Raw genomic sequence first — 72089 nt, 5'->3', positions numbered from 1 at the left:
ATTGGTAAAGCACTTTGAAAACTTGAAAGTTTACAAGGTGTTTTTTTTTTTAAGAGATCAAGCTTCCACTAAAAGGTAGCCAGGTTTTAGTACCGACAACTGAAAAACTCTTCTTGCTGTTTGGATGGCATTAAAAACAAAGTATTTGCTTGTATATCACCATCTTCTTTTTCTTTCCCCCTTTTAGAAAAAGATTTTTAAAATCATTTTCAAATCATGGTTTATGAAAACCAAAGAGCAAAGCCCTTGTATAGAAATGTCAACTATTTATATCCCTAGAAAAACACAGATGTTTCCAGACATACTTCTTTCTTCCTTTCCTTTCTCTTTCCTTAGAAGTGATTTATAGTTCTTTGCTAAACATCAGATGCTGAGATCTGGATTTTCATATGTGCCTTTTGGACACAGAGACACCTCCATTCATTTTAGTAAACAGACATGATCTTTACAAGATCAAGATACAAATGGGGTCCCTCCACTGAAATGAACAGGGGGGCTATTACAGGCAGGAGTTGACAAGGAGGCCCCCTCCTGAAACCATGCCCTAGCCACCATGATCCTTCCTTCCACCACACACCCCTCACCACATGGAGGGCTCAAAGCCAGCTGGAGAGAAAGGAGTGCAGCTGTACTGCTTGCCAGCCACACTCTACCCAAAACAGTGGGCAAAAGTAGGCATTGCCATGCTTCTCCACTCTAGCCACAGTATGCCTCAGCTGGATCAGGGTGAAGCAAGGTGCTGCTGTGCCCGAACTCTTCCTTATCAATCTGGGCCTGATGGGGCCAGTGAAGAGGAGAATAGAGAATGTCATGCTCCTCCTCACTGCCACACTATATCTGTGTCTGTAGGACAAAGCAAGTGCTGCTGCTCCTCACTATTGCGCTGCACACAGGGCAAAGAGGAGCACCGCTGTGCCCGTGTTCCTTTTTGCTACCTGGGTGAGGAGCGGCATAGGTACAGTGGATTCCAGCTATGATCTATGCCAGCAGCACCTATACTCCTCCCTACCAGCCCCACTGTCAGTGTGGGCAGGCTTAGGGAAATAGCCCGCCAAGGTTATAATTAGCAAAGATGCTCAACGTAGATTCATGGGATTTTTATTCAATGACTTTGAAGGTGCAATAGCAAAGTGCTTTTCTCGCCTCCCCCTCAGGTTTCCTCTTCTAGTTGCAGTAGCTCTCTAGCTCATACAGAGAGCAGGTGTTTTCACAACATTGCTGTACAATTCCTCTCTTCTTCTGAAATTCCTGAGGTTGGAATGAGAGTGCTTCCACCCCATTTGCTGCCAGACAAAGAGAACACCCAGATTAATTCATCTTTATATAGGGTATATAAACTTGGAGTTCCGATCTTTCAGAAAGCAATATAAAGTGAGTTAAATGAACAAACAAACATTTAAATATGATGTTATCTATTTCAGGGCTGCTTTTAGGTTTCTGTGGGTCCTTCAATTCCCTGTCATGAACCCCCTTCCCCATCACAGCTCTTCCATCCGTCCATTATCATGGGCCCACCATGTCTCCTCCTGCTGCCACTCACTGTTTAACTCCTAATTTTGATCATGGTGGTGGCAACATTTTCTCCTTACTGCTGCCTTTCCTTCCAGTCTGGCCATGGGTGTGATGAGGAAGAGAAGCTGAAGACATACAGGAAGGAATAGCGCTGGTAGACCAGTCATTGCTACCATCAGAGCCATAGTAGGATGCAAGTGGCAAGCAGTGGCAAAGAATGGCTGTGATAAAGTGTGGGAAGGGGGTCCCTTGACTCTTTCATCTAAAGGAATCTTCCTCTTAAATTCTAGGCAGAGAAAAGGTGCACATTTTATAGGCAGTTAACATTTTACCTTGAACAGCATGGCCCATATTTTGGCTATTGACACAGAACATTAAAATGGCACCATCACCCAAATGTAAAAATATAATAATGAATAAAATATTTGCTAACATTCTGCCAGTTGACAGTCACCCAGATCTACTACCTAATGGTAGGGCCAGCTCTGGTCTTTGTAGCAACTAGCTGTATGTGCTTCTATATGATTTTCAAGGTGACTCAGTCTTGTAGATAAGGACAGCAAACTAGGCAAAAATGAAAAAGCTAATCTCACTAGTTAGCGGGTGACTAGTTTGCTTAATATCTTTTTAGCCCTTCTTTTTATTGAAATACGTAAGTAATGACAGCTGTCGGTAGTCGGTACCTGTTGGAACAGTTTCCCTAGTGTAGAGTTTTAGGAATGTAGGCTGTGGGGTGGAGCAAAGCAACCACTTAATTTGCATGCTGGGAGGAGTGTAAGTATATTAGGTTTGCCAGGTACCCCTCACGTTCTGTCAGGAGAGTGGAGTCCCTGGCACTTACCTTGTGTGCTGCATGAGGTCCTCTTTTGTGCATGTGCACGCCCCGGAGCTGATGTGTTGACTCACTTTCAGAAGTGATGTCGCGCATTCTTGAGGTGCCTGCCAATGGCAGGCAACCTCCAGGAGCTTGTCCCCTACTGCCAATTGCAGGGGGATTGGTGGGTGAGGGGGCAAATCCCAGGGAGTTTGCCTGCCACTGGCAGGAACCTGGGAACCCTAATGTATGTATATATGTAGCTACTTTGTTCACTGTCAACTTGGTGGGCTGTGGAGCATAAAGGCTGTTTATTTTGAAAAACGAAAGAGGGAGCAGGGTAAACCTTTTGAAAGCCATTATGTATGGTCCAAGCAACTGTGATATTGCTGGGAAGGACTCAGTTGAAGGCGCTGCAGGCAGGAGCTACAACAAAAGCAAGTTCTACTGTCCTCTCATTCAGAACTTTGCTGCTGAGCTCATTTCTTTCAGAGCAGGCCTTTTCTCCAGGCCTCTCTTTGCTGAACTCACTTCCTGTCCAGGAGGTTGGCCTCCAAACTATCTTTTTGGATTGGAGCTGACTACTTCTGGTGTGGGCCCTCCTACTCTGCTGACTGAATTCACTCCCTGGGAAGAAACTGGTCCTGAGATCTGCTGTTCACATTGATGGCCTGGAACTCAGGAACTGCAGTGCTACCATTCAATGCTGCCACGGCTGCTCTTGAAGCTTTCCGAAGTGACCCAAATTGCTTCGGAAATACCGAATCTTACCAAATAGGACTGGATTTGGGTATTTTACTCAAATTTGAAACCCAAAGCACACACCTCTAGTCGTGGCTCTCAGGGAAACCAGGAAGCCTGAGGCAGAACAAGGAGAAAGCACTGGAAAAGTGCTGCTATTGGTGGAAAGGATTCACAGGTCTAGTCAGTGGTAACTTTATTAAAAGGTTCATGAGTGCATTGGAACACCTATTCATAAGCTTGGTAGAACTATGTATGTCATGCCTTGAAATATTTTTTTCTGTGTACGTGATAAATAAAAGCTATGGTTAAACATGAAAAAAAAAGAACCGCAGTGCATTTCATATTCTGCAAGAAGTCAGCGATTCCAGGACAGTGGCTACAGGACAACTCCAGACGTTATATGAGACCTGTACTCTTAAGGAACTATGAATAAGGTCCTGGCTTGATAGGCCATCTTTCATCCTGAGACTCTGAGCCTTTGGGGGAGGGGTGCAGTTCTATATCCAGCATTACAAGTTCTATTTATCTGTTAAAATAAGTAGCTTTGCTTATACCAAGGTGTGTAAGTTGGAAGTGAGGTACCCTAGACCATAGGGTTGCCAGCTCCATGTTGGGAAATTCCTGGAAATTTTGGAGGTGGAGCTTGGAGTGGGTGAGGTTTGAGAGGGGAAGGACCTCAGCAGGGTATAATGCCATAGAGTCCACCCTCCAAAACAGCCTCTCTCTCCAGGGAAACTGAATTCTATCAGTTAGAGATCAGTTGTAATTCCGGGAGATCTCCAGCCACCAACTGGAGGCTGGCAAGTGGCAACCCTTCTAGATCGTAAACTTGCCCTTGATTCCAGTATCTGGGTTGCACTAGGAATGCCTCAATGATGGATCTAAATACTGAGATTTCCTTCTAAAACATGTTTCTCTACCTAAAGCGTTTGTAGCTCAATGTAGAAATCTCTTATTTATGCTGTTTAGGCAGTCAGAAAAGTTACCTAGAGGTTCTTCGATGCTCCGCCGTGCTTTGGGGGCATAGTAGAAGCCCCGTTCTCCACATACAAGGTAGAGTGCTTCCACTAGATGGGGGCCACACAGACGCTGACTGGGAAAAGCATGACTAGCTGGAGGAGCCAAAACAGCAAGCAGCACCAGGAGAGGCAAAGATCTGATCCAGAAAGCCATGGTGATGTAGGCGAGACCTTGGAAAGAGAAAGTGAGGTGAAGAAATGGGGTTAAGGTGGAGAGAAGAGGAAGCTGCTTGACTTCCATCACTCAGAATCGTAAGTACTTAAGGCTGATCTGTTCTTCCTCTATCATCCTCTCCCTTATAAAAAGTTTCAGTTTCAAAAGCAATATGCTAATAGCCAATGGTCTTGTTTTTGCTTGGGACTGCTTTACATGTTTCTTTAAAAAAAGAAGTACACTTAAAACATCTCACATGTACTCCTAAACACAGATCATGGCTATGTGACAGACCTGTTTCTTTAACTGTGTATATAGTATGGGTACACCCTAAGAAGCTGAGATTGGCTTGGACTAGCATTACACAGGATAAAAAATACACATTTGGCCTCACATAACATGTGAAGCAGATCTTGAATGTACCTGTAGTATATTAGTTGTATCCAAATGAATATGCATGAGAAACGTTTAATGGGGCTCACTTCCAAGTAATTTGCTTTGGGTTACAACCTAAAATGTTAGATGTACATCAGAATCACATGTAATGCAGTGTCAGACTAGAATCTGGGAGACCCATGTTCAAGTCCCCACTCTATCCTGAAACTCACTGGGTGACCTCAGGCTATCCAGTCTCTCTCAATCTACCCTATTTCAAAGAGTTGTTCGGAAGAGGGGAAAGTGGAGAAGAGTACACTGTCCTGAAGGACAATATAAAATAGACTAAAAAAAAAAGTATATAAAATATTTGTAAAAATAATTTAATGGGGAAGTAAGTAATTCTCTTAGTGAGGAGTGAGCCTTAACCTCAGTCCTGCCTGCCTACAGTAGGACCCTTCGGGCAAATTGTAAATAGGCAGCACCTATTTTTTCAGTCCTAAGCTGAGCCTTACAGCTATGGGAAGGCATGATAAATATGCACATGAAGTTCTTTCCATTCACATAGTTAAAAGCAGAAAAAGTCCCCTGTATGTGTGGCACTGCAAACTCTGCTCTCTCTGTGTGTTATGTGCCATCAAGTCATCTCTGACCTATGGCGACCTTATGAATGAAAGACCTCCAAAATGTTCTCTCTTTAACAGACTTACTCAGATCCTGCAAACTGGAGGATGTGGCTTTTGTTATAGAGTCAAGTCATCTCGTTTTAGGTCTTCCTCTTTTCCTGCTGCCTTCCACCTTTCCTAGCACTATTGACTTTTCCAGAGAATCTTGTCTTCTTATAATGTGACCACAGTATGATAGCTTTAGTCTTGTCATTTTAGCTTCTAAGGAGAACTCAGGCTTGATTTGATCTAGTACCCGCTTATGTATCACAGCTATATATATATATATGAGAAAATCTGTACTTTGCTTAGAAGCATTAATTATTTCTACAGTACATTTCAGCACGAAACTGCTTTGAAGTCTTTCATTTCTTACAAAGGAGCTTACAAAGGAAGCATGGCCAAGTGAATGTGCATTTATCCAGGGGTACTTGCTTCTTTGTGGTTTCCGAAGCTAACTCGGAAGACTTACCCAATGCCACCCAATGAGCATAAAACCAGGTCATAACGACAAGATTTTGACCTCCCATCTTTAAACCCCACATTCTATGCACTACACAACAATCCAAGAGACAATGGAGAAAACAGACTTACCTAATCAAAATTACAGTGAGAATCTTTGAAGGTAGTTCAGAAAAGAAAAAGAGTATGTTGAAGTGGAGCTTTGGCTTCCTCTCTCTTCCACATTTATAGCCTCTTTACTATTCCTAATGGCTCAAGGTTTGTCCTCACCAAATTTTTTGCTGCCTGGGCACATTAAATCTTCCATGCACATAGTCAACAGGTCTTAAAAATCAGACTGTAGAAGCAACAGTTTGCAGTTTCCATCCCATTACACTCATTGCTAGTGTTTGCTTCACAGGCCTTGAGTTGTTGTCACCCTTTTAGCAAGAGAGATAATGGGGCTGTTAAAGCTCTCCAATTACACTAATGCTGGGCAATTGGCAGTGTTGAGATTGGGGTGGCCACTAAGGTGTCAGTCCTAGCAGCTGTTTTTGAAGTGCAGAATTAAGAAAAAGCAAACATGTTAACATGTTAAATCAATTTTTTCCCTGCTGAGTAACCACTGATGGACCAAAGTTGTTGATGAGATACTGCTATAGCTGAGTGTTAAAGAGGAAAGAAAACAGTTCATTGCAGCAAACAATACCTACGGCTGCATTTCCTCTGTGTTCAGAACAAAAGATACAGACTTGGAGAGATGGCGATTTTATATTCAGAACAAAAGGATGCCACTGAGTTGCTTCTACTTGACATTACTGTTATAGCTTTATTTCATGTGGTCTAAAAGAACTCTTTTACTTATTTCCTGAGAACATAGCTTGCCTTTAACAACTAAAGTAGCAGAGAGATCTAAAACCCACAGCAGAGTACGTACAGCTGGTATAAAATAGCACACACATAATATCTTCCATTTTCTTGTATATTTCATTAAGAGTTAAACAGCATTGGTATTTTTCTGATTGAACCTGAAACCAGAAATCAAGTACATTCATTTGTCAAAATGCTGGAGGGAAATGCAAGCCCAAAATTATCACATCAGTGCCAACCATCAAAACCACAGCTCTTGAGAATTATAAACCAGAACCATATACTGAATGTGGGTCAACAATCTACGTATCAGCTTCTTCATCATCTACAAAAGAGATCCAGGAGTTCTGTCAAAACAGAAACATGCCGCTCTCTGTTCATCAATCTACCACCAACTACAAATGTGTTCAGAGGAAACAATACCCATTACAAGTCTAAGTTTCACACAGGAAATTTGGAACCAGAGAAGTGTTGTGTGGTTGGATAAGATGATTTGAGTCCACTGACCTGGCAGTAGTGCAGAAAGCCTAGGGATTGTCAGCTCAGTGGTGCCACCCTCTTTGTCAAATGTTTTGACCCATGTCAACCCAAGAAATTCCCTCAAATGTTGAAACGTCAAGTATATAAAAAAATCTCCATACACTATGGCAGGATGATATCCAATAATTCATAGCTGAAAAGTTTCTTTGCGTCATATTGTTTCTTGTGGGGCAAACTGATTGCGAAAAGTAGGCCTAATATTGATTACAAAAACGTTTATTGTATTATTTTTACTAACCACATTTAGCAGGTCACTGGAGAGGCAGCACATATTTTTTCTAAATGAATAAATAAATACAAAGATGTTCTGTGTACGCTTACCATGCTCTTGAGTGTTATCAGATTTTCTTGGCAAATAGGATCAAGGAGGGATTTTGTTTGTTATTTCAAGCAGTGCATCAACATTGACTTATACTTACTTTCATTAGTGGTGTTGGAAATCTGAATTAAATATGAATTAACTTGGGGGAATGTTAAGCGTGGACATTATATTGTTGTGATTCTTCCTTCCTCTGTGTGTATCAAATGGATCTTCATTGTATTCATTTAATGTAGTGATCTGCTAGGCATTCTGTTCATCTATGTACTTTGGACTAAGCTTTGCACTTGATGGATAAATTTGTTGTTGCATTCTTGATGGCATCACAAAACTGTACTAATTTAATTTCATGTGATGAGTTAATTGTCATCGGAGATCAGCTTCTGTCTTTTTGTTCTCATTCTAGTGATATCTCCACCAATTTTTGAGGAACAATTTGTTATCAGCTCAAGTATGTGATCTGCAGCCAACTGGTTGAAAGCTCCCTAAGACAAAAATTACTGGCATAGAATTTGGGGCTTACTGTTGATACGCTTTCAGAAAGCATATGCTTTCCCTACTTCCTACCTTACCACTAAGGTCATCTTCCAAGGCCCTGCTTCAGGTACCCTCGTCTTCTAAGATTAGGCAGGTGGCAACCTGAGAGAGGGCCTTCTTGCTCTTAGCATCCAAACTCTGGAACTAGAGATGGGCATGAACAGCAATACGAACAAAAAAAAGCCATGAACAGCCCTATCTGCTGTTTGCGAACAAGCTGTTCATGAGGCCCCATTCTAAATGAATAGGTGGAAGTTGCAAGCCTCATTAGTTGCTGTTTGTTGCTGTTCGTCAAGCCAGACAGTCTGGCACCTGCAATCAATTCCCTTGGCAATTTAGGCAGGGATTGTCTGAACTCCTGCTGTTGCCCTGGAAACCCCAATCTAAGCCCAAATTAGCTTGATAGGCAGGTCTTCCTTTCAAGTGTGGAGCTCCAAATTTGTTACAAGGGAGCAAAGACCAGGGGGGAGGGGGGCTTCCAGCTCTGACTTTGCAGACAGTGGAGAGGGAGAGAGACAGTCGCTGTTGGCACTTTGATTGAGAGAGTGCATTGGAACTTGAATTTTCTTTGTGTGTCCTGGGATAGGGATCTACCCCTTCAAGTTCTGGAGCTGTTGCCAGGCTCTGGGGCCAAGCTATTATTTATTATTGGTACCTTTCCTGGTGCCTGCTCAGGTCAGGTTTCTGGGAGTGGTGCAGTAGGGATCTTGACTTGGATGATGGCTGGAAAAGAGCATGCTGGCCCCCATGAATAGCCAACCATGAACATATTCGTGAACAGGGCCATGTTCATGGTTGTTCGTGAGTCCCTGTTTGTGGATGGCAATGAAAAACAAACATCATGTTAGTGGTTTTTTTTCCTGTTCGTGCCCATCTCTACCTGGAACTCCCTCCTGAGGGAAACTTGTCTGTCCCCTTCTGTTGCTGTCTTCCGCTAGTTAGTGAAGACTTTTAAAAATTCATCTGTCTTCCCTCAGTGATCCCTTCTTCCCGCTCTGTTTTAATTGTTGTTTTCATTTTTGCATGCATAGTTTAGCGTGGCTTTGTTTGACTGAAGTGTTTTTGTTTGGTTTTAATGGTTTTTAAGATGTGTTTTTCTTATGCATGTTTTTAATCTGTTAGCTGCCTCGAAGGCCCTGATGAGGGCAAAAAGGTGGGGCTATAATTTTTAAAAATAAATAAATATGTCTCTCTGCAAAGTAAATTGTTGTCCAACCATAGTTCTGGTGGTCAGATGAGAAGAAAAATGGAAATCTTTTGCAGTGATGACAGGTGTTTATCAAAGATTTTGTCATGCTGTACTCTGATGAAATTCAAATATTTCAACCTTGCCAAGATATGGATTCCAAAAATTAAATTTTTCATACTGCAGTGAACTGTGTGCAAGAATCTCATCCAGTCATCCTATTAAAAGGTTCTTTGTCTCCAACATAATACTCTTTAATATTTACCTAGTAAAATGCTTTTGGCCCATAGTATCCAAAAGGTGGCCTACAAAAATCTGAAAGTCACCATCCAGCCAATATTAAAACACAGTATACAATAAAACTACACCTAAAATCCACTAAACATTAAACTTTACAATTAAGAAAGCAGCAAGAATAGTTATAAAAAAGAAGAAACCCCAGCTTCCAGAAACAATTTAAAATCAAACTTCTAACACAGCCAGTCTAAGCTGGATGAAACACTTGGCAGGACACAAGATATTTTGTCCTTTTAAAAGCTGCACAATGTCGTGTCATTTGTGACATGCAATCTTTGTGCTGCTGTCAAAATGGCCTGCCACACATTGGCACACTTTAAACCTCTAATAGTGGTGGCATGCAGAGCCAGGGTCTCACCAGATGATTCAGTGTCCAAGTAGGTTTAAATTGGCCTTTCTGTTACCCATATTATTTAGGATTTTAAAAGTCAAACCCAGTACTTTGAATTGTACCTGGGAATGAATTATTAGCTAGTAGAATTGGATGACGATTGGTGCAGTATGGTTGAGGCCAGGCATATGGTTGAGGCTGAGCTATGGGTGAGCTTCCTGCTAGTCTTCTGATGGAGGGGGGGTAGTGAAACTCTCACCCCAGTTTTCCATCAGTGGGACCACTGCTGTTCTTCACCTCCCATCCCATGGAAATATTTTACTAGGGCTGAGGGGGCGGGATGGGCCGCCATCTAGAATCATTTTTATAACTGAACTGTTTATTTATTATGGTTTTAATGTAAAAAAATTAATGTAAATGTAACCTTGATGTCATCTTCTCTGAACACATCCATGGGGAGAATGGACTACAAATCTAATCAGTCAATCAATCAAAACTGGTGGTTAGACCTAAACAATCTCCCAGAAATTGTTTTGGACTAACTGAAGTTTTTAAAGACATTCTAAGGAAGTTGCAAAAGAATGTTTATCTGTAGCTAAATCAGAATTCTCCAGGAAGCATCAGAGCTGGCCACTGCCATCAGGTAGTGCTCTTTGGTCCTCCTCAACATGACAACAAGTACTTTCCCAAAGCCAAACCAATTAAAAAGTAGGATTTTCTAGTTATGTCACCTTCCCACAATTCCTCAGGGGCTCTAAGCTTGTAGCAACTGTACTCACCCAACATTCTATGGCATATTTATGTTATACATTTTAAAGTCAATTGAAACTAGCTTTGGTGACGTAGCTTCCCTTGAAAATCTCTGAGAACTTTTTTGTGTGTGTGCAGGTGCTATGAAATTTCGTTGCCCCTTCATAGACCCCGACAAAGCTCTGATAGCTAAAGAAATCTGAAACTGAATCAAATTGTTATGGTAAACATATTTTCAGACTTTTCGTGCCACTTTACATTTAGCTGAGCTGCACCTATGGTGATGCCCCCCTAAGTACTCTATTCATCTTTACCTTCTTCATTTATTTAGCTGGAAAGTTGCTGCAGCATCAACTCATGCTCCCTCCCCCACATAGAAGGCCTCTCCAGTGTGAAATGTGGTCTTGATTGGGGAGGGATTCATATGCACTTGACTTCCATATGACTGAGTCATCATCTTCATCAGGAGTCAGATGCTCCACCTATCTTCAGTTATTCGACATTGTATTCTCTGAATTGTCTAACACTAACACAACAATCCTAAGCAGAGTTACACCCTTCTAAGACCATTGAAGTCAATGAGCTTAGAACGTTGTCATTCTGCTTAGGATGGCAATTGGTTATGTCCCTATTAGAGATGGGCACAAGCCGAAATACAAACCAAAGTTCATGATGAACTTTAGGCTGGTTCATTTGGTTCGTTTTTTGGTTCGTCACTGCAGACAACCTTCTGTGACCTTCCGCTGACCCAGAAGTGACGATTTGCTGACCTAGGTGACCTGGATGTGACGTTTCATGACCCAAACTAACTGGTTTGCGAACCGGGGCAGGTTCGTGAAAGTTCATGGTTATTGAAATGCGACGAGCCATGAACCGCATGATTCGGTTTTTTTCCAGTTCGTGCCCATCTCTAGTCCCTATACAAACTCCCTCAGTCCAACTGAGTACAACTAAAGACATTTTAACACAGGTGGCTTAAAGAGAGTTTTGTTTCAGTAACATTGAAATGTGGATAAGGTTGTCAGCTTTTGAATTGCTACCTGATATTTCACCTGTAGCAATAGCTGGATCTGTGACAATTGCAGGGGATAGTACTAATTTCCATGCCATAAAAAGCTTCACCTGTTCATTTCTGCAGATTAAGCAGATATTGAATGCACAACAGCAGATTACCCCTTTTGAGACTTTCACCCTCAATGGAACTTGAAACTGCATCCCTACTTGAAGTCCTCCTGTCTAATGCATTGTGTTCAGAATCCACCTTGTAAAAAAGCTCATGGTATAATGAATTATTATAGAAGTTCTAAACAGTCGTCTCATTCTTTTCCTGTTTAGTTCAGCAAACACCTCTACATTTTAATTCCTTTATAGTAACCAGAGGACCTTTGATGGAATATTTTAGTATGTTTTGGCACAAGGAGAACTTTCCTAATGCTGCAAATTTGATGGGATCTAGAATTGCCAAGCACATAATGGCTGTTCTTTTTGCTCATCCTGTTGCTATACTACTTCCGATGGCACCTATATACATAAAAATGTTCTCAATAAAAGCAAACCCTACAATGTGCTCTGCAGTCAATGTTCTGAATGAAGGGAAGGAGTGAGAGGATTAATGGCAATTTAATGGGCTGGCACAGAGACATGGAAAACAAAAAATTACGAATAGCCCCACACTTCTGGTTCTCAACTGAAAGAGTGAAAGTGCTCCATACAGGACGGATGTATGATACAGACATGGGAGTCAGATGTTCTTCTCATCTGACTTTCTCTTATCTCTAAGGTATCTCTAGGCCATACCTGCCTAGATTTTGTTTCTTACTGCGCCAGTCATGGCTGCATTCCAGTTTCTCTGAAGACCCCTGATGCAGCATTCTTATGGAAAAGAAGTAGATTAGAGGCTGGTCATTGTCTGGTGGGAAGACTCGTAAGAACTGCAGGAAGCCCACTTGTATTTGAATACAATAAATAAATAAAAGTGGCTGGCAACAGAACTGGAGCCCCAGTGGAACAGAGTGGCTGATTGAACAGCTGGGAATTAAAAGTTAGGCTTTGAATTGAGAGATGTTTTACTAGAAAGGAATGATCAGACCATCACATAGTTAAAATTAATTTTGTAAAGAATGCAAATTTGATGCAGTCTTTGGGGATCCCAGACCCCCGGTGGGGGCGGAGGATCTCCCGCCCCTGCTCCCCACACCCCACCTCCACTTACCTGAGCAGCAGGGGGTACGCACCTTCCTTGCATGCTCCCCCGCCGCGCACTCTTGTGCGCCGCAGCCACCAGGATCGAGCCCATTTTGGCCCAGATTGGGGGCGCTGCAGAGCGCAGGAGACCCCTCTCCCCAAAGGTAAGTGCCAGGCCCCTGTCCCCCACCAGGAGATTGAGGGGGCCTGGCAACCCTAGCTGTCTTACTATTAGAAGTTTGTCCTACTTAACCAATACTTATCACCTGCATAGATATTAGCATTTATGTATATCATATTTGTTAAAAGTTTGTTTTATAATTATTGTTTTTTGATTGCTTAATTGATTTGTTTCAGTACTAATATAGTTGTTCCTTTTTAACATATCAACTATGCTTTTAAAAATAATTTCAATTTTTTCTATATAAGAGCTATCTTTGTGTTATTTTGAGGTCCTATTTGTTTAATTTGCCATGCAGACAGTTCTATTTTCTATCAGTATTTAATTGTTATAAATTCTTTTTTTTTAAGAATTACCAGCTGAGCTCTTGTGCCTTTATCTGCAGCCTAATCTGCTAGATACAGCAACTGAAGTTTTTAAAATGATGGATATAATAAGCATCACCATTCCTTAGTGTTTAGGAATCCAGCTTTTGTTGGAGATGGACAGCTGCCACTTCATATGTTGGGAATTCTAAAAACAAATGATGATTTCCATTTCAGTAATAACAAGATAGAAATTATTGTTCTTTCATAGTTTCTTATTTTAAAAAAATCAGGATGATTTTCCTATCAATATCAATGTATCCAAAAGGGAAAAAATCTGTTCTATGCTAACCTCTAGCTGCAGCTGGTGAGCTCTGATGTAATCTATCTGACAGTGGGCTTTGTTGATGGTTGCCACGCCCACAGCCTCCTCTTCTGTGTACTTTGCAGCTGTTCTCTTCTTAAGGATTGTTGTGATCAAAATATGCCATGTTCTGCGTTACCTGTTGATATTTTAAAGTACGTAAGTGCTGGTTTTAAAATTTGTGTGAGATAAACTAAAAGACAATTAATACTTGATATTTATTAAAATGGTTTAATGTAGTTTTTATTCAAACATGATTTAGAGAACCATCCCCCTTGTTGCTATAATGTTCCTCCAAACACTACATAGCGGCTCATAATATAAAATTATGTCAGGCCATATTTTTGCAGAAGTCTTCCCCAAGTAAAGTTGTTCTCAAATGATTTGTTGAAGTCAATTTGCTTTTGTGTTTTTTCCTGCATATCTTATCAGCTAGTATATTATACAGATGCACATCTATATGTGTATTTCCATATTCATTGACATGCTCAGGTGTATGGTTGCCAGATCCCCTGTTCTCCCAGTGGAAGGTGGGGGCCCTGGCTCCTACCTGCTTTGGTGCCCGTCACACATGTGCAAAGCGCAGGGCCAGATCAAGGGGGGGCAGGGGGGTAGTCTGTCCCTGGCACCGCCAGGGAGGGGGTACCGGGAGCAGCTTCCAGCTGCCGGGAGCAGCCCCCCGCACTGCCTTTCACCTGCCCCGCAGCAAGCCAGCCTGTCCTGTGGGGCAGGCGAAAGGCAGTGCAGGGGGCTGCGAGGCCGCTCGCACCATTCACCTGCCCCGCAGGACAGGGGAGAATGGCACAGGTGGCCATGTTGCCTTTTGCCTGCCCTGCAGGTCAGGGGGCAACCAGCTGCCCCCTGTCCTGCATGGAGGCGAATGGCGCAGGCAACTTCCCAGCCCCGCATGCTGCCTCCACCACTCCTCCCTGCATAATGACGTCACCAAAACGACATCATCATGCAGCGACAGGAGCACGCATGCTCTGCACGTGCAAGGGGTCAGGCTAGGGTTGCCCTGGGCGCTGGCAACCCTAGATCCGGCCCTGGCAAAGTGTGCATATGTGTACTCCTGGGCCCATGTGATGATGTTACTTCTGGGAAGTGATGTCATTGGGCAGGCTGCAACCACCCCGGGAGCACTCCCACACTCTGCTGGGGGAGAGTGAATCAGGCCCAAACCAACCCAGATTGGGCCCAGATCGGGCTACTGCGGCATGTGGGAGTGCTCCCGTGCTCTGCAGCAGCCTGATCCAGGCTAATTTGGACCTGAATTGGCCCATTTCAGGCCTAAATCTGCCCGGATCAGGCCCAAATCAGCCTAGAATGGGCCACTGTGGAGCGTGGGGTGCTCCTGCACTCCATAGTGGCCCGATCTGGCCCAAATTGGCCCATTTTGGGACAGAATCAGCCAGAAACAAGCCACTGCAGAGCATAGGACTGCTCTCACACTCTACAGCAGCCCAATCCAGGCTAATTTGTGCCTGAATCAGCCCATCCTGGGCCCAAATCAGTTTGGAACAGGCCCAAGTCAGCCTGTTTTGGGCCTGATTTGGGCATGTGGGAGAACATCACACACACCCCGGAAGTGTGCCCTGGGAGGCTGCTGCCTCCCCTGCTGGCTAGGTAAGTGGGGGTGGGGGATAGAGGGTGGGAGTGGGGGATCCCCTGCCCCCGGCGGAGTAATGGAAACTCTACTCGGGTGCAAGGAGGACACTCTATAGGGATGGGATAAAATTCTGCTGCAGCTGGAATCTACAATCTAACAAATTCTTGGCAACCCCTGGTACACCCATGTTAAGTGCTTTAGTAGCCTGGTCTGTGTACTCTGTAGGCCAGGCCTAGCACCCTTTGACACAGTAGCCCTTTAAAAACTAAAGGACTGATACACGCCAGGGCATGACTCCTCTCTTTTCCTCCCTCCCTCCCTGCTTCTGCTGCCTTCAGAAAGCATTGTTTTTATTTCCTTTGTGAACTGAGAATTGGTGTGATTTCATTAAATTAGCAGAATTTTTTCCAGATACAACTTTCCTGAATAATAATAATATTCCCAATATTTAATAAAAATGATAGTCATGGCCTTCCTGACTTTCTGATACAGAATTAAAACAATATTTTTGAAGTGCATACTCCTAGAAGATAATTTTCATCCATGTTACTTACCAACTTTTGCCAACTTTTAAACTGATGCCTCTAGCTGTCCCTTTCATATCAGTTTAATCTGCAAGCAATATCAGGTGATATTTCATCCAATGAAACGTTTCAGCTGCCAATTTCCACTCATTAAACTTCTATTAAAGGGGCAGGATTTTCCCCTTGTTCAGTGGCAGTTAGTTCAATTGGTTATTAGTAGTGAGAACCAAGAGAGAGTGTAGTATAGAGATTTCCCTGTCAAAGTAGCACTGGAGAGACCCAGGTTCTGTGTGCCATTGATCCCACTATGTGACCATGGACCTGCTGCTCTCTCACTGGGCCAAACTACAAGTTACTTATATGATATGATGATCACCACAGGGTGATCACCACAGGGACTTGCGGCAAGACACCAACGGCAAGTTCCTAGTTGCAACTCAACCCAAAAGCACCACCGGGGGGGTAATTCTGATCACAACCACAGTACAGGGGAGGAAGGGCTTCTGCTATTTTCCTGACCTAAAATGCCCCGGGGGGGGGGGGCATGAGAAGTACTGCACATGGAGGCATTCGGTACATATGCAACCTTCCAATGGAGCAAACAATGCCTCCAGAGCTACTTTAGGTCAGGAAATAGTGCAAGGGGAAGGCAGGAGCCCCTCCTCCCCCCACATCATAGTCCCTATCTGAATCAGACCCTTTGACACTTCCAGATTAAGTTCCCGTAGGGAACTTGCAGGTGCCATAGTGCTGCAAGTCCCCATGGTGATCTCATGGTATATGTAATGTGTAGTTTGGACCTCAGCCTAACTTCACAGGGCTGTTGTGAGGAGAAAATGGAGGTAGGGAGAAGCATGTATGTTGCCCTGTACCTAATGGAGGCAAGGTAGGTTAAAACTATAATTAATAGCTTGAATTAATCAACAACAGAGAAATTTCCCATAAACAAGCACTGAAAACTTGTTCTTTAAATAGAGATTTTGTGAAGAAATGTATGTTTAGGTATTATTAAGATCTGAGTTCACAACAGCCTGAGGGGGGGAAATGCCCTGACCCTTCAATGAATGCTTAACAGGATGCTGTTTACCAGGTGGTATCATTTTCCACAATGCCATGAAAAATTTCACCTGCCCATTTCCGCACATTAAGCCTCTGTTTAAAAACATGACATTTTTCCGCAGGCTGTTCAAAATTCTGTCAAGATCACATATAGTGGCTTGAGAATGCACTTGGGACATAATATGTTGCATCTGTGACAACAAAACAAAGAAGTAGTATTTATTCCAGTTTAAGTACGTTGTAATAAAAGTGTTACTCTTGTGAAATATTTTTGAGGATGTTTTAACATATGTACATACATCTGTATGTTTTAAAATAGCCTTTTATTCAACTGTAAATAATCTGGAATAAATTCCGTCTGTGAATTGATTGAGTGTTTGCTCTAGGCCTCCAAGAGAGCAATCCTTCCTAAGCAGGTCTATTCCGTGGAGTTTATTTCCAGGAAAGTGTTCTTAGGTGGCACTGTAAGACTGAGCAATAAAATCTGGGCTCAGGAAATACAACTCATCTCGAGACGGATGATAATAACTCTACTTGTGTTTTTCCAATTGATCTCTAAAAGGATGTGCGGTTTTTGTAACCCTGAATATCAGGATATAAATGGACTGTGCTCAAGCTATCTATCTTTTGATGAGTCTTTGCCATTTCCTGTCTGATGATCTGTGCGGATGAGTACGGAAGGAAGAGAAATGTGCAGCGAACAATTGTATTAGTTCAACAAATGCATTATGTAACTGTCAGGGCTGGCTTTGGAGCTAATAGTTTTGTTTTTGTGGGTTTTATTTAAACGAAGACACATACAGACAAGCATACGGCATTAATGCTTTCACAGTTCTGCAGATTTCACATTGGTAAGGTGATAAGATACATCATTTTCCCATCTCCCTCCTATATTCCTTAAAGAGCAGGATTTTCAAATGCTTAATATTCAGTCTGTAGAAAAGTAGAGAATATTGCTTGAGAATTAAACTCAGGGCCAAGCTACACATGACGAATGACACTTGAACAGCAAGTGGATTGAGTGGAGGGCAAGTCAACAGGGAGAAATACACTTGCTGTTCAAGTGTCATTCGTCACTTGTAGCTTGGCCCACAGATTGGAGTTACCTAGAGCAATATGTATTTTGTCTGAATTATTTTACATCAGAGGATGGCTAAGTTTGAGTGTGAATGTGTGCAAAATACACAATAAGCACTATGTTGCTTGACCCTCAGGTAATACCAATTGTAATTGTTGAGGGAATACTTCCAGTCAATACTGGGGGGGTTCATTGACAACATGTGAATATCTTTGGTCAGAGTTTTATTCTCCTGTGCAGTTAGGGTTGCTGCCAGCTGATTTCTTTCCTCTCCATAGGCCAGACAGTGTGTGGGTATGTGTGTGTGTGAGAGAGAGAGAAGCAAGAATTTAAACTTGCCAGGTGTTTTTTTTCTTGAAAGCTGGTTTTGTTTAAGTATATGTGGTGGTAGAAAGTGCCGTCAAGTTGCAGCCAATTTATGGTGTCCCCATAAGGTTTTCAAGACAAAAGATGAGCAGAGGTGGTTTGCCACTGGCTGCCTTGTGTAGCGACCCATAACAGTCATTTCCCAAGTTGCTTTTGAAACTACCAGTTCCCCAACGCTATTAAATATAAAGGAAAAGATCTAAATTATAAATTCTATCACTACGTGTACTTAAGCGGCTATATGAACAGGCTGGGAAGTGGCAAAGTTATGTGGCTTATTTGCCGCAGTGGCTTTGCCTATCTTGTACCTACTCCTTTACCTGTGCAGCATCTTCATCCCATTCTAGAAAACAGAACCCAGTTGTAGATTCATGCCAACCAATCATTTCACTGCCAGTCAAAGGAGCAAGCAGGATGGTTTGCTATTGGTTCTGTTTTCATGAGAGTCCACCAAGTTCTATTCCTGCCTAATCCTTCCATTACCACCTTGGTGCCAGAATTTATGGCAGGAAATAATGATACTGATAGTGTACTGACATTGTAACTAGCTTGGATGGTAATTGATAAATAAATCATATGTTAGCCCCAAAAACCTAATTAAAGGATTCCACATTTCGGCCATTAGCAGAGTCTATCATTTAACAGTGGAAGTGTGATTATAGGTGGTTGCGAGCTGGTTCTGCTGGCTAGTGTATGTGCAGGAGAGAAAATAGCAAAGCATACACTTGTTTATATTTAGAAAGAACTCTTTTTTCCTTTCTTTTAGGAACTCCATACTCTGATAGGAAAGGAGGAGAGATAGATTCTATCTACCTGTCTAGTCTAAGGATGAGCATGGATGCTAAGACAAGTCCTGCATCCATGGTTTCAAGATGGAGGGAGAAGGAGACAGATGGTCCCTGTAATAAAACCAGGAGGAGAAGAGTGAGAAGAAGGATGTCTGCCCCTTCCTTTCACAGTGCTGCAGATTGGACCATCACTGGCCCACAATGTAACCACACCAACAGCCAGCTATGGTGCTGTGTATCCCTGAGCTTTGTCAGCATAGTAATAATAATAGCATTTGAGTAATAATAATATAGTGGCTGGCCAGCACCCTATCTGGTTCTGCACCACCACCACCCTTCAAGATTGCACTGTCACTGTTTAAATTAGAAAAGAGTCCAGTAGCACCTTTAAGACTAACCAACTTTACTGTAGCATAAGCTGTCGAGAATCACAGTTCTCTTTGTCAGATGCATCAGATGAAGAGAACTGTGATTCTCGAAAGCTTAAGCTACAGTAAAGTTAGTTAGTCTTAAAGGTGCTACCGGACTCTTTTCTATTTTGCTACTACAGACTAACACGGCTAACTCCTCTGGATCACTGTTTAAATTATTCGCTTTCCCAAGGCCATGTAGCAACAGCAATTCCAGTTTAAGTGGATTATTTAGAGCAGCATAGAGATATATGAGGATTCCAGCAGGCAGACCAGGCAGCCCAATAACTGATAGGTAGACTTTGATTGTGAATTTACCAAGTGCCTAGACAACAAGGTGTAAATCCTACAGATAAGCACTGTTAGTATTACCAGGATTACAGGCACAAAGCCCGAGGCAAGCTGGGGAGTAGTTCCATTGGAGACAGGCACACAAATCTCTAGAGGCTTAGCAGGGAGAAAAGTCAAGAATCTCTTCTCTCCTTGCACCACTACATAGAATTGTTTGAGCAACTTCTAACTGCTCTGTGATGGAAACAAAAGGAAGTGGAGAGGATGCGAGGGCATGCTTGTGATTCAGGCCTGTGACCCAGAATTTCACTTCTCTAGTTAGTAAATTTAGCTGTTCCTTTTTTGCCTCAAGTCATATGCACACGCTCACGCTCACATACATACACACATTCTACTCAACAGGGTTAGAAGCCAGAGTGGCACATGTGATTAAAATCATAAAAAGAGTTCATTTTCTCATTTAACAGTTTTATTTTTTGTTTGTTTGTTTGTTATTTCAAGGTACCTGTCACTTTGAAACATCATCAAGCAGCTGTCAACAAAACTGAAACAGTAACAATAATATCAATAATGAAATAAAAATTCAAACAAACCAGCAAGAAACAGTTTAAGAAAGTAGAAATCAATAGCTTTTAAAATAACAGATGAATAAGAATGTTTCATAGTCTATGGAACAAGCATACAAAAATTTCACTTCCTGATACCAGCACAAAATTTTAGGGCATAGTTGGATACCACTTTTGCTTTGAAAATCAGCAAAATCAATCAGAATGTAATCTTTCTGATAGTTTTCCATATATAGCACTCAAAAATTCTACTTTGAGGTCTCAGGAAGGATAACAGAGTTCTGTCATTTCTCTATGTTGCAACATATTTACATGACATAATTTCACATTTCTTTCTTACTTACTTGGCATTGAGCTACAACTGTTCCTCTAGAAATATTGCATCTATTTAATGCCCACACAGATAGACAGTGTGCTAATGCCCACACAGGTAGACAGTGTGCCAATTTTCATCTTAGATACTGTTTTTTGTAACATACATTTTAGAAAGCCCCATCTAATCTGAGGTGTATTTTTTAAAGTATTCTGTTACCCATCAAACGAGACTTTGCATCAATTAGTTCATGAGATATTTAAAAATAAAGAAAGTAATGTGGTGGTCATTTTGATGATGTCATCATAGATGACCTATTCATTTCTGAGAACATCTCCTAGCTGATTTTCAAAGTAAAAGTGCTATCCAACTATGCCTTAAAATTCCATGCTGGTATTAGGAAGTGAAATATTTTTACACTATTTGCTGTTTGTTCCCTGCTGTATTATTGCCCTTATCAATGCCAAGATGCGGGACTAGTGAGGTTCTCTCAGAAAGTTCTTTAAAGGGGGAGCCACCACTGAGAAGTCACTATTATTATTAACAACAACAACATTCAATTTATATATCGCCCTTCTGGACAACTTAATGCCCACTCAAAGCGGTTTACAATGTATGTCATTATTATCCCCATAACAAAACACCCTGTGAGGTGGGTGAGGCTGAGAGAGCTCCTAGAAGCTGTGACTGACCCAAGGTCACCCAGCTGGCTTTAAGTGGAGGAGTGGGGAATCAAACCCGGCTCGTAGCCAACTAGCAATTGTACCCGTAGAATTTGCAAACGAGCCTCCAGTGTTCAATCCAACTTTTCTGGATCCAGGCCATTTACGAATTAAATCTAGTGGCTCTTATACCATTTTTAGTTTGAGGTACTTTCAACGCCTTGTTAAATGAGCAGGAATCCCTCGTTAGTGGTTTTTTAGGACTATATCTTTTCAGACTGCAGGTAGAAGATTGCATGCTTGAACTCTTCACTATCTAAAAAAAATTAATCTCCTGTCCTGACACATCCAAAATTAGATTGTCAAAGTTAAAAGCAATATATCATTACGCCTGACGTGTGTGTTGGGGGGGGGGGGGAGCGAACATTCAAACATTCAACTTGCACCTGGAGCTTGAAGAGGGACAGTCAAGAAAACAGTTTTGCCATTGACTATCATGAGTGTATGACATAGCTGTTAATTCAATCTGATGATGATCCTTGAAGGGAGATTCTTTTGCAGAACTTCTCCAGAATATCTTTAAAGCCCCATCCCATCACAATGTACTCAACCTCTGCCCATATAAAGAATGCAGAAGAATTAAAAGTGTTCTCTCTCTCTTACTCTCTCATAGTTGTCAATGTGCTCTGCTGAAATAATGCTAGAGTTGAAGACAAAAATACATTTTAAAATGTCATCAAGTTTTATGTCTAATTTGGCAACAGGCACACAAAAGGCATTGCCCACTGGATCATAAAGTGTTTCACAATACAGGATATGTCTGTTGTTTCCTCTGCATCTTCCTGTCCTCAGTAGGACTCCTGTTCTTGTTCACATACCAGGCATGTGAACTTTTTTTTTTTAGTTTATCCATGTGAAAAATGGGATTTCATCAAAAGGTTGCCTAGATGTACAGGAAGCTGTGAAAGATCATATAGCTGCTGACTGAGGCGAGTCAGTTCAAGGCTACCATCTGTGGAGAGTCCTCTTCATTCTCATCAATTTCTGAGCTAAAGTTTGATGCTGCTTGTTAGTGTGTAATGAGGGGTCTAACCCATAGCCTTTAATATTCTTCCCATTGTTTTCTCAATCCCAGAACTAGGCAGAAGAGTTCACTGAAACTAAGAGCGGGACCACAAGTGACGCCTGACACAGGTTGGACACTTGTCAGCTTCCCTCAAGTTTTGATGGGAAATGTAGGCAGCTTGGCGGAATGTTGGACAAGTGACAGTTGAAAACTCCATTGGACAGCAGTCAGAGAGTCAAGCTGCAAGACCAGGATGCCTACATTTCCCATCAAAACTAGAGGGAAGCTGACTAGTGTCCAACCTGTGTCAGGCGTCACTTGTGGTCCCGCTCTAAGGCAGCCTCAGAGAAGAAGAAAAAAAATGTGGACAAGAGGAGAAGGACTGGAGTAAGTTTCTAAGGAGGCAAGCAGATGTCCACCTGACATTCCTTGGTGTGCAGCGTCCCTCAGGGGGAAATGCCATTTAACATCTATATGCACCCCCTCGCCCAGGTAGTCCACAATTTTGGGCTAGGATGTCACCAGTATGCGGATGACACCCAGCTCTATCTGTTGATGGATGACCAGTCTGACTGTGCTCTGGATTCCTTGGCCAAGGGTCTTGAGGCTGTGATGGTATGGTTACGTCAGACTCGCCTGAAATTGAATCCCCTGACGATGGAGGTTCAGTGTCTGGGTCGTGGAGCAATGGGGTTGGGGACCTGGCTCCCAGCCCTCAGCGGGGTACAACTGAAGCCTTCGTTGATGGTGAGAAGTCTGGGTGTGACTTTGGATACCACACTATCAAAGGAGGCCCAGGTCCCAATTGTTGCCAGGTCTTCCTTTTTTCACGTTCGACAGGCCAGGAAACTGGCACCCTATCTCTCATCTCAGGATCTGGCCACAGTAATCCATTCAATGGTCACGTCCAGGCTAGATTACTGCAACTCACTCTACACGGGCTGCCCTTGGGCCTGACCCGGAAGCTGCAGCTGGTCCAGAATGCAGCGGCATGCATCCTTACTGGAACGCCAATCCAAGCACATGTCCATTCTGTGCTGTGCCAGCTGCACTGGCTTCCAGTGGATTTCCGGATCCGGTTCAAGGTGTTAACTTTGGTGTTTAAAGCCCTCCGGCACACCTGCAGGACTGCCTCTCCCATTACGTCCCTTGCAGGGCACTACTCCTGGTAGTCCCCGGCCCAAGGGACATCTGGCTGGCCTCCACTAGGGCCAGGGCTTTTTCTGCCCTGGCTCCAGCCTACTGGAACACTCTCCCACTGGAGATCCAGGCCATGCAGGACCTATTACAGTTCCGCAGGGCCTGAAAAATGGAAATGTTCCACCAGGCCTTTGGTTGAGAACCAGTGGGTGTCCCCCCTTATCCTATCTAAGATTGCTACCTCTTCTATGACTGCCCTTGGCTATGCGTTTTACCCACAGCTATGACCTATGCAGGTCTTTTATTAGTATCCAAAGTAGCCTATGTATAATGGCGCTGGAGTATTTTAATATAAGTTTTTTAATCTGTTTTTAAAGTTGACGATTAATTTATTGTGTTTTAATGATGATGTGAGCTGCCCTGAGCCCATTCGTGGGGAGGGCAGGATATAAGTCAAATAAAATAAATAAACGAATAATAAATGCATGTTTAGGGAAGTCTGTGACAGCTCAGGGGCATGTCTGCAGCCCTTGGTCTCTCTGAATGTGAGGTGGGGAGGTTGATCTTAAACTGTAACAGCAGTCTTAAATTACATGGATGTTACAGAAAAAGCAGAGTATAAGTGCAATAGATCAATAATTAGCCACGTCTGGAATCAGAGCATTTAAACAAAAATATCATGAAGCCAAACCCCTATGCTAGACCAGTAATATAGTTTTATTATGAATAATTCCAGTATTTCAGCAGCAGCGTAACTTAAAAAGGAGAAATCAACATCATCATTATGCCAGCAAGACAGACAGGTCCACCCACACAACAGCAGCAGCAACAGCGGCAGGATCCATCCTTGGGCCTTTAGTGCATACAGACATTATGACTATACCCAAGCTGTACAGAAAAGGAGGCTTTGCATCTCTTTCCTCAGCTGTCCTCTTGGTCTTGTTCTAGAACTCAAAACATTTGCACTAGTAACCTGTAAACTAGTAGCTCTCCTGGATATTTTGAAACAAACTGCTTCAACAACATTCCCACATGGTCCCAATACTCATCATCATTCCAGCCTTCTAGTAAATGGCAGTAAGTTAGAGTGTGGTATCCAAGGGATATCAGAGTTGTTCAGATGTCCCATCACTGTAGCAATAATATAGTAGTGATTTTCCATCATGCATGCTCTCTTCCACCTACACAAGTATTTCTAACTGTAAAGCTGAAAGCTCAGAGAATTCCCCAGTAAAGAGAAGATGCTAGAAGGCAGGCTAATTTTGTACCTCTGTCCATTTCACTCTGACCAGATGGTAATGCTTCTGGAGATGTGCATGAAATCAGTGATGATCGCAAGCCAAAAAAATTAAGTACATTTTTAGGGTGTTGAGAAAAAGGTGATATCAGAATACTTCCATTTCCAAATAGACTTATTTTCTCCCAGTTTGATGTTGCCAGAACCACAGAACAACTGTGGCAACTGAACATATGAGAAGTACCTTCATAAGCCTCAGACTGTTGAAGTCAGTGAAAAAAATCACCACTTCCTTGGCTGAACTAGAGATTCTCATATTTAATAATAAGAACGTGCATCACCATCTTGAGAATTTCACCTGCTCTTCCTGATTATATGCTTAAGCACTAATGTTGTTATTCAAATAAGAAGGGATAAGAGGACTGTAGCGTTAAAACTACTTTTCTGATATATTAGATCTTATTCCACAAGTAATTCTTTCTTTTCCTGCTTGAATTTATGCTTCAGAGCTTGAATTTCTAGATTTAAGTTGGTCCCCATGTAGAACAATATCAGTAGGTCCTTTGTTCCTAAGGTGAACCCTGCACAAAGTGAAAGTGTGCCCTCACAGACGACTCTGAGATATACATTTACTTTTTGTGAAGCCCAGCCTAAGCATAGGTACAGTACACTGGCTAGACTGGGCCAAGCCCTGCCTCCATTTTTTACCTGAAGGGAAAATCATTGCAGGAGTCTATGGTGGAATGCTGAGGTCTGCACCTCACTTAAGAAACTTGGTTAGAAGGAATTTTGCGATTACAGGGAATTTATAAAGGAACGTTTAGTCTTTCTGTGAAGTTACTCTTGTCATGCTGCAGAATTAGAAGGCCATGACTAAGCACATTCATCAGGGGATAGCCCCACTGAATTCACCAGGACTTACTTCTGAGTAATCATGCTAAGGATTGTACTGTGCATTATTTCCCAAGCAGCTCAGGAGGTTGAATCAGTGGTAGAGTATCAGCTTTATAAAAATGACCCAGTGTAATGTAAAGGTCAGAGTGCTGGGCTAGGACCTGGAAGACTAGATGAGCCAGGTTGTCCACTATGGCAGGCAACCTCCTGCCCCTGCACTCCAGGATTCTGCTGCTGCTTGATGGAGCAGTAGGAACAAAACTAGGGAGGGGGAGTGGACAGGAGTTGGACAATACCATGGTGTTACTTCTGGTTGCGTTTCCAGAATTATTGTCACTGCATCACAGAATAATCTAAGAGTTTCACAAATCTCTATGGTAAAAAGCATGGTGTCATGTGACACCAGTTTCCAGCATTCCTACCCCCTGAAGACCCAGGCTGAAATCTGCACCCAACCATGAAGATCACTGGGTGACTTGGAGTTGCTAGACTGTGTCTGACAACCAGAGGGAACTTGAGGAGGCACATAGGGGGGTCCATGGTACAAGCACATCATGATGTCACTTCTGGGAAAATCTGTAAGTAATGTCATGTCACTCTGGATGATTCTTAGAGCTACATGATGTCACATGTGGGTTTTCCCAGAAGTTATTCCAGTGTCTATGATGTCAGCATTTTTCCCACTCTGCTGGTGCTCGGAGCTGATATAGGCAGTGAAGGTTGCTGGGAGGAGGCCTGGCAATCCTGGAGTGACTTTAGGCCAGTCATTCTCTCAGCCTAAACCTATGTTACAGGGCTGATACAAGGATAACAAGGGGAAATAGAACTCTATATTTCACCCTGAGTTCCTTGAAAAGATGGGTTGGATAAAATCTGATAATAGGAGGTCTCAGGTTCAATACCTGGCATTTCCAGTTAAAGAATATCAGATAGCAGTTGCTAGGGAAGATTTTTCACTGCCTAAAACTATGGAGGGTCCCTGCTAGTCACCAGATAATACTTAACAATGGCTTGACAGTGTAAGGCAGCTTCAGATCTTCACAAAAAATATAGAAGGCTAGAGAACACCAGACTTTTTTCCAGCTAAGATGCATAGTCCACTTATTTATTATCCTAACATGACACTGCTTTGGCCAGAGCCACATCACCTTGAAGCTAGTAGGAAAGACCCTCAAAGTTAGAAGAAAAGATCCTCAGGGGACTCTAGACTAGACTCCTAAGCCTCCCTTCCTGTCTTCAACAGCTTTTCACAAAATAAATCTCCCCACTCTATAAACAGATTGTTGGATACTATGGCAATGGGCAACAACACAAAAAGAAATCATACAGAAGATACTGGGCCAAATGGCACAGTGGCAAGAAGCCATTGTGGGAAGCCATTGCAGGAGTAGGCATTAGCTTGGAGGAGGAAGGGTCATCCACATGTTCACGTTAACTAATAATATTCAGTGCATCAATTAGCAAGTGGAGCTCATCGCGGACATTCTCCAGAGAGTGGTGGATTTTCTGTGGGTTGTCCAGGAGCTCGATGCTGAACGTGTACGGGTCATACTTCACAGAAAATGGACGCTTGATACGTGCTGCATAGGCCCTGCAAGAGAATGCAGAAAATCAAAGGTGAAGGTGAAGAAAATAAATTAGTGAAGGTACACTGGAAGTACAATTTAGGGAGACAAGTACTAACAGGAGAACATGCACTGTTTCTTCATTTCCATCACGGTCTAAATGGGACAGGTGACGTTTCAGCACTTGCAGAGAGAGCAGATTGGGAGGAAAGCTGCTATCAGCCACACTGATAGCAGCTGATAGCAGCTGATGTGCTTTTGTTTGTTCTTCCTGTATCAGGTATACATCTTGGGCATGGCCAGGTATATGAGGCCTCGGACATGAGGAGCTGAAGGGCTCTTGGCCTGTGGTGTGCATCCTGCTGTGGCCTTGAACAACTGGTTAATTGAATTCTAAACAGTCCCCGTCTTGCTTGTATTTTTAAATTGTACTTCTTTTATTGTATGTGATTGTGTTTATAAAGCTGCTTTTGGATGTATCAGGGAGAAAACCAGCCAATAAATATAATAACAAACATTGTAAAATTTCCACTCTGAACCAACCCTAGACTAGGGATCCCATTCCCCTGGTGGGGGATTCCCCACTCCCACATTTGCCCCCTGCCACTGCTTACCTGGCTGGTGGGGGTGGGGGTGAATGGGCCTCTTGGGCACACTGCCAAGGTCAGTGTGATGACATCACATTGACATCGTGTTGCCCCAAGAGCACTCCTGGGCTTCGCAGTGAGCTGATTTGTGCCCTAAATGGGCTGCCCGTTTGGGGCTCAAATCTGCCCACTGCTAAGCAAGCATGCACTTCACCACCTTGTGCGGGGTATGCCAGGAATGTCTAGAAGGTAAACACCCCATCTCATCAGGAGAGTAAGGGGACCTGGCAACTGTTCCTTAAACAGAAATTTTGCATTTAAAAAAAAATTAACAATTTCCACATGAATAAACAAATACTTTGGGAGTGATTACTAACAGGCCACCAATTCCATAATGGTTAGGGTTGCCATATTCAAGTTGGGAAATTCTTGGATCTTGCCTGGAAACGGAAGAGTTTGGAGATGGGAGGGACCTCAGTGGGGTATATTGCCATAAATTCCACCCTCTAAAGCAGCCATCTTTTCCGGAGGAACTGATCTATTGCAATTTCAGGAGATCTCCAGGGTCCACCAAGAGGTTGGCAACCCTAACAACCATGGAAGCATATCTCATGATGCTGGAATTGGAGGTATTGTCTGGAATCTGGAACATCGCAAAGATAGGATGCCTCCCCACAACTCCAACCTACCCCCAGTTCAGGAAAAGAGGGCTGTACAAATCCAACAACAGGTCCTACAAAGTCAGGCTTGCCTGGGCCACACAGCAATGCTGTTGTCTCCCTAGTTTAGGCCCCCAAGGTCTTGAGCTGCTGTGGGGGACCATTAGGGCCCAGCTGCCAGCATTTTCCCTGCCCTTGTTAATAATAAAATAATAATTTCCCCCTGCCCCTCCAATTCCTCCCCTTGCCATCAGGCAGTTTTTTGCTTTTTATCTAACCATTGAATATCATTATAACCAGGACTTTTTTCAGCAGGAACGCGGTGGAACAGAGCTCTGGCACCTCTTAAAAACGGTCACATGGTCGGTGGCCCCGCCCCCTGATCTCCAGACAGAGTGGAGTTTAGAGTACAATCTAAACTCCCTCTGTCTGGAGATCAGGGGGCGGGGCCACCAACCATGTGACCATTTTCGCAGAGGGCAATTTAAACTTTTAAAAACTCCTCCCTAGTTTCAGCTGACCTAACGTGACATCATTGTGCAGTCTTGAGTTCCACCACCTCTTTTCCCAGAAAAAAAAGCCCTGATTATAACATTATAACAATGTATGTCTCTGGTCTTCTGAATTCCAAGCAGGGTTGCCAGGTTATCCTTGCCCACCAGCATTTAGTGAGGGAGGACGGCCAGCCAAATAAATTGTGATGGGGGCTGGGTGGATGCATGGACTCTGTTCCCAGTGGCAAAATAGAAAATTTAATTTAATTTAATTTAATTTATTCAATTTATAGTCCGCCCTCCCCACACCAGTGGGCAACATGATGCATCTGACAAAGAGAACTGTGGTTCTCAAAAGCTTATGCTACAGTAAAGTTGGTTAGTCTTAAAGGTGCTACTGGACTTTTTTCTATTTTGCTACTACAGACTAACACGGCTAACTCCTCTGGATCTGTTCCTAGTGGGGGTCTAGCAACCTTAATTCTAAGCTTTCATTTTTTAAAAAGTAATAATCCTGCAATGTGGAGATATAAGAAGAAAGGCATATTTTTTAAAAAAGAAAGATGGGAATTCAGAGAACCTTATATACAGATTATTGAGTCTTATTACATAAGAATCAATTACCAACTGTCAAAAACACTAAAAAACTTGGTGAGGAAACTACACAACAAATATACATGGAGGACCCCATTCAGAGAGACAGTCCTAAGAGAGAAAACTACACAAGCCTGTCCCCAAGTGGAAAACACTACAGTAAGATAAGGCTAAAGAACCAAGGGGAGCTAAGAGCCGATGCTACCTGTGACTGTATTTAAAATGGAAGAGGAGGTGACTGAGCTGAACTGTGAAACTGCTCAATAATCGAGACTAACAGTTTATTTTAATATAGTGAATGGCAACAAGCAAATGCAATGGCGCAGAAAAACTAGCTGACCACTGCCATAAACACAGGATGCGTGATTTCAGGCATTTAACATATGCAGTTCTCTTACATGGAAGAATGTGATTTATCCTGAAGCAATTGCTTCTCTTCCTGGAAAAAGCTGGCATCAGATGTAGCTGGTGGTTTTACAGGCTACAGAAGCCCATGCTGGGACACAATGATCCCCGCCCCCCCCCCCCCAAAAAGATCCATGCTTGGCCTAACATTTTCTTTGCTTGTGTTACAGTGCCCTCTAGTGGTATATGCATGGATACAAGTTGCCAATGTAAAAAAACATACCTACTTTGCCCATTCCGTCTCATCTTAGTACCTTTGACCAGAGATATGAACTCAGAATTAGAGGATTTTTATCTTTGGTTGCCAATTATAAATATCTATTTTTAGAAGAAACACATTCTGAAAGGTAAAAATAGATGATTCCCCTGAAGTTGTAGAATATTACTGGTGAAAAATTGGTCAGTGAGAGTACTTGAAAGGATGTAAATAGAATATGTGAGCTTTTTTTTTTTAATATTGAAGGTTAAATTATTCCTGGTATCTAAGGCCCCGATGCCATGTTCTTTGAAAGCACATATAACTGTTGTTGTATATATAAAAGGTCTTTTTGAACAGGAAAATGCACTTCAGGAGGAAGTAGATGGATGTGGAGAAGCCATGGGCAGTGAATGGAAGCTTAACTCTTTTTCTCTCTTCTGTTTCCCAGCTGCCATTCTCTCACACACACATTCATACAACAGCAGTTTCCTCCCTGTGGGTTTTCAAACATGTGTGATGGAGATCAGCATAGGTGGCATAGTCACTGAAATATACACATTAGTTTGTGACTCTTCCTTGAGCCGCCTGTTCCCACATCTTTGGTTTAATATAGAAGTGCCCCATTGAACTGTCTGATTGATGGAATTATTTTTTGTTTTGACATTCTGCAGTAATTGAAATGACCAGAACCTAAAATTAATGCAAAACAGAGACTTACTGGGGTGGGGGATGTCATTAACTCCTTATCAGAATCTGAAACATTCTCATATCACATTCTTGAATATTCAAAATCCTGCATAAATAAACTGAACTATATTAGTTATGGATGATGTTGTTATATCAGTAATAAAACCAAACATTTCTCTGAAATATATAATGGAACAAATAGTCAGATTTGGACTGTATTCTGGATATAAACTGAATAAAAAGAAGACTAAGATAATGTTATTAGCGGCAACCAGAACTGATCAAGAGGAGATAGAAAAAATAACAGATTGTATTGTCACAAAAAAACCCAATCAAATATTTGAGTACATATGTAACCCAGCAAAATGGTAGTTTATACAAGGATAACTACCAAAAAGTTTAGACAAGTATTACTGAAAATCCACAAAGATGGGAAAGATTGAAAACTTCATTGCTAGGAAGAATCTCTGCTGTTAAAATGAATATATTACAAAAGCTGAAATGTTACCAATCCATATAGATGAAAAGACCTTTGCAAAATGGCAGAAAAGGGTAAATGATTTTGTATGGATTGGGAAGAAATGAGGAATAAGATTTAAAATTTTACAAGATGAAAAAATTGTTTAGTGGAACCAAATATTGAACTATATCACCAAGCAGCTTCATTGGTTTCAATATCAGATTGGATTATAAACCCAAAGAGAAGAAACATCAAATTGGAGATAATTAATAATAACAACAACAACAACATTCGATTTATATACTGCCCTTCAGGGCAACTTAACACCCACTCAGAGCTGTGACTAATCCAAGGTCACCCAGCTGGCTTCAAGTGGAGGAGTGAGGAATCAAACCCGGTTCTCTAGATTAGAATCCTGCCACTCTTAACCACTACACCAAACTGGCTCTAGTAATTAATACTAAGGATTAAGAAATTGTTAACAACTAATCAAAAACAAGACAGCACTCATATTTTCAGGGATGGACTACTACGAATATGGTCTCAATGCAGAAACAGAATGAGAGCCACGCTACAAATGACGAATTACATGAGGACTGCACATAAAGGGAGCCCCAATGTTAGCTGGGAAACTGGGTTTTAAAAGAGATCGTAAGGCTTTGTCAATTTCCCCTCTCTACATAGCCAAGGAGATAGCTCCTCAGAGGGTTTGTTAATTTCCTCTTTGCCTCCCAAACACTCTGTTTCATCCCAGTTCTAAGAGGCAAAGAGGAAATTAACAAACCCTCTGAGCAGGGATCTCCAGGGCTCTGCAGAGAGAGGAAATTGACAAAGCCTTCCGATCTCTTTTAAAACTCAGCTTCCCGGCTAACATTGTGACACCTTTCATGTGCAGTCCTCATGTAATTCGTCATTTGTAGCTTGGCTCTAAGTCCACCAGTTTCACCACTGACCTCTCCAATTAATGCCTATCATGACATTAGTATAAGAAATAAAATTGATTATATAAATTATAACTATATGATGAAGAGAAAATGGAAACATGGCATGAAATTCAAGCTGAAGGAAAAAAACATGCCATGGTTGTTAAATTATTCAATGGTATCCAAAGAACAAATAATCAAAGAAGGAGGCTGGTTAAGAGAGAAAACAGTTTTTGAACAATTAATCATTGGAGATTCAAAACACCTATTAGGAAAAGTATATATATTATTGCAATATGATACAGAATCAGAGCAAGTAAAAAAAGGATGATAAAATGCATGCAAAACTTTGGAGAAAGTATATTTATGAGCCAGTGCAAAAATTCATGGACCAAAGAAATCAAATTTACAGAATGTCAGATCTTAAGAGAGAAATGTTCTTCAGATGGTATTTTACTCCCAAGGACATTGCAAAAGCTAACAAGGACTATAATGGAAAGTGCTGGAAATGCCAAAATATAGATACAATGTTTTATAATATGTGGTGGACGTGCAATAAACCAATGAAATATTACCTAGAAATACATAAAGAAATGCAAAAGATATTAAAGCTTGTTTGTGATGAAAAATACATTATTAAATCTATTTCCAAGTAATATTACAAAAATATATAGTGAACTATTTAAATATATGGTGACCACAGTGAGAGTAGTATTTGCAGCCAAATGGAAGGCAGAATGATTTGATGGAATGGAAGAACAAGCTACATGAATGTGCATCCAATGGCAAAATCAATATCTTACTTGCATAATAGGCCAGTCTCAGAATTGCAAGAAAAATGTTGTTTGTTTGTTTGTTTGTTTGTTTGTTTGTTTGTTTGTTTGTTTGTTTGTTTGTTTGTTTGTTTGTTTGTTTGTTTGTTTGTTTGTTTGTTTGTTTGTTTAGCGTCTTTTATAGCCCACCTTTCTCACTGAGACTCAACACGGATTACACAGTGTGACGTTAGTACAGTCAGTATCGAGGACAATTTCATAAACAATGCCATAGGGTAAATAAACACAAGTTTACAAAGACATAACATTTGCAGGAATCCAATACAAAGTTGAAGAAATGCTGAAATAGGAGCACATATTTAAAGCAACAGATAGTACACAAGACAATATAGAGGTATGTAAGGCAACATAGCAGTGAAATCTATGGATGAAGTCTATGTTCCCTAACTCATTAGCAGAGCAACTGAGACCCTTCCCTAAAATACAAATGCCTTTTTGAATAATTCAGCTTTGCATCGTTTGTGGAAAGCTGGGAGAGCAGGGGCTCTCCTGACCTCCTCAGGCAGGCTGTTTCACAGGGAAGGGGCCACCACAGAGAAAGCCCATGTATGGGCTGCTGTTGATTTTACCCATGTGCAGGATGGCACCTGCAGGAGACCCTGTTCAGATTGGCGAAGTGGAAAGTATTTTTGATTATATAGTTGAAAATTAAGAATAATAATTATTAGATATGAAGCTAGACAGAAAGATATCTTAATAGAAGTGAAAAATTAAGAATATATATAAGCAAATTTTATATAGGTACATGATTTAATTGATGATAATATGATTTAAATGATAGTTTATTCATTATATTTTTCTTTTACATGATCTAGATGTTGTCTGTAGGTTCATATGATTATTGATTGAAGTAATGGATGATCATAGAGATATGATTTAAATGATCGTATGATGTAGTTCATGCTTTATGTATTTATATCTGAGTTTTATTATTTGAAATAATTAAATAACTTAGAAATAAATAAATTGAATTATATTAGTCTACAATAGTGTTTGTCTACTGTTTTAAAAAAGAAGGCTACCTAAACCTCTTCTAACTATACATGCACTTTTAGGCTTCTCTCAGCCTATGGCAAGGCAGCAATGGTCATGTGCTAAACAGCTTAGCAATAACCTGTATTTTGGGAAAGTTACTGTTTAGTTTTTTCATGTTATGATGCCATAAGGAAAGCTTGATTTTAGTGCCTTGTTTGTATGTGGGGTGTGTGTTATGTTTTTTGTTAGTTTAGATTATGTATTTAAAATATTTATACGCTCACCTTTCTCTTAGACAACTGGAACTCATGGTGGGTAACAAACAATAAAAACAATTCAAAGAATAACCAAATAAATTAAAATGATTAACATTAAAGCTACTATTAAAAAAAGAAATCAAATACAGTAAACGATGCGCACTTAACTGCCTATTACAATTAATAATGCCCAGTGCCTCAGAAGCCCGGAAAACCTATGAATCCCTAAATCTTCTTCAACAGCAGGTGGCCCTCCTTAAAAGTTCCATTTTGTATTCCTTATAAAACTCCATCAGAATTGAAGTTCCCCCTAAGTTCTTCCTGGACAATATTCCAAAGGATCAGGGTTTCTACCCCCAAAGCCTGTAAATGTGCAGAGTGCACCATTTTCATGGGTGGAAAAAGAAACAAGCATCATTATGCAAACTTGCTGCGAGTGCTTATCCCAGTGGCTCTCAGGCCATGTGGCTTTAAAGGTAAGCACTAGCACATTGAATTGGACCCAGATACAAATTCACAACCAGTGGAGAGATTGTAAGATGGGAGTAATCAGCTCCCTACAGTGAGGCCCTGATAATATGCAGGCTGCCATATAATGTGCAGTTGTATTTTCTGGGGGGGTCACTCTGCACGTTACTTCTTTTATGAGTTCTCCTCAGAGTCAACCCATGCTCCACGTAGTCACACAGCAGCTCTAGGGAATGGTTTCTATTTAAAAAAGGAGAGTGCAAACAGGCTCAAAAAGCTGCTGCCAGGGGAGGGAGAGCTCCTGCCTTTTTCTCAAGGTTTTTTCCTCATGCAAAAACAGTGCAGAGGGGTATCATAAGGAGAAACATTTACTATAACTGAGGCATCACAAAAGCAATGCAATGTTGACGTAACTGCCACACACATGCACATTTGCAATGTCAATATCCCAGCAAGTATATCTTACCTGAGTTTAGCTTTGGCATCACTGAAGCTCTCTGATACAAAATAAACAGGTTGGTAGGTCTGATCTTGATAGGGCTGCACAGCAGTAGCATCAGGGTCAAAGTCCCGCAGCTCTGGTTCATCTGACAAAGAGTGCTGCATAAGGCAAAAGAGAAAGGCCTTACAGGAAAATCTCCACGATGGACATCGTGACTAGAGACTAATGAAAGAGAGCAGAATCTAAAAGAGGCAGCCCATATACTTTAATGTAACAAGTTTAGCGGAGGAGTTTAGGACTTACTATTAGCTCTCCATAGGAAGAGAGGAGCCCTGCTCCATAAGCTTTGATGATTCCATTCTGCTTGCAGAGACCAAACTCCACTGTGAACCAGTAAAGCTGGGAAGGGGGAAAAAATGACATATACCTCCACCCAATAAGTGAGTTATTCCAAAACCATTCAAGTGTTATTAAACTCATGCAGAGCAAGGAGAAGGATTTCATCAGCAACCAAACTAGATAACTTTCATTGTTGAGGAGAGTGGGGAGAGATAGAGAGTCTGTCTCTTTCTAAGACATCAAGAGATGGTGAGTCCTTTTTTTTTAAAATAAGGCTCAGTCCTGCAAGTTTGTCTTCCTTTGTTATCTGATATTTTAAGTTCCAGCTATCAGTTACTTATCATTTTATACTGTTTTCTGCCAGACTGATGGCCTTCCACCAACTAGTATCATTCACTCTCCAGAGTGAAAATCCATATACTATTATTTTCTGCCTTGTACCCATTCTGGAAGGGCTGGAACAGAAGCAGATAGAGGGATCATATTGAAACTAAGTGACCCATGTAAGGATGGTATAGGGCATGAGCAGCTACAGCATTATGGGGAGGGGAGGGAAAGTGAATGTGCTTTAAGCATCTTTATGTCACAGCCCCCTCTGGTCCTACCCCCTTCCCAAGATGTTCTGTAGTTGGATTCAAAGGTTGTTGGAACAGTGCTGCTGCTCTTACTTAAGACTGACCTGTCAGTGGGAAACTAAGCCCTATAATCTAATAACAGAAGAGACAGCTCACCTGCCCTAAGTAAAATGGGGCTGACTTATATCAGGGGCAGTTCTGGCCCAGATGTTGAATCCTGCGCTTTTGGCAAAGCATTCAACTTGCTCAGAAGGCCAGGGAGACAGAGGTGTGACTGTCCAGTGGGAGTCCATCTCCTTCATCAGTAGGCTTGCCAACCTCCTGGTGGGACCTAGAGACCTCCTGAAAGAAATACTTTCCCCCTTCCCCAAAACTTACTGTTGCAAGTTTTTCAATCTCCTCATCTGTTGCTCCCAAGGATGCAAGTCCAATGTCCTAGGAGCAGAAAGACAGACTGTAATGTATAAATACAAACTTGGAAGGCTGGAGTAGCAACATGGGAAGAGGGGTAGAGTAGCAACATGGTGGGAATAGGAGACTAGTAGGCAGAAAAGAAAAACTAGACCTGTGGCCTATACACAGTTTTTTGTTTCAGAAGCAAAGCAAGTGGCTTGCAAGCAACTACTTCAGGACTGTTTTCTGGTTTGCCCATTCAGAAGAGTGTAGAATTGCCAACTCTGGTTTGGGAAATATGAGGAGATTTGGGGGTGCAGTAGGATTGCCAGTCCTACAGAGTAAATCAATATGATCAATGGATGGGACTGTATAGCCATGGTCTTGGCATTGTAGTTCCTGACGTTTCGCCAGCAGCTGTGGCTGGCATCTTCAGAGGTGTAGCACCAAAAGACAGAGATCTCTCAGTGTCACAGCTGCTGGTGAAATGTCAGGAATTACAATGCCAAGACCACGGCTATGCAGCCCGGAAAATCCACAACAACCATTGTTCTCCAGCCGTGAAAGCCTTCGACAATATAATGGATGGGACATACAAAAATAATACAATGGGGTATGGGTTGCAGAAATTTGGGGGGGGGAGTAGAAACCCAATACTGGTGGTGGGCTCTCCTCCTCTGGAAGTTTTTAAGCAGAGGCTAGATGACAGAAATGCTGATTCTGTGAACTAGACAGATCATGAAAGGCAGTGCAGGAAGGGTTACATCCGTGCTTAGTTCTCGTGGCTCCTTCCTACACACCCAGGGCAATGCTGATCACCACTTTGGGATCAGGAAGCAATTTTCCCCAGGCCAGTTTGTCTAGGGATCCTGGAGGTGTTTTGCTATCTTCTGGGCATGGGCTTGGAAAGTAAAGAGGCACCCGAGTAAGAGTAAACCTAAGAAATTGAGGCAACTCCCTACAGCTGGAGGTATAAACAGTATCAAGCCTTCAGTGATCCCACATACCAAATGTACCAAACATTTAACTGTTTATAGAGGAAATTCAAGTGCCAATGTCTAAAGTGTCCAGTGCTTATAATAACCTATCCTATATTCCAATAATAAATTGCTCATATCTCTATAAATACAATATCAGTAAATACTACAGTTAAATGTTTGGTACATTTTTATGGGGGATCTTCTGGGCATGGAGCAGGGATCACTAGAAGTGGGGGGAGGAGTAGCTGTGAATTTCCTGCATTGTGCAGAGGGTTGGACTAGATGACTCTGGAGGTCCCTTCCAACTCGATGATTCTATGACCTGATACATTGATGCAACAAAACATAGACTTTTTGACATGACATACATGACATATTAAATTAATATGACATGTCAAACAATGTGGAAGCTACTCAGTAGGAACATATTTATAGCAGCACACTGTATACAATAATGTTGTCTACATTCGCTATCCCTTTATCAGAGCATCTCTCTGAATGATTTCCTTAAAGAGCAGCCTTATTACCTGTGTAAAAATCTCTCCTGAATAATTTGGTTTTGCACATTTTGTGGAAATCTGGGAGAGTAGGGGCCTCCTCACCTCCTCAGGCAGGCCATTCGGGGGCTACTACAGAGAATACATGTGTATGGGCAGTTGTTGATTTTGCCATTTTCTGGGTTAAGATGAGCAAAGCTGCCAAGGAAGAGCATAGGGAAAGAGGTAATCCTGTAGATATGATCGGCCAAGGCCATGAAGGCTTTGTATGTGATAGCCAGAACCTTGAATTGAGCCCAGGATCCAATATAAAGCTTTTAAAATGATGATGATGATGATGATGATGATGATGATGATGATGATGATGATGATGATGATGATGATGATTTAAAAAATCATTACACTAACTTAGTCACAGGTGGAAATTTTGCTCTCAATCATACTTGAACACATCCATTGTTATATTGTCGAAGGGTTTCATGGCCGAAGAACGATGGTTGTTGTGGATTTTCCGTGGTCTTGGCATTGTAGTTCCTGACGTTTCGCCAGCAGCTGTGACTGGCATCTTCAGAGGTGTAGCACCAAAAGACAGAGATCTCTCAGTGTCAAAGAGATCTCTGTCTTTCGGTGCTATACCTCTGAAGATGCCAGTCACAACTGCTGGCGAAACATCAGGGACTACAATGCCAAGACCGTGGCGATACAGCCCAGAAAATTCACAACAACCATATCCATTGTTCTTGAAGATTTGTAGGCAATTGGATACCAAGTGGCCTGAAGTAATGAACTAAAAGTTCTCAACAAGCATTTTACCTTTTGCTAAGTTTACCCAGATCTCATTTCTGTAATTGCTTGCTCGTTTAGAGCATATTTAGCCACCTTTCTTCAAAACACCTAAATATACATTCCACACACAGTTGGAGTTGGGGACTGGAAGTTGCAAGATGAGCAATTATTTTCTACAGCCAATTCTAAGTGAACAACTCTATACTGGTAGGGCTCCCATTTTTCTCCTTTCTTCCACCATTCAGGTTCCTCATATTGGTAGGTCTGAATAACTTATTCAAAAAAATAGTGCTAGGAAACATTAAGAACAGTACATTCAGCTTACTTTGCACACATGTTCAGCTTCTTAACTCTTACGCCAGTTCCAAGGGTCTGGAGGAGTCTAATCCTAAATGCCTCCTTGAAAATGGAGGCTCAGTTTGCAGCGGTTGCCATCTTTTACCATCCCTTTTACCATCTTCGACAGACAGCTTGTCCTCTATCTTTCGACCCGCAATTTAACTACAGTAATTCAGGCAACAGTCACCTCTAGGTTAGATTATTGTAACGTGCTTTATGTAGGGTTTCCCTTGAGTCTGATCCGATGATTGCAGCTGGTTCAAAATGCAGCGGCGCGTGTCGTCACTGAAGTGCCAAGTGGTACACATATAACACCAGTATTGCGTTAGCTGCACTGGCTGCCAGTGGAGTACTGAATCAGATTCAGGGTTTTGGTACTAACCTATAAAGCCCTATGTGGACAGGGACCAGCATATCTGCGGGACCGCCTCTCCCCATATGTACCCCAGAGGACACTCCGATCAGGAGATAAACAACTATTGGTGGTCCCTGGCCCCAGGGAGGCCTGCCTAGCCTTGACCAGAGCCAGGGCCTTTTCAGTCCTGGCTCCAACCTGGTGAAACTCTCTGTCTAATGAGACCAGGGCCCAAAAGGATTTACTATCCTTCCACCGGGCCTGCAAGATGGAGATGTTCCACCAGGCGTATGGTTGAGGCTGAGCTGGGCTTCCACTGGCCAAATAGAGGAGATTGGGCCCATCCCTGTTAGAGGTCTCCACCACTTGGTTCTTTAGGAGATGGTTGGGTGGCAGATTGACTGCCTTCCTGCTGCTGTCTTGTATCTTTTAAATATTTATATTATATTGTCTGTTTATTGCTGTTTTAAACTGTTAAATGTAAATTGTATGGAAATGTTTTTATTGAATGTAATTCGCCCTGAGCCTGCCTGTGCGGGGAGGGCAGAATAAAAATCAAAATAAATATATATTAATAAATAAATAAATGTTTGCCTTAAGAAATTCAGTACTTTCATGGCAAAAGCTTCAGACGTAGCTTTCTCTTTAAAGCTATGAGATACTTTCAGTACAAGCAGTGTCTCATCTGGCTCACCTGGGAGAACTGTGCAAATGTTTTGTCTGCCAGCATTGGTACATGTCCCAGAAGTTCATGGCAGCAATCCCTTGCATTGGAGAGAAAGAAAACTGATCAACTGTTGCATTGGAAATAGCAGGCCAATGATATGCCATAACAATATGAACGAAGTGACTCGATGAAGTAGTACTCACGGCTCCGGGGAGTGCATGGGAGAGGATGCATGGCGGATATACTGTGTGCACTGGAATACCCTGAAGGCCAAGCTGGCTAGGAAGTCACGAGCAGATAACAGCCCAGCCACAGGCCGGAGCTGAAACCCGGTTCTCTCTGAAATAGTTCAAACCACCAGTTGTAATTGTCTGCATCATTTGAGCCACAGTTCATGAAACTGCAAAATTAGTCCCATTCAGCAGAAATACAGAAAAGTCATTTCTACCCATACACATGGGAAAATGCTTACAGAGAAAGAGAGAGAGAAACACATATTCTAATTGGAATTGATCTGTGTCTAGCTTGAGGGACTTAAGTGGTTTTATGTTCATCATTTTAGGTTGCTGTGCCATGTTAAACAAAGTTACAGTCTTCTAGGTTAATTGAAGTCCAGGAGGGCAGCGTACCACATTATCCTTCCTACTACAGAATTCCAATCAAATTCAGGTAAGCACCCTATTGCAGCTCTAAAACGCCTTTAAATGACCAAATCAGTTATGAAGGTAGAAAACTAGTAGGGGAGTGGGAGCTATCAAGGGGTTTTTTTTTAGTGAATACCACATGCATGATTATAGGCTCACTAGGAAGAAATTACGGGAATGTGCTCTTGGCTTTCAGGAAACAGATTCATTTCCTTGAGGTTAGGGTCACTGACCTGGATTTGCTGGAGGGTGTCAGGCTGAAGAGGAGGGGCGTGATCCTTTAGAAAGGCCCCCTTCCTCAGACGATGGAGCAATAACCTCTTCTTTCTGAGGATACCCCTCTAGGGTTGGGGGCGGGGGAGGGCTTTCAGTGGTGAGTGATTCAATTATTAGGAATTGGGGGGGGGAGCTGTGACAGATGTTTTCACTGCATGGTGACTTGCCTGCCTGCAGCTAAGGCTGTGGACAGGTTGATCGATAGTGCTGGGGAAGAGTCAACAGTTGTGCATGTTGGCACCAATGACATTAGGAAATAGTCAGATGGTCCTGAAGAAAGTTAAAGGCCTGGACCTCGAAGGCAGAGTTCTCAGAATTGTTCCATGTTCAGGGCCAGCAAGACAGAGCAAAAAGGAACCACACTGCTGTCACTTAACAGCAAAAAGGTGACAGAGCAGCTTTTAAACTGATCCCAGGGAGAAATGGGTGGATGTTCAATATGAATCCTCCTATAAGTGTGAACCTTCTGGGGAGCAACTAGAAAGTTTTCTTTAGCCTCACCTCACTTTGTCACTCACCATTGTGAGTAAAAATTGTTCTTTTTTAGCAGCATCAGCATTGACCATGACAGAAGCCAGGCCAGCAAGATATTCAAGTTGCTTCCTAAAGGTACCCCCAATATGCATAGCACCTTTTAAGATGTATACCTATAGAGAGAAAATTGAATGATTCCCAATAGGTTTCAGCAAATTCTGGCGCTAGCCACAGTAAACTGCTGTTGATAAGAACATTAAACTATGGGACGGCTTTATTTTGGGTCAGACCAGTGGTCCAGGTTAACCCAGTTCTGGCTATTCCAAGATGATTTTAATGGGAGAGATCAGTGGTTGGACCTATGCAAAACAACTGCTCTAGTGCTGAGTTGTGGCTGTTCTCTGCCCGTTTTGTATGACTTAATATAAATATTATAGTGATTTAAATGATAATGTTTGATATCGTTTTCTTGATATTGCTACTGGTGAAGAAGTGTACTGAAAATGGCATATGACCCATTGCTTGAATAACACCTTTGCAAGTACCTGCAGTTTTGTTCTTCTGTGATTGTAGTTACATGGATAACCTTTTTGCTTTGTATGGTTATTTTAACACTCTTTTTCTATAGTTGTCACTTTTGAGTAACAGGCCTGCAAATACACCTGGCCCTAAAAGAGCTTGAAAAACTACCTTTTAGGAATCGGGAGACATCTTCCAGTTGAGGGATGTTGTTTTCACTGTAACCACTGTATTTCTCCAGTAAATAGAAGGCATCCAAGTGTTCTTTACAGGCATGAGTAGGATACAAACTCTTCAGTGTACTGTACACCTCTTTCCTTTAGAATGATGGATGAAGATCATGGAGGACCATTAATATTTCCCAACAAGCTCTGCAAACTCATGTCAACAAACTACAATTCATTTCTTATTGTTATGCCATATGACTTTTATTAGCATTAAAGGCAGAGAGCCACAACATTTGGTAGAAAGAATTGCTTTCAGTATGAAATATGTCTGCCATCCAAATGATAAATGAACAGATATGAAATATAGCCCTTGGTGTAGTGGTTAAGAGAGCAGGACTCTAATCTGGAGAGCCGGGTTTGATTCCCCACTCCTCCACTTGAAGCCAGCTGGGTGACCTTGGGCTAGTCACGGCTCTCTGGAGCTCTCTCAGCCCCACCCACCTCACAGGGTGTTTTGTTGTGGGGATAATAATAACATACTTTGTAAACCACTCTGAGAGGGCATTAAGTTGTCCTGAAGGGCGGTATATAAATCAAATGTTGTTGTTGTTATAGCCCTATGAAGGCCTATAGCCCACCAGACAATTGGCTGGGGGGAAAGAGTCCACCTCCCAAAATTTAGCAAGCTGCTCAAACTGCTCCAGTAATAAAAGAGAAGCAGTTCATGCCATCACTCGGTAAAATGTGGGGGAAATTATCTGTTGCTGTTCTTTATTGAGCTGATTTTTGAGGGCATTTTGGAACAAAATAAAATACAGTTTTTACTATGATACTCACACAGGTTTCAATAGTAGTCTAAGAAAAGAGAGGTGGGTGAAGGGAAGCTTACTTTAAACTCCAGCTGGGGCCTGGAGTTCTCCTGGAATTACAACTGATCTCCAGACTAGAGATCAGTTTTCTTAACAAAATGGCTTAGTCATTTTCTTAGAGAAAATGGCTGTTTGAGGGTGGACTCTATGAAGGAATTTCTTTGTCAAAAAAATAGCTCCAAAGATCATGTGCTGACAAGATTATTTTTCCTGCAATAACCAAATAAAATATTACTTTCCCTCCCTTCCCAAGGACTTACTGCATGGTTAGCAGTATAAAAACCATGCATCAAATGATCAAGAGTTGACTGTAATGGCATTTTCTCTATTTTAATATCTGTCTTTCCTTTACTTAATTCCATTAAAATAATGTATATATATTATGTTGCCTGGAATTCAGTCCAGGGGACATTGGCATCGCATTGCTAAGGCCTTGACCAAAGGGGACGTTTTTTTAAAATCCTAATCCAACTGAGATGGGGCAGGGATAGGATTCCTTCCTGAAGCCTCTCATATGCTGGTAAGATGCAGAAAAAATCCATGTGTTGAGAAGCTCATTAATGTAATCAAGAATCTACAAGAATATCGGATTTCAGCTTTGCTCAAGGGAACTGGGTGGGTATAGTAGCACTTACCAGGTGGTGATCTCTTCTGCTGTGTATTCCACACGAGGAATTGGATCACCTCTATGGGAAGAATACAAGCAAAAACAGCAAAGAGAAGAATACAAACAATAATGTAGGCAGTATTAGAGGTCAGCAGCACCATTATGTGTAACTAAGTTCAGTTGTTGTCCAGACTCATATCTGACACAGAAGTACAGAGCTATCAGGTGTCTATTGGACAGAACAAGGGTAAACAAATAGGGTGATTAATATTTAGACTCACAGATATCTGTATGAGCAAAGGGCTAGGCCAGACCTACTAGATGATTTGACTTTAATTCAAATTGTAGATCATGTCCCATCTATTATAGGGATGGGCAGATCCTGTAATATGTCTGTGTAGGCCAAAGCCAGCATTTGAAAGTTACCTTAAAAAGCAAATTTGTATCCCTCATTGTTTCAGAACTATATTTGAAAACCTGAATGAATTAAGTACAGAATAGTAAACAATAACAGGGTTGCAATTATTAACACATAATGTAAATTAATCCACATCATTCAGATTATACGGTTTATTAGGGATTTTTAGGGTTGCCAAGTCTGGGTTGGGAGATTTGAAGGTGGAGCCTGGGGAGGATGGAGCTTGGGGAGGGGAGGGGCCTTAGTAGGGAATGATGTGCCCCCCTCTGAAACAGCCATTTTCTCCAGGGGAACTGATCTCTGTCATCTGGAGATCAATTTTTATTCTGGAAGATCTCCAGGCCCACCTGGAGGTTGGCAACCTAATGAGATTTTTTGGTTTTCTCTTTAAAAAATTTATTTTATTATTACTTTATACAAGAGGGGGCAAATTATAAGGTGACAAATGAACCAAAATGTATAAAATATCATACTTTAAACATACAGTTCAATATGAATTATAAAAAGACCAATTTGTTTCATAGTGAATTACATTCTTTCCTCTTTGTAAAAAGGTTAATGTAATCATAGCAGACGTTTCTTCAACTTTATCAAACCATTTTTTAAAACCTGAGATAATGTCCTTCTTCCAATATCTTGCAAATATTGTTCTAGCAACTGTGATAAGATGCAAAATAATATCATGAAATTGTTTCTCAACATTAAAAAGATCATTTAACAACTTAGGGCATTTAATGTGAATCAGCAACCCCTTGAAATATTTTTACTGCCACGAGTGTTTTAAAAACTGCTGAAAGGATGAGCATTTTCCTTCTGAAAAGAATACCAGAAATAGGCTCTGCTATCTTGTAGAGAAGGTGTACAATCACTAGGGGGCAGTCTGGAAAAGCAGAATCTCCTGTTGGCCTTATCTCGGAAACTATGATTCATCGAAATAAAATTGGGAGTGGGTGGGAAATCAAACTTGCTAAAGAGCACCACAAAGAGAAAACTTCCTATTCTCTGCAACATAAGCTCAGCTCATCCAATGTTCTGTCTCCAGCACTGGATGTTTTTCAAAGTAAGCATAGCTCAGTAAGAATCAGGACATCACTGTGATTTCAAATTTAATTTCTAAACTCATCTAATTCCAAGTAGCTGAGTCTTCATTTTGCATCTGGGGCTATGTTAGAGAGCATCTCCAAGATCACAGTAGGATCCAAGCCTCAGTCCCAAAGGCCTGTGCAGTGATGCTCACTGGTGTTATGGGGCAATTGAGGCTTCTGAACAAACTGCCCACAAAACTCTGGGAAACTTCAGAAATGGCCATCAGTTACAATCAAAGAGCCATGTCTAAAAAGAGAAAAAAATCAAGTGTATGTAGGTGTGCATATTCAGCCTTGACTAGGCTTGCTAGTACCCTACTGGGGGCTGGAGATTCCTCACCCCCAGCCTCCAGCCCCCTCCACCTCTCACTTGGCTGGGGTGGGGGAGAGAAAGGTGCAGGAACACTCCCACGTGTTCCGAAGTGTGCCCCTGTCACTCCAGGAATGACGCCATTGCTGTCACGATGCAGAAGTAACGGGTTGTGCCAGGGGCCGAGTGAAAATTGAGTCCTAATTTAGTGATTAGTGATGGCATTGCAAGTAAGTCCCCCCCCCAATGTGACTCCTCCCTGTGCCCCCCATCCCCTGGTTTGACCCCAGGGACCTAGCTACCCTAGCTTTGACTTGTGTGTATCTACAAAGGTACTTTGAACCATGGGTTATGTTACTAAGTAACTATTGTTCACCACCATTATTCTGGTAACTACCATTGTGCAGAAATGTAATGAACTTTCAGAGTGTTAGCCCTCTTTTTCATGTCAGTGTGACCCTTGGTGTTGTTATAGTACATATCACTAACTTGAATACAGGAACAACATTCATAAGAAGATATATAGAACAAAAACTAAAATGAATGTAGAAAGCATATTTTAATTTTAAATAACAAATGCAAATGATGGCAAATGAAGTTTTGGCAAAATAAAAAACCATACAAAGGTAATTCAGTTTTTTTTTCATTCCTTACGTTTCAAGCATTATCATAAAATTTAGATTCCTTTGATTCTGAGAGGAGAAAACAGCAATTTTGCATCATTTGTTTGAGATAAATTTCATTTCAGACTGAGCGTGTAAAATACCAATTCTGCAATATCTATTTCAATATTAATGGCCGTATTAATAGCACAAATCTATCCAATGCAAAGAAGGCACCCTAAATAGAATTGAAATGGCTGCCTTCAGTGAGTGCTGCACTAATGACTTGGATGCTTAGCCCTTTTCAGTTGTTACATTTTGGGCATGCCTTACTCACATTCCAGGAGAGCACACTACAGCGTATTGACTATGCATGAACTTCCTAATACATACAATCACCATTTTCTGTGAATAGAGCTACTCATACATTTTCCAGCTTCAGAATGTGCAATCAGAAACTCAAATTTGTTGCTGGTAAGCCAAAGTTTGAAAATATGTGTGTTTACCTGTTTACACAAAATGGCAACTGTATCTATAAGGAGGATTGCACATAGGAGTGGTAGGAGTGCCCCAATTGTAGTGACTAAAAAGGGCTCTATATATGTTGAATTGCCCCCTTTAGGAATAATTGCAATCACTCTATGGAATTAGCAGCCATGGAGCATTGAAAACATGAAGCAACAGAGTGAAAGGGAAGAACCAACAGAGCAACAGGGCAAAACATGGAGAGGAAAGAGATAAGTAAGTGTATGCATGGAGTTCTCAGCAGGTGATGCTATGCAGCGCAGCAAGTCTTACTGCTTATAGTGGAAGGCAATTTCTGCTATCATTTTCCTTCGTTGCCGATATACTTGGTCAGAGAATCCCTTGGAGGAAAGAACAGAGCAAGAATGTTACTGCACATTTTTGCGCTGAGCAGTTTTACTAATGGCAACGTACAATTCTTGTTATATAGGACCTTCAAGGCAGAGAAGCAAGTTTACATTCATTGGCTGATGCTCCTTTGTCAAAATGTATCTCCCACTATTTGTACCCAGAGCTAATATGCCCTTCAAGACAATACAAGATGCTTCTCTACTTCCTTTTGAGAAGCCCAAATTTAACTGAATCTATGAGACTTTAAACTGGTGGTGACCCTCTAATGTTCCTAGAAGTCTACAGACCAACCAATATTTTTGCAATGAAAGCAATGAAAGCTTCTTCTCAAGACTGAAGAACAGCAATTCAAGCAATTCCACTAGAAAACTGCTATAACAGGGCCATGGGAAAAGTATGCTGAGATGAAGAGGATTTGAGGCAGCAGAGTTGCTCACTCACTGGGTGATCCAGATCCAAATCAGGGTCAAACTTAGTGACCAAATGGTGACATCTATCCAGTTCAGAGATTTTTCTTGGAAACCAGTGAACTATAATCCAACAAGAGAGAGAGGAAATAAGGTGAGAGTAAAAAAAAAAAAGAGCCTTCATTCAAAAATCATACCATGTTCTTAATACAGATTACTTTTCAACTAGTATATTCACCTCTTCGACTTCCAGGGTCATATCCTTGTAATAAGATGTGTGCATTCCAGATTCATGTGCTACAGCTGGTTTTGAATACTGTCACACTCTGTGTAACAAGTTACATAGATGCTTACACATAACCACAAAGCCTTCCGTTCTTTGCAAGTCATGACAAGCATTTGCTGTCCAAGATAAATGTGAACACAATATCCGTAGAAAGCAGTTTAACTACCTCTCATCTTCCTCTGCTCGCTGATCTGCCTTCTCTTTCTGCTTGGGAGATGGATGTACAATGGCAAGATGGAGAGCTAAGTGGCTTAGAAAGAGGAAAGAATTATTTAGGGGATCTAGTTTTTTTAATGGATTATTTCTTTAAAACCTTTTGAAATGCTAGTATTTAAAGAACTGAAAACATTAAATAGAACAAAAATTATTTGTTGATTTACAAAATGTATATGCTTCCTTTTTAGAGTCCTGCTCGTCTACACTGTGCAGTACAAGGAAGCTAGGTGCAGTGCATCTCATCATTGGGGCATTTAAGAACTAATATCTATTAAAATGGAGAACAAGGCATCTGTTTTCAGAACAGATCCCTCTTTTCTACCATAAGAAATTCTAAACTGAAAGACAACATATGGCCTTGAGACATTTGCAGCTCTTGTGAGAAGATAATTCAGATGTGAAAAGGAAATATTCTGAATGTAGTGGTTGATGAAGAGGGTCTAATTTCTATGGGAAACTGCACAGTAAATTTGGGGGATTTTCCCAGGTCCAGATTATTGTACTGACTATTTGGAAACTTCAAACTTCAATTTGAAACTTCTGTGATATAGTCAGGGATGTAACACAAGTACCCCCCAAGTCCCCTATTGTTTTGTGTATCTTGTTTTTTAAGTTCTTTAAAAATATTTTTCCTAAATATAAAGTTCTTTAAAAATATTTTTCCTTCTTAGGCAGTTGTTCACTCATCTGCTGTACCACACCAATGCAGAAGTTATGTGTTAGTAAAGGAAGGCACCAGTAAAAAGCAGAAGTATGATTTCCTAAGGTGCCTTCTCATTTTGTGAATTTTTATATTTGTAGAGGAGGTGTAATATTCTTTGAAGGCTCTGCATTTCACCGTTCTTGTGTTGGTGTACTTATTCGGCCAGATTTTTAAGAGTTCAGAGGAAGCTAGAACCCACATGTGACTTGGGCCTGGGCTATCTGAAGGGCCATCTTCTATTATATGCTTCTGCCCAGCTCACAGTCAGAGGCCCTCCTGACTGACCCATCAGCTATAGAAGCTCACCTGGTGGGTACACAAGAGAGGGCCTTATCGGTGGTAGTCCCACAATTATGGAACAGCAGCCCCAGAGATGCGCATCTGGCTTCCTCGCTGCCAGTCTTCAAGAGGCAGTTGAAGACATTTTTATTTAGGGCTATTTTTAATTAACTTTGTATTTATGTTTTTTGGCAGTCCTACACTGTGCTTTTAAACTTTGTTGTATTCATTTTATGATTGTTATATTTATATTGTGAGCAGCCTTGATTTCCTGCAAGGTAGAAAGGTGGCTTTAAATAAATAACTAAAGATTTACTAGCAGTACTGAGCAACCCTGCAACAAGCCTGTGTCCACCACACAGAGATTGGAATTTGTATGATTGCCACTGGCAATGATTTGTGAAAGTAAATGCTTTCAGATTAGTTGTAGGAAAGACTGGAGAATAGGTTGCCTTAAGAAAGTATGAGATCTCCTCTCTGAGATAGCTAGTGAAATGTTACTCAAATTGTTATCTAGCTATTTGTGCAATTTGGTATTACAAAGCTAGCACACTTCTCTTCACAATGCTCTGTTACACAATTGAGTTACAAGTCAGAAAGTCTGCAAGTTGAATCTTACCTTTTCCATAAACTCCTAAGTGGTCTTAGGCAAGCCACTGAGCCTCTCCCTGTCACCTTCAGTACAGAGATAATTTTGGAAATATTGGGATTGTTTTTGGAAATACTGAGAAGGGTCTTGATATTGTAGGCTTCGCCGGCATGGCCCAAAACAGTGTAATCTTATGCAGAGTTACTCCAGTCTAACTCAGAATAGGATTGCACTGTAAATAACAATAGCAAAAAATAACAATAACAAAATAAATAACAAACATCCAGACTACTAAAGAGTTCTGCAGAACTCAAACACTTGAGTTCTGCAATTTTGTTTGAGAATTTTGCTTTGGACTAACATGGCTACTCGCAACTAGAGATGGGCACGAACAGGAGTACGAACTTAAAAAAGCCATGAACAGCCCAATCAGCTGTTTATGAACAAGCTGTTCATGAGGCCCCATTCTAAATGAACAGGTGGTCGTTGCAAGCCTCGTTCGTTGCTATTTTGCTGTTCGTCAAGCCAGACAATCTGACACCTGCAATCAATTCCCATGGCAACCGGAGGCAGGGACTGCCTGAACTCTGCCTGAACTCCTGCTGTTGTCCTGGAAACACCAATCTAAGCCCAATTTAGCTTGATAGGCAGGTCTTCCTTTCAAGTGTGGAGCTCCAAATTTGTTACAAGGAAGCAAAGAGCATGGGGGAGGGGGGCTCCCAGCTCTGGTTTTGCAGACAGTGGAGAGGGAGAGACAGTTGTTGTTGGCATTTTGATACAGAGAGTGCATTGGAGCTTGAATTTTCTTTGTGTGTGGTGGGATAAGGATCTACCTCTTCAAGTTCCAGGGCTGCTGCCAGGCTCTGGGCCAAACTATTATTTATTACTGGTACCTTTCCTGCTGCTTGCTTAGGTAAGGTTTCTGGGAGTGGTGCAGTAAGGATCTACCCCTTCAGGTTCCAGGGCTGCTGCCAGGCTCTGGGGCCAAGCTATTATTTATTATTAGTACATTTCCTGCTGCCTGCTCAGGTAGGGTTTCTGGGAGTGGTGTGGTAGGGATCTTGATGGCTGGAGGAGAGCCTGCTAGCCCCCACGAACAACAAATAATGAACATGTTCATGAACAGGTTATGTTCGCCAATGTTCATTGTTCATGGATGGCAATGAACACCATGTTCAGTTTTTTTTTCTGTTCATGCCCATGTCTACTTGCAACATTTGGAAATTTCTAGGTTAATCCCTCTGCCTGGCCAGTACATTAGCCATAGCAGAAGCAGCAACAATAGCACAAGTATAGCCTTAGCGTTCATCAATGCAGAAAAAGGCAGCTAAGGGCATGCTTTGTTAAAACTTTTAAGAAATTTGGGAGGGGTCATTATTAGGGAGGGAGAGCAACAGGGTGAAGGGGTTGATTGAGGTATTCTGGAGGAAACATGGTATTTTTTCTCATAGGAAACAATTACCCTCTTCAGGAGTCCATAAAACTGGGTTCCTTTGTCCAGTTCACTAGAAATATCAGTGGTTTTCAACAGAGAGGGAGGACTGCATACCCTGACATTTTGAGGCCATTTGGTTTAAAAAAAAGAAAAAAGCCCCTCCAGAAAACTGAGTATTTCTCCATAGGAACTAATGAGGCAAATACTTGATATTTCTGAAAATGAAAACTTTTTCCAGAATGAATTTACAAAAGGATATCAACAATTGGAAAACTTTGTGAAAACAATCATAATTCCTTGTCTGAAATTACAAAATGAAATGAAAACGATAATTTTTGAAGTGCATGCTTTTAAGGCATACTTCTCTAATGCCTCTCTGAAAGGGCCAGGATTGGAGCTTTTACTTGCGACAGTTTTCATGTATAGAGATTATCTCCATGTACAAAAGAAATTCAAAAGTGAAGCACCTCTCAGTTGTGTTTTTATAATGGAGTGACAAATTCCTTACACTTGTCTTCTTTTGTGCTCCTTACATCTTCTGAAACCCTTTTCAGAGAACTGATGAGAGTGTTAAGATCAGAGCTGTGGAGCTCACAGCGCACAAAGTATTCCAGATCTGTAGCTCCCTCTCGTACTTGCTTGCTGGGTCGTGTTTCAAGATGATGAATTTTGGCTTCAAATGTCTTTAGAGATTGAGAAATGGGAAAGAAAATAATTTAAAATAAAAAATAAGCTTTCAGTAACAATGTTTGTTATACAGTCAACAGACCTTTAGAATACAAGCATTAAAATAGAACATAGTAATTATTAAAATTTGATTGACAAAATTATTTCACTATCTGGGATCTACATTGAAAAACAGCCACTTTTCCAGTAATGTATACATTCTTCCCAGCAAGAAGAAGGGAAACTAACTGTTCTGCTGAAGACTCTGATACCATTGCTGAAAATGTAGCAATTATGTCCTTTCTGACTCCCTGATAATAATGCCAAGATGGCAGCACATAGGATACAATCTCTATCACCCTTGTCCCACTAGGACGTAATCTATCATTTAAAGAGACGTGTTCAGACTTCATAGTGCCTCTCAAGAACTGCTAATAGTAAAGTGTTACACAAAGTGCTAGGGGGTAAGCTTTGCTATATTTTGGGATACTTAAGCTATTTAAATAGGTTGCACATTTCTTAGGTCCGAGTGTAAAGGTCAGCAAAGTCTATGTGCCAAAGACAAGTTCTGTTAATCTATATCATAAACCTTTTGCTTGAGTAATATCTGGGGCATTCTCCATATTCTAACACAGTAAATTTGGGGAGGAAATCATGCACTGTTAATTTAATGGGTTATAGCTTTTTTCCATTTACTCATAAATGCATCTTTCCATAAGAGGGAGGCAAAATTAGAGGTTAGATCACTATGGCAAATAGCAGGAGTGGCACCAGAGTTTTTGGTGCCCACGGCTGCCACTATGTGCACGCACATGGAGTGCGCACACCCCCCAGACTGCATGATGACATCACTGCGTGTGACGTCATCACGCAGCAAGCCAGCCCCATTGGCTGGTGGGTGGCTGAGATGGTGCATAGAGGCTGGGGAGGTTCCGTACACCACCATGGATGCCTGCCATGCCTGGCCTGCGGATGCTGCACCCAGCCAGGGTCATGTGTTGGCGGCAGCGGTGGCGCAGGGCTGGCCGGCTGCAGCAGCTGCAGGCCAGGCACGCCAGCTCCATGGCGTTCACCCCTGCCCCCAGTGCCCCCTCTGGCGCCCCCTTCAGCACCTCAGCGCTCAAGGTGGGAGCTAGACCTGCTTCAATGGGCATGCTGGCCCTGGCTAACAGTCAGCTAGAAGTTTATGGCTGCAATCCTTATTATACCTGTTACTGAACATATTCCCACCTTGACACTCATAACTGAGACTGGGGGGTCCCAGAATGCTTCTGAAAAACTAATTCTGTATCCTTCCTATATTTAAATAGTATCCTGCAGACCAGATAGGCACTCCATACAGTAGCTATGGCATCACTTTGATCATGTACATAGGAACTGCCATTGGAACAAAATGTCTAACTGTACCTAATATCGGATAAATGCTGAAGCAGATTGTTCAGCATTCACCTGTTGGAGATATGCTGACCATTTGCCTGATCTTGTCTCTGGACCTTCCACTCTCCTCCATCTGTTATAGAGAGGAAGAAAGCTAAGGATACCAGAGGGAAGAACCAGCAGAGCTGGATCTCCCACATAAAGAGATGTCATTTCCAGAAAGATGCTGCTCAGTAATTACAGAATTCCCAGTAGAACTTTCCTAGCTGAGAACTGCCTCTTTTGTCTTAGAGTGACACTATGGGGATACTGTACACAACCTACACAACCAAATCACAAAACAAAAGCTTCAGAAATGGCCCAAATTGTGATATTATAATCTTCCATACAAGGGAAACAGTATGGAAATATTTTCTGGTAGTCAATGTGAGAGGCACCATGCGGTAGTTAGGAGCCTAAAGTATCACATTTTTTCCCTATCATATTCTGAACCTACCTTTCCTTGAATGAGCTTACAATAAAGCAGCTAGAAAGAGAAAGTACACATGGGCCGTTTCCACACACGTTGAATAATGCACTTTCAATGCACTTTAGTTATCCTTTAGAAGTGGATTTTTTGTTCCACACATGGAAAATCCGTTATAAATGTGCACTAAAGCGTATTGAAAGTGGATTATCCAACGTGTGTGGAAACGGCCATGGACTGAGAGCTGTTTTCTATTTCAGATATTTCTAAGGAAGTGGCCAGATTTTCTACCCAGGTTTTGAACAGTTTCAAAAGTATGCCCTGGCCAAGGTGCTGAATTTTAAAATGTCGAACAAGATGCTTCCCATTCCATTTCCACCTGTTGTCTTTGAACCCCAGACACCACTTTTCTTCTGCAAAGCAAGACCAGATGGGATTGATCTGCCAAACAGAATTGTTGGAGTGGAGGAGAAATGCTAGGTTTCCTTACCTGCATGCCACTGTCCCCAATAACTGCCTCCCAGACTTTTCTGGACATCCCAGACAAATCCTCAGCTGTGGGAGAAGCGTGGGAGGGCATTAAGGGGTGGGAGGGCCTTACCCCTCACATCATGATTCCCCTCCTGAAACCATATCAGATTTTAGAAGACTGAGGACTAGCTCCCATTGCTAGCATCCTCCACCAATTGTGTACTTCAGGTACATGTCCACATGAAAAAAAAATATTGTGTGAACTGCACTGTACATACACTGAGCTGAGAGCCATTTCTGTGATTGCAGTTTCTAGAAAGGAACACCTGTTTCCCAGGAAATGTTTGCCGGTTCCTGTGTGTATAGTTCATTTCACACTAGCCCTTCTCAGTTTGGTTGTGTAGTTGCCTATATGGTTATGTGATGTGATAGTGTAACCTGCTTATGAACTAGTCATCTTCTTAAGGGTCAAACTGCACATACAAAGTCCTCAGATCCAGGCCTACCACAAGGACATTGTTTGCCTTTATTTAAACTGTATTTCATTTTGCGTCCTTCCTTTTGTAAACCTCTTTGATTTGTGGGGAGGAAAGTGGTGGTGGGCACAACATATGCATAAATAAATATTCAATCAAAGTTTTTTGGGTCTAGTGGGAAACAGAGACTCTCCAATATCATCCTTATTGGATAGCCTGGTAATAAGAGGTCTTTGGATCGGCCAAGTCAAATATAACTTCCTGGCCCCTCACTTTTGCTTCTTCCTTAATTAATATAAGTCCTTGCTTCCTTTTGTCTGTTCATCGTTTTAAAACTCATCTTGCTTCTTTGTCTTCCTCCGCTCTGGTTTAGACCTATTCCCAGCTCTGGCATCTCTTATTTAAATGTTTACTTGCCATGACCCCAACTTGGAGAGTATTTATTGCAACACCAAAATCTCAGGATAGGTTTTTCCCTAACCCTGGTTGGTCTTCATGCTCAAGTGGTTCACTGAACAGTTTATCCCTTGGGTGGATTGATAGCAAGGTTATCCTAAGGTTTAGCTTGACTTTACAGTTCTTTGCAATTTGTATCCTTCTGTAGAAAACACTGGGGCTTCCATAGAGGCTACATTTCATTATTGCCTAATTCTTTCTGGGAAAAAATAAGTTAGTTGGCTCTAGTGCAAAATTCCTCATGACATTCCAGATCTTTCTTGACATACTGAAAACGGATGCTTAATTTCCATCTAAAGAGGAGTTAAAGTAGTTTCTCTTGAGCAATTCAGTAAGGAAAAGGCTTCAATTTTTACTTAATCAAAAATAGATAGACAAAAGGGAACAAAGGCAATGGCACCAACAAATTCAATTTAGCCCTATGTTTTCTAATGCATCTTTATAACCTTGCCCCCTACAACAATCAATACCTTAGCATTAATCTGACAGATCTGATTGCATTACCTTTACTTGAGTTGTATATAATGTAAAACAACCAAGTGAAGCCAGCCTCCCCACAGCCTGTTTCATCATGTGGCAAATGTCATTACTCCCGTCTGTTTTCATATCTTGTACCTGCAGTGCCGGAGGGGCCAGGGGAATGAATCTTTCACTGTGGAAGCCTGACTTGCTTTGGTGTTTGTTTTTCTTAAGCTCTCTTCGTGATAAACCAAGAGAGTTTTTTCCATTTGTGTAACTCTCCGCTGAATTATGTGAATGTCATTTGGAAGAGAAGTGACTCTTGGTTCTCATGCAGCCGCACCAATTAATTTCTTTTTTAGTAATATGATTAAAGTAACTGGAAAATAAGTGTTACACAGTTCAGTTGTTGAGGCATATGTTGGGAAATATTCAGAATCCTTTGATGTGGGTAATAATCAACTACTCTCATCACATGGAACTCCAGAGAATTTCTGAGGGATGTCTTTTGTGGCAATCACTGGAACAACATTTGATACTCTCCTCATCTACATTACCTCCTTTATCAGCTTAAGGACATTTTTGATTCAGTGATTTTAAAGCAAGGAATACAGGAATCTCTAATCAGTCTAATTTTCTATTTTGTTAAAATTCTCTACTCGCTTTAATATCTTAATTCTTTCTTTATGCTGAGAATATCCAATAATTCATGCACAAAAGCCCAGTGGCCCGTGGCCATATGCAGCATGGCTCTTCTCTCCCCAGGCTGGAAGCTTCTGGTCTGGTCTGCCCAGAGATTTACCCCTTTTCATGAACCTACTGTTTCATTTTTTAAACCCCCAGGTTTTGGTATGGGTTGTTTTCACTCAGACGTCAAGTGAATTGATTTTGTAATACTATTAAAATTCACACCAAGGTTTTTGCATGAATCATATATAAATGGTATAATATAATGTAACATGGCACATGTCTCTAAAATGCTATGAAATTCTGTTAAAAATGTTGAGTATCTGCAATGAAAGTAAGTGAAACAAAATGTCTCACAACAATAACATACCCAAACAAACAGAACAAGTCCAATATCCTGGTCTGTGGACACATTCATGATTCTCTCTAAATTAAAAAAGGAAATGGATTCTGGTGATTTTGGTTCTAGGTTAGTAACTCATCACAAGGAAGCCTGGAACTGCCTCCAGCTTTGTTTCAGCTGTCACACCATATGGACTGTCACTTTTCACCTCAAAGTCTTGAATGAATCCAAAAGACATCATCACCTGCTCACCTCAAAGACTTTGAGAACCTGGGATGGTAATGAACTCTTGGCTCCTTTGAGTGTGAATAGAAGGTTCAACATGGCCATCCCATCCTTCTCTTCAAAGACAATGGTTTCAGTTGACTCAGCAGTCTCAGATGCAGAAGCAGCAGCTGCCGCTGCAGCCGCTTCTCTCTCCTTTCTGGCATCTTCAATGAGGCTCTGTCTTCTACCAATGAACTGTGGTGACTGGGTCAAGCACAAGGAGGAAAAAATAACCTTCGTCTACAAGAGTCAAGGAAAAATCCCATTCATCATTTCCACTTTTACCATGTAGAAACTAAAGAGAGCTTTGCAGGGAGAACCAGCTCGGCCCAGTGACCAAAGACCTAAGAATTATCTCAATATTCCATAACTTTCCAGTCCTTGTCAATCTTTTAAAAAAAGTTTTCTTCTTTTTTTCCTCTTGCTTTATTTACAAAGTCATGTTTTTGCACACCTGGTGAGTCTACTGAACAGTTAGAGAGACACCTACCTAGTCTGCTGATATGATGTTAAAACTATCTATGTATTGTGTTCTCTGAATTTCCAGCTTTCATTTAAAAATGAAAGCCTCTTTAGTTGTAGAGATATGCCTTTCCCATTATATCTCCACAATGGAAGGGGCTAAAGACTTTAAAAGCTGTAAATTTATAGAAAATTATACACAGATTATTTTTTTAAAAAACTGAAAATGCCCTGCTGCAGTGGGGAAGGATTAGATATTGTCAGAGAATGGAGCAGGGAACATATGGGGAAACCAGCCATGTGGAAGCCTCATTCCTATTGTGGTATATCAGCACCCACAGAAACAATGGGAAAACTATACAAGTCTGCCCCCCTTGAAAAGCACTGAAAGAAACTGCTCTATATCCAATCCAAATGTCTCTGCCATTTATACTATTAACAAAATGAGGTTCCCATTGGTTTAAGTCTGAAGTACCTGAAGACAAACCGTCTCCCGTGGATATTAACTATACCACAATTCTAATGTTAAAGTGCAAAGTGCTCAAACAGTGAATAGTATACAGAACATGAGAAATACATATGCAATAATCTATGCAGCATAAATAGAAACATCTTTGTGCTGGAAATCTCATGTTAATTAACCCAATAATACATCTTCTCATGGAGTGCTGTAGTGGCGTTTCACGGAATGTAAATCCAACTCTTCACATACACACCAGGATGACAGTGCAGGGGGGTGATTCAAATTAGATTAAAATATCAACAGAAGGTCATGGTCGAGCAGCTTTTGATTTGGTATCCCAAACTTGCTTATGGGAAATGTTGAACTCCACTTCTATTCCTAAACAGCTAAGTCAGACTTATTGTATCCTCACTGTTTGTGTATTATCTTGTGCAACTGGAATGGTGCTAAGTCTATTTAGGTTTCTACTTGCACATCACTGGATCCAAGCATATATTTGGAGAATATTCATCATTAAAGTTCTCCAAAGAAGATTTTGAGAACTCTTTAGAACAAAATCATTTCAGCATACAACTAAATAATTTAGGTTGCCACTCTAGTGGATTTTGCAAGCAAAATTGTTCACATGCACTTCACTAATAGGTGGTTAGTATGTGGTTTGTTCTTAGAAACAGATTGTATAAAATAGATTAAACAAAAGTTTTAAAGGATTCTATTCTTACTGGTTTTCTTTTTCATTTGTATCAGTTAAATATGCAGCTTGAAAACCATGAACATGCTTTTTGTTCTGCAAGAAAGAACATAGTATGATATACAGAGAGTTCAACATGAATGTAAATAGAGCATTAAGTTGGGTCTGTAAATTCTATGTCGGAATATTTAGAATTCTTCCATGAGGTATTTGTTATTTTTATTTACATCATATATTCCATAGACAACCTGGCATCAAGAGTGGTAGAAGCAGAGAGCTGAGTGTCTCCTGATAGGTATTCTCATGCTTTTGCTAAGGGAGGAGAGACTGGGTGAGAGTAAACCTGTGATTGATATCTGTACACACTTATGGAATCCCAAAGAAGGAATAGACAGCAGAAAACACTTTCACATCGGTCCTTTCTGTCTGAAAGGCAGGCATAGCTGCCTTACAGTCTTCCTGTTGTGCCCTGACAATTTGCTGCTGATTCATGTTCCATATGCTGTAACAACCCCCTACCCCCATGTCCCTTTCCAAGCATCTCATCCTACATTTAACTCCCACTCTGCCGCTAAAGTATATGTTCATTCTATATTCAGGAATAAGATTTAGGATTGGTAGATTCATAAATTAATTCAATTGTAGTTTAATAAGGAAACTGTATATAATATTTAGGCCCCTTTGGGGGAATGGTAGGCATAAGGCTAAGGTATGTTAGACAGAGTTCTAAATTCAAGGTCCTGAATGCCCAGATTGTAGTCATTGACCAGTGCCTGGGCACTGCTGCCTGGCAATTGTAGTTTTCCTGGGCAACCTGCCACTACCGCTCAGCTTTTTGGGGTTGGCTCAGGCACAGTCAGGGGGCTGAGGAAAATATGTTTAAAAGTAATGTGCCTTGTTTTAGGGGGAAATGGCTGTTTCCTATTGACTTTCATATAATTCCAAATAATCAGAATTTTTTTTTTAATCCACCCTAAATCTGAATGTTTATGCTGGTGCATATCCCTAAAGCAAATGTAAGAACTAAAACAGTGAAATTAAATTGCAGAACCCTAGTAGCTGTTTTTGTATTTCCCCATATTTGTAGGGAGGCAATATTTTTAGAAGGTGTGGCTGGTGGCCAAGACCCCACAAGAAGTATTGAGTCATTGGAGGTTTGTCTATGGATGTAAAAAAAAGAGCACTAGAGCTACTTTCTCAGGCAGAACCACTGACTCCTGATACTCAACACTCCCCAGAAAGCGGTCCGTTGTCACCTTCTATCATCATGTCTGCTAGACACTGCGAAAACAGCTTGTATAGCTCATTATGTAGCTCTTTAAGTGTGTCTTCCAAAATCTTTTGTGCTTCTACTAATTCCAAGATCTCAGTATTTTCCTGTTGGAGGCAGATAGGCACGAATGCAAATCAGCTCAAATGCTAATAAATAGCATCAAAACTTCAGTGATAGGCAACTCTGTTTTGTTTTTAATCACTATATTCAATAGGGAATGTGAATCAAGATAGCTGCAACGCTGCCTGATGCTGGTACATAATAATACATTTGAAAACCTTTCTTTCAAGGTAACGCTTTATTAAAGGTCATATGGTGGCCATGTGGGGACCACAGACCTTTACAAGTTATTACATATCATTACATTTCTGGTTCCTTTTTACTGCAGAAGTAACAATATTCATATCTCTAAAGACAAATAAGCAATCTTTGACTCATTACTTCTAGTGTTTTCCCAGTGATTTTAGTGGACTCACTTCTGTGGAAAGGTTCTGCTCTATAAGACAATGCATCTGGAATGTTTGCATTTGACTGCTCAAATCAGTTTTCTATTTGGAGAAATGACTGATCTTATACTTTTCCTGCGTTATGGTGACTGTGCGAAGGGTCAGGCATGAGGCTCCTAGGGGAGCCTGAAAGAGGAATTCATCTCCTTGTTTTAGCCTTAGGAGCTGGCTGCAATTTGTGCTATGGTTGTTTCAGGTTGAAAGGGATTAGTGAGCCATTTTCTTGCATAGGATTGTCTTGTTGCTGGGGTCTTACCCCAAGTATAGCATAGAGAAGAAGAGGCAAGGAAGTTGGTTAGCGTTTATGGGTGCTGGAAATTGCCCAATTCATCCAGCACCGGCACAGAGTTTTGCTTGTGATTATTGTAAAAGGGGAGACTTTAAAAAGTACTGGCTGCAAGAAGAGGAAGTCTGCCCAGTTATGCTCCACTTGCTTCCACAAAACGCCACATTGGTGGGTATAGTGAAGTGGCACAGCTCACAGGGGCTAAAACTCCCTATCTGAAAACCTGTTATCTAGTGGATAGAGTATTGTACTTCAACTGAGTAACTTAGGTTCAGTTCTATCCACCCAAGGAACCTCACAGGGTATTTTGGGACAGGTTACTGGGTTGGATCCAGTGATCTCTCAACAGAAGGCACTGTCCCCATGGATTTGCTGGATCCAATGCACCATCTCTCAGCCCAAACAATTCCACAAGATTGTTGCAAAGATCTGGAGCTTTATGGAAGAAAGTGGTGTATGAGACTGAGCGATAAATTATTAGACTGCTCATTGAGATACCTTTCAGGTAGTCTGACGTCTTAATTCCAACTCCCTGCATTCTTTCCATGGCAGTGAAAACAACAAGAAAAATTCTCTCATATTGTACATTTTAAAAATGCATAGCATTGATCAAACAGTTGGAAAAGATTAAGAGTAGAATGAGACACAAATTCCTCACTGCCTGAAATGGAGCTTTCAAGCCTATCTCTTCTTCACAGACTGTATTAAGGAACAGTTCTAAAACAATCTGATGCAAATACCTCTCGTGTCATTTTCCTTTTCTAGATTTGTGCAAAAAGAAAAAAAATTCTGCTCTTTTCTTTTAGGGAGGCAGCAAAATAGACATAGATTGAGATATTACTAAATTTGGAGGCTAGGATGTTTATGAAAATAAAGCTTCACTCATTGAATTACATCCAAAGTGTTAAGACATGTATTTGGCAGAAGACAATTTTGTCTTGATTTGTATTTAAATATAAATAAAAATATTATTTTCAATTTATCCATTGCAATTTCAACCAGCAGCCTTACATACTTTAAATCGGCCTAGATTTAAAACTGCACACATTGCCCAGGATATAAAAAGCTGCTTGAGATCAATCAAATTTTTAATTTCTTTTTCTTTTCTTGGAATAGCATACTCCAGTGCCACATCACAAATTTTTTGGGGAACTCATGTCAGTTTCAGAAGTAGTTTGCCTCCTGTCCTGGCTTGGAGAAGAAAAAATAATTTAAGTCCTCTTGTGCACATAGAAGACTCTCAAGTTTTTGGCTTCTGCTCATTATAAATTTCTTACAAAAATATCACTTCTACACAAGAGGAAGAGTAATTGCCACAGCTCATTAAGGATTCCCAGGGTGTTTTACATTCCAAGATTATGTTCACATAAGAGCATATACCTCACGCTCAGAGCAGAATTTCTCCAGCTGTCAGCACTGAGCAGTCTTTTTGATATTTCCTTGAAATCTAAGCAGGCAACTTAGAGAGGCCTGGTTTACATAAGCATGTGCATCATTTTATTTCTATACATCAGATGACACATGAATACAGGACAACTGGCTGCTGAATGTGTGAACTGACACCTCTAAAAAGTTGTGCCTGTGAAGCGTTTTTTCTGTCTTGGTCCATTCACATATATAAAAAGTTAATCGATATAGTGGTCATCATATGCATATGCATGGCAACTGATAAATGTGAGGAATAAGGAAGCTAAAAGGTTTACAGAATTACATCCAGCAAACAAGATGGTTAAGGAATGGAAACTAATGTGCATGTATAGCCAACCTGGCTAGCAGAGTCTGCAAGACTTCTAATCAATCCACTTCAGGCAGACGCAAAGTTTTCACATGATTTTATTCCCCCTCCCTGCAGCCCTTTGTCAATGCATTCTGTCAGGAACTAAACATGAGAACCTCAAGCCACAGAGGGAGAAAAGAAAAGATCACAATATTGCATGGCAACATTTTAAAATAATTGATCTGAATTCCCGCTGACATGGATTCAAAAAGGGCACTGGTTTCTACACCACTAAATATAATACAGTGCAATCCTATGAACAGTTACTCCAGTTTAAGCTCATTGATTTCCTTCAGAGTTTATCAGTCTGTCACATTAAGACAAGGGAATAAAACCCTCGGCACAGCTACTCAGCTTTAGATAGCAATGGTAATAAATAATTCCTTTCCCTTTATTCTAGTTTGAGACTAACTCTGATCATTATTCTAATTTAAGCAGCTGATTTTGTAGTGCATCATTCCCCTCCATTTAGCATCATACTTTTGCCATTAGAATTGATATATTTTTTTAGTAGCTGTTTTACTATTGTATACTATGATACTTGCAGCACTTTTCTAATCACTGATTTTATCCAGTTCCTTTAATAGAATAATATTCTAGAAATAAAGGGAGATCTTTCTTTTGTCTGTCTGGTAATCTGTGGCTAGATTGGAAGGAGTGAGGGTCCTTTCTTACCAAAATAGCCTCAGCTTGCTTGGAGTCCAGCTCTGACACTGCCCGCCGGAAACCTTTGGCTGAGGAACTGGAAGTGTTTGGGGTTGGCATCCTCACTGGTGCACAGGATCAGCTTTCAGCTTTGCTTTCCCTTCTCCTTCTGGGTTTTTATAGGGCAAGTCTGACGTCAGGGACCCTTTGCTCTCCCCCTCTGCTCCCTCCCTGCCTTGAGCCTGAGGGAGAGAAAAAAGGAGGGGGGAGGACAAGCAGAGGAAAGAAGCGCTTATGTCCCATTAAATCTAATTGCTGCAGAGATTGCAGGCACCCAGCTTTAGCAAAGCCAGTGTTGGCTCTTATCCTGTACCCAAAAGTATTTGCAAAGATGAATACTTGCTTTGTATTTTATTGCAGCTCCCAGATCTACTTTGCATGCTGTCTCTTGCCAGTGACTCTGCTCCAGTGTGAAATACAGGCAACAAAGGTATTTTAACACTGATTTGCAACACAAAAACAAAAAAAAAGCAGAATAGAAATGAGTATGGCTCTGGAATAGGGGGCAAAGAAAATAGGACCAAGGGTCTGTAACTGCAATCAGAGTTAAGATTTTCTTGGGGCTAATGGAACATTTGCTTGAAAAGCTGGTTTTCTGGCATGCTGAGCAGCCTGCTTCTGATCACCCACAGCCATTGCCCATTGTCTTGTCTCTTCACTGTCTCCTAACTCATAGTTTGACACAAGTCTAAAATTATGCATTCAGCCTGTGTGTGTGTGTTGCATTACTCCAGTTACTGATAGCCAATTATGTGAGATGGAGTAGGTCAATGCACAGCAAACTAACACCCTTTTGCCCTTTATCATAAGGACATTATGAAGAACTGGAGAGAAAGAGACTCTGAGTGGTGGCAGCTCCATGCTTCTCATTATGAAAAGCTGTGCAGCCCAGAAGGATTCTACTCTTTAGCACCAAATGATACATGACCTAAATTTTGTGAATAAGATTGCTTGTGTTTTTAAAAAGACTAAAATCAATTGTGCAAGAGATTCACACTGTGACCGTGGTCCTGAATAAGGGGAATCATTCCATTCTCCCAAGTCATTTTCTTTATGCTATTATTATTGTTGTTGTTAATTTATACTCAGCTTTTCTCCCCTATGGGAGAAAGATTCTGGGTCTCCCAAAATATAGTCTGACACTCTAACCACTACACCACACTGGCATACTCCTACTTCTATGTTATTCTTGGGGAGGTGTTTGCTTAGGGGGAATATGCATCAGGATTATGACATGGAGATAGTGTTAACCTTCCTCCCTTGGCACCATGGCCCTAATCTAACTCTCCCTTACTACACAGCTGTTTTTAATCATCATCTTCTTCTTTGAAGTGCAAAACATCTTAATTAAGAAACTTCCAGGACATGGGTAGGTTTGCCTGAAAATGCCACAGATCAGCTTTGTTTGCATATTCTGGTCAACAGCAACTTAGTAAAAGAAGAGAAAACTGCATGGCTTTCATAAGCATTGTTTTGGAAAGGCAAAGCACCATTGTCAAACTGATTTGCTTCATGTGGGAACTTCCGGAAAACACTATGATTTCTCTACACCATCAGCCCCCTATACAGTATGAACACACCAGGGTTATGCATGTCGTAACTGTCAAATTCTTAGGGAAACAGACCTTCCTGTTCACTCAATGAGCAACACAGCAATTTCCTGAGCATTCTTTTTGTGACATCAGAGATCACAGTTCCTGTGATATTTGAAATATGTGAACTAGCAGCTGCCATGTTATCTTACAGATTGGAGTCCAGTGACCCTTTTCGTACTTACAGTTTAAACCACCATTTATGAGTATTTGCCCCAATCGCAGTGGCTTCAGCATTGCATCTGTTCATTTCACACTGTCCACTGCAGTTTTGATTTGGCGTCTATGCTTCATTTCAGATCTGCTTTAAAGCCTTGGTGTAGTTCTGGACTTTCAGGGCTTTGCAATTCATGTCACACTTTTTTTTTTAAACTTTGAGCATGTGTAGTAACATTGTAATGTTTGAATCCATTCCCCCCCCCTTTGCTGATTGAGCTGTCCCCTGCCCACTGGAAAGGCAATTGGTGACAGAGTTCTGGGGGAAAACATGTACCACTCTCTTTTTTAAAAAAAAAAGCCAAGCCAGGAAAGGGTTAAAATGCTGCTGCTTTATCCCCTCCAGGCAAGCTGCAACTTTGTTTCCAAAGGACTATGCAAAACACTAGTTTTTTAGCTCTTTGGCACAGCCTGAAACATGCCTGGGAGGAAAGGAAAAGCAGCCATTTAATCCTTTCCTGGCTTTTAAAGCCAGGAGGAAAGTGCAGTAATGTTAAAATGTTACAATATTACAACATTAAAATATTACACTCCATTCTTGCCTTTGAAAAAAAAGAGAGTGTGTGCATACCCCAAGGGAGGAAGCGAAAAACAGCCATTTAATCCTTTCCTGGCTTTTAAAGCCAGGAGGAAAGTGCAGAAATGTTACAATATTACAATGTTAAAATGTTACAACCCATTCTTGCCTTTGGGGGGGAAAGTGTGTGTGCATACCCCAAGGGAGGAAGGGGAAAGCAGCCATTTAACCCTTTCCTGGCTTTTAAAGCCAGGAGGAAAGGGCTGTAATGTTACAATGCTACAATACTGTTAAAATGTTACAACCCATTCTTGCCTTTGAAAAAAAAAGAGTGTGTGTGCATACCCCAAGGGAGGAAGGGAAAAGCAGCCATTTAACCCTTTCCTGGATTTTAATGCCAGAAGGGAATTAGCAGCAAGCTTAGGAAAAAAATAAGAGAGTGGGTGCATACCCAGGAGGAAGGAAACCAATGGAGAAGCAGCGTTATGACCCTTACCTCACTTTACTAAAAGAATGGCAGACAAGGAGTTCAAACAGCTGAGGAGGGTGGAAGTGGTTAATTCTGCATGCACAAATCTGTTCCCGGGGGAAAAGAGAGGGCGGAGAAGAGAAGCAGAAGGGGAGTATAGAGTTCACACTGACATTAATCAGGCCAGATGCGACTTGGCAGCGGCTTCAAAACAACATTGTGGTATGTCTGCAGGGGGGGAAATCGGGGATGCCACGGACAAACATCGGTTCTGCAGACTACCTTGCAAGTGTGAAAGTCCCGCAAACATGGGAAGCAGAAAAGGTGCTGAAATGCTTTAAAGTCCCAGTGTGAAAGGTATGCTAGAGATCAACAAGTTTTTCAGAGTATAAACTTTCAAGAGTCAGAGCTCCCTTGAAGCCCTGAAAATCTTGTTGAGCTCTAAGAATCCATTGGTCTCATCCTGTTGTTCTACTGAAGACCAACACAGCTACCCACCTAAAACCTTGTTATCTTATGTTACTTGCGAGTGCAAACATGGGAAAACTTCCCAGTCCTGGCCCTTACCATAGGGGGCAAGCCTTCTTTGCCTCCCCCACTCCAGAATCATTAGCCTTTCCAGTACAAGGAGGAAGTTCAAAGAAACATTTCCCTTTACATAAGAAGAAGGCAACTCAACAGTCTGATATTTGCTCTCATTGGGTCCTTTGGTATCTGATTCATCTGTCATATTTTGTGTATGCTAATGCCAAAATGGGATTTGTGTGGCTGGTTCAACTAATTATTTGACCTGTTAATGAAGAATACCCAGAAGATAGCAGGAGCTTGAACATGATTGCACATGAAAGAAAAACACCCAATCTTCATGAAACCTTTGTTCTTCAACATTTGACTTCATAGTGCCACCCTAAGCAAAGTTCCACTTTTCTAAGTCTATTGAAATCAATGGATTTAGAAGGGTGTAACTCAATTTAAGATAACACTCTGTAAGGTTATTGGAATGCATACATTTAAGGAATGTATAAGATGAGGTTCCTGAAAGAAGTGAAAAACAGAAAACTACCCTGGCTAGAGGTGGCTTAGCTGAACCAACTGAAAGGGAGATAATCAATTCTGAATGCTCCCAATCAAACTGCACAAAAAAACCCTAATGGAGATGAAAGAAATGGCATATTCATTATAACAAAATCAATGTTTCAAATGCTTACTTTTCTTCAGATCATTGCGTTGGAGGAATAAATAGGATATCTCCAGTTTTAGACCTTTAACCTGTCATCTTAAAATTTTAATTAAACACCTTCATTGAAGTCCTCAGATTCAGTTTGTTTTAAAGCACTGAATACTTAGCATTCAGGAATGTATAAGCTATCCGGAGCACATGTGTGTCTCTGGCTCAGCACACATTCTCCCAGTATTCTCAGAAGGGGTTGATGCCTGCTCGTTCTCATCCAGTGGCAACTCCCTGCTTATGGCAATGCAATGTATCCTATACTAGTCAATCCCCATTGTGATATGTGGAAAAATGCAGATTCCTGCATGGTTTAAGACTCTTGGAACAACTGCCCCATTTTTCCACTTATCAGCTAAGCTTATCAACTAAAGCACTGGTTTGTACATCTCCCTGATTTCTTTCCCACTACTCTAAAGCTGCTAGTGCTGTTGTAAAAGCAAAAGTTATTAGTTTGGTGGAGGAAATGCCACCAAATGCCACAGTGCTGTATGATCCATCTTAGATTGGCTGGGAAACACCAGGGGGACAGGACGGAGCCCAAAACAGAAGCAAGTAGAATCAAATAGCAGACAGCAGGTGGTGGTGTCTTGAGAGTGTGTGTCCATAGCTGTGGTTGTGGTGCTTTCATTTAACAGGAAGATTACATGACGATCTGCAGCACTGTGGACAGCTCCCAAGCAGACAACTAGGTCTGAAAACCTCCAAGGCAGAATAGAGCTGTACACGATACTGGGTCAATTCACATGTTGCAAAGTCCAGCACACACATGTGGTTGGAGTTTCATGCTTCTCAGACATGGGCAGATCTGATTTGGACTAGGACTGTAATGATTTACAGTCATTACAGCGGGATGAGTGAGTGATATGATTGGTTGATGACTGAGAGTGTGGGCGGAGTGAATGCAGTTTGAGACTGAGAGTGGAGAGCAAAAGTTTCAGTCAGAAGAAAGCAGGCTAGCTGTGTGCTGCCTGAGTATGTTGAAGTATTTATGAGAGAAATATAACCTGTATGGAACCTGAACTGAGCATGTTTGTGAAAGGACACTCAGTCAGGGAAAGAGAGGCCAGCTGTGTGCTGCCTGAGCAGGTTTAATATTTCTGTGAATGAGAGTCAGAGGAAAGCAGGCAAGCTGTGTGCAGCCTGAGTAACTAAGCACGTCTGTGTGAGAAATATTGAGTCAGAGAAAGAGGCTAACTGTGTGTGAAGCCTTAGAAGAGATCTGTGTGAATGAGTTTAAATGAAGTAACTTTAAGAACTGAGAACTACTTTTATGAAACCGATACACTTCTTGAAAAAATAAAAGTTTATTTTGCTTTTATTATATCCCAGAGTAGCTGTCATTGCTATATCCTATTCTTATCCTCAGGGCCACGTAGAACAACGAAGGAGCCTGACGCTTAGGCTCATTAAAAAAGGGAAAACTTAAATAAAATATCTTGGAATATAATATTCCTGGTGGCAGCAAACTACCCAGAGGGTGTTAAGGGAAAGATAAAAGGAAAAATCTACCCAAGAGAAGTAAAGGGTCATAACAAGGACTATAGTGTGCATGAAGAAGAGCTCTAGCCTCTCCCCCACACTTTTTCTGACCTGCAATGTTCATGGGAGCAGCTGTTTGCCTTATTGGGCAACTTACATGTAATGATGACTAGAGTTAGGATTAGGTCAGGAAAATGGCATTGGAAGAACTCTGAAGCCCCTCTGGCATGTGTGCCATGATCCCAATCCAAATCAGGTCTGCACAAACCTGGGAATCACAGAACTCCCAGCACACAACATCCTTGTGGAGGCAGTGAGGGTTTGGTAGCATGTGAATTAGTTCATAGTTGTTCAAGCCCTGAAAGCTACTGCCCCAAGCCATGTCCTAAGTGAGAAATGGCTGTCTTGGGGTCGACATTCTGATTTGGAGCTACATACATCTTCAGCATTCTTTAGTGTCTCAATAAGAGACCTAGTTTCTGAAGCAAGGGAGAAAAAGAGGCTTTGGGATATGGGGTCAATGTTTGTAGTTGATCTTGTATGTGTGTTGGAAAGGAGGATTTAGAATATTTTGTCTTTGTGTGTCTGTGACTTCAGCTCATTTTCTGGAGCTCTCTGCTTACATGTTTTTGAGTACTCTGCCATTGACTCACTGATTGTCCTTGGGACTAGTCTTAGTAAAAATGGTAAATTAGTAAAAATTGGTAAAATGGGCAAATGTTTTTCCAAGGATTCCAAGTGCGTACTGCTTAGATGTGTTGTGAATGTAATTTTATATAGAGTTAATGGCTAGGCACACCTGCTTTAGTTAGTTGCTCCACAAAAGGACTTTAAATTCTTGCTTTGTGTTTATGACAAAGTTATAGTCTGGCTTGTGTTAGGCTGTTCATTGGTGGCCTGATGTTATGTGTGGATAATATTTCTTGCTGGGTCATATTATGGGAGGAGTTAAGAATGGAGTTGTGGCAAGGAGGCTGGCAAAGAGATGGGGTAGTCACAGGATGGACTGAAAAGCAGGGACATGACTAGTGTCATCATTTGGATAGGTGCCTAGAGGACAGAGTCAAGCTCATGGATAAACATGCCTTCCGGAATCACCATCAGCAAGGCTGGTTTGTCTGCAGAGTCTGTCTTGGTTGGTAGAGAGATGCAAGATGATCTTTCAAGAGAAAGCAGCTTACAGCATATCCACCTTTCTCTCCTATGGAATCAACACTATACACCCCAACAGCCGCAACAGCCAGACTGTCTTCTTAAATACTGGAACAGGTAGGAAGATCCAACCAGACCCTACCTTCTTAGGACAAGGAGTGTTACTTAAAAGGATCTGTAGTTATAATAACATTAATAATAACAGCAGTGTGCTTATATACCACTCTTCTAGACAGATTAGTGCCCCACTGAAAACGGTGAACAAGTGTTATAATTATCCCCACAATGCAGCTGGGGAGCTGAGGCTGAGAGGAGTGGCTTACTCATGGCCACCTTCTGAGCTCATGGCAGCAGACAGATTCAAACCAGCAGAATGCTGGTGCACAACCCAACCACCTAACCACTATGCTACAGCAGCAGTTACATTGGACATTTTGTACTCCTACAGCAGTCTGGTGGGTCCTATTGTGTCTTCTGGTAATTATAGAGAGTAGGACTTGGTGACAGTGACTGTAATGGCTGTTGGGAGGACAGAAGCTCTGGCTGTATTTGTGGGGGTGTACTACTGGCTCTGGGATTCAGGTCTGCAGTACTGCTTCCCCCAAATCCTGTTCTTCTCTGCATAGGTTTGCTAAGTTGGCCAGGCTATGAGGCCTTTATCAAGGATTGGACTGGGTGGCTTCTCATTTAAGTCTCTGTCAGGCTTGTTGGGTCAGAAGGGCATGATACTGAGGAAGCAATCATTGATGGAAACATGAAACTAATAGAAGAAGGCAATTTTTTTTAAAGTGGGACCAGGATAAACCTTGTGACAGTTTGGGGTGGCAGGAGCAGATACTAAATATTTTTAGTGGGAATACCCCCACTCAGTCCAGTGCCATCATCCTTATAATGGTAGCAGGTCTTGATTTTGGGATTAACTGAGGACTACTGCCCCACACCACACTTCACTATTGCATCACCAAGCACAGCTGTGAAATATCACACTAAACATCACACTAAACAATCCACTTCCACCTGAAGTGACCAGAGCAAGATCCCTTGCATACCTAAGGAACCACTAAACCCTATCTGATCCTAAGAGCAGATAAATGGCTCTTTTTTCCTCTGCTCCTTCCCTTTCCTCCTTCCTCCCATGTGTTCTGAAGCCCCTGATTGACCATTGATGGTTTTTGCCCCAGAGCATCAGGGTACAAGAGGAATTGGCAGACATCAAAAAGGAGACAGATGTGGCTCTGTCAGGCATAACCCTCACACAGGGGTTTAGGACTGGAGGGACTATCTGCTTTTGGCAGGTAGGTACAGATGGGGAGAGTTGGAGGGCTGAGGTCTATTGGTCAGTGATCCAAGTCTAGGCTCTAATACAGGGACCCCCAACCTTTTTGAGCCTGTGGCCACATTTGGAATTCTGACACAGTGTGGTGGGTGCAGCAACAATATGGCTGCCACAAAATGGTTGATGCAGGAGATGAAGCCAGCCAGAAAAGGGCTGCTACAGCTCATCATCAGTCATGCAGAGATCATTTTTGTGCTATGGAAGCAGTTCCTGCCAAAGCAATGTTTTTTTAAATTTGCACAGCCAATCAGTACTCCACTGACTAATCAGAAACCATGCTTTGTAAAAGCCCCACCTGGCCCCGCTCAATTTCTAAAATACTCGGCAGGCACCAGAAAATGTGCTGATGGGCACAATTGCGCTCCTGGGCACCATGTTGGAGACTCCCGATTGATATACTCTAAATAGTTAGACATTCTGTCAGTTTTGCCTTCCACGGTGATTTCAGCAGTCATTTCTAAGGATGCAACTCTGCCTATATTACTGTCCATGTTCCATTTAGTTTAGAGTATAGCTTAATTTATTTATAGATTAACTTTAACCAAAACATTCCCCAAGGTACAATGCAGTAAAATACAACAAAATGCAGTTAAAATACTGTATAAATCAATAAAAGTCAGTTTCCCAGCAAATTCCAGTATCAGTTTAAAAAGCCTTCCTCCTTCTTTCTACCAGCTGAACCTCAGCAAAGGATGGCTCCCAGAGGAAGATCCCCCCAGGCCAACCTCAAGCTTTGGGCTGACTGAGGTGGATGCAGTAGCTGAGCTTTAAAGGTCCAAACCATATATATGTGAGTGCAAACCACATATATTTGAGGACCGTGCTAGTGGTCTTTCTCCCCTGCCAGCTTCATCCCAGTACACACAGAGCAGTCTGTGCATGCACAAAAAAGCTAGATTGCATCCTAATTTTTGACAATGGGGAACCGTCACAGGAAAAGCCGAATGTTATCCTATATAGGCTCTATTTGCTCTGGCGGCCGGGGGGCGGGGTGTATGTGATTTTGTGAGCATGGGAACTGTTTGGGATGGGATTAAACCAACACAAGATGTCATGGATGTTCATATGTGTGGCCCCATCTCCATGGAGTTTCTCTCCACCCCTCTCTCCTATAATCTTGAATAATTGCAGTCTGTCACTTGAAGCAATTACAGCACAGTTTATCCTTCACTATAAAACAGTGCCATTCCCACTTTACAGCTCCAATCAACAGAACTGAAAGCAACGGAGTTTAATAACCCATAATGATACCTCACATCTCAGCATCACTGGCAACCTCTGTGGGACCTCAGCAACAACAGAAAAAATAGAATTAAAATCCTCATCACTACATGAACTTCACAGCCTCTCATTACATAGGAACTCAGATTCTGGCTGCAGTTTTAAACTTTCTGAGGCTATGCTACTCCAGAATGGGTGATTTAAGGAAGGTAG

General features: G+C 41.5%; 2 protein-coding genes across 2 annotated transcripts; both read right to left on the bottom strand.

Annotated features, from left to right (window-relative positions):
• Positions 1 to 1082: 1082 nt before the first annotated feature.
• INS (insulin) lies at positions 1083 to 5942 on the bottom strand. The gene is made up of 3 exons (XM_054972037.1): positions 5878 to 5942; positions 4057 to 4260; positions 1083 to 1283 (listed from the first exon to the last, which is right to left on the bottom strand). Exons 2-3 carry the CDS (start codon positions 4241 to 4243, stop codon positions 1165 to 1167), a joined length of 306 nt encoding a protein of 101 aa, XP_054828012.1. The 5' UTR covers positions 4244 to 4260; positions 5878 to 5942; the 3' UTR covers positions 1083 to 1164.
• Positions 5943 to 27022: 21080 nt separating this feature from the next.
• On the bottom strand, positions 27023 to 62723 carry TH (tyrosine hydroxylase). The gene is made up of 13 exons (XM_054971852.1): positions 62634 to 62723; positions 56486 to 56704; positions 51341 to 51515; positions 47359 to 47447; positions 46840 to 46907; positions 43655 to 43705; positions 42155 to 42300; positions 40274 to 40409; positions 40098 to 40167; positions 36432 to 36488; positions 35443 to 35538; positions 35164 to 35297; positions 27023 to 27182 (listed from the first exon to the last, which is right to left on the bottom strand). Exons 1-13 carry the CDS (start codon positions 62721 to 62723, stop codon positions 27023 to 27025), a joined length of 1491 nt encoding a protein of 496 aa, XP_054827827.1.
• Between the last annotated feature and the right edge of the window lie 9366 nt (positions 62724 to 72089).

The sequence above is a fragment of the Eublepharis macularius genome, chromosome 2, assembly GCF_028583425.1.
Source record: "Eublepharis macularius isolate TG4126 chromosome 2, MPM_Emac_v1.0, whole genome shotgun sequence".
Taxonomy (NCBI): domain Eukaryota; kingdom Metazoa; phylum Chordata; class Lepidosauria; order Squamata; family Eublepharidae; genus Eublepharis; species Eublepharis macularius.
This window is presented reverse-complemented; position numbering and strand designations above follow the sequence as displayed.

What these genes read in the sequence shown, in the direction of transcription:
- TH (XM_054971852.1), bottom strand. Translation starts at nt 62,723, where the DNA reads ATGCCAACCCCAAACACTTCCAGTTCCTCAGCCAAAGGTTTCCGGCGG. An exon ending in ATTGCCTTCCACTATAAGCA is followed by an intron (nt 43,706 to 46,839) that starts GTAAGACTTGCT and finishes TTCTTCCCATAG; the next exon opens with AGGTGATCCAATTCCTCGTG. An exon ending in AGATTGAAAAACTTGCAACA is followed by an intron (nt 35,539 to 36,431) that starts GTAAGTTTTGGG and finishes CCCCCTTCCCAG; the next exon opens with CTTTACTGGTTCACAGTGGA.
- INS (XM_054972037.1), bottom strand. Translation starts at nt 4,243, where the DNA reads ATGGCTTTCTGGATCAGATCTTTGCCTCTCCTGGTGCTGCTTGCTGTT. An exon ending in GAGCATCGAAGAACCTCTAG is followed by an intron (nt 1,284 to 4,056) that starts GTAACTTTTCTG and finishes TTTGTCTGGCAG; the next exon opens with CAAATGGGGTGGAAGCACTC.